At 37.3% G+C, this 72,089-nt stretch overlaps 2 long non-coding RNA genes across 3 annotated transcripts; both read left to right on the forward strand.

Moving 5' to 3' along the window:
- The first annotated feature begins 9,432 nt into the window (after nt 1–9,432).
- Nucleotides 9,433–31,034, forward strand: LOC104007625 (uncharacterized). Its single transcript, XR_008536749.2, has 5 exons — nt 9,433–9,844; nt 11,144–11,312; nt 27,965–28,055; nt 30,058–30,128; nt 30,810–31,034. It is a non-coding gene; the product is annotated as an uncharacterized LOC104007625 (long non-coding RNA).
- A 13,346-nt stretch (nt 31,035–44,380) lies between these two features.
- On the forward strand, nt 44,381–52,018 carry LOC129135722 (uncharacterized). Of its 2 annotated transcripts, none has more exons than XR_008536750.2 (4): nt 44,381–44,742; nt 45,922–45,973; nt 46,469–46,585; nt 49,429–50,606. It is a non-coding gene; the product is annotated as an uncharacterized LOC129135722 (long non-coding RNA). The 2 variants fall into 2 exon arrangements; XR_008536751.2 differs by having other exon boundaries at nt 44,387–45,510; nt 49,429–52,018.
- The last annotated feature ends 20,071 nt before the right edge of the window (nt 52,019–72,089 follow it).

Consider the following 72,089-nt stretch of genomic DNA (forward strand, 5'->3'; position numbering starts at 1 on the left):
GCAATTCCTCAAGGATCTAGAACCAGAAATACAATTTGACCCAGCTGTCCCATTATTGGGTATATACCCACAGGATTATAAATCATGCTACTATAAAGACACATGCACATGTATGTTTACTGCAGCACTGTTCACAATTGCAGAGACTTGTTTCCAACCCAAATGCCCATCAATGATAGACTGGATAAAGAAAATGTGGCACATATGCACTAAGGAATACTATGCAGCCATAAAAAAGGATGAGTTCATGTCCTTTGCAGGGACATGGATGAAGCTGGAAACCATCATTCTCAGCAAACTACCACAAGAACAGAAAACCAAACACTGCATGTTCTCACTCATAAGTGAGAGGTGAACAACAAGAACACATGGACACAGGGAGGGGAACATCACACCTGGGGCCTGTCAGGGTTTGGGAGTCTAGGGGAGGGATAGCATTAGGAGAAATACCTAATGTAGATGACGGGTTGATGGGTGCAGCAAACCACCATGGCACATGTATGCCTATGTAACAAATCTCCACATTCTGCACATGTACCCCAGAGCTTAAAGTATAATAATAGTAAAAAAAGAAGTTAATGTTTTCTTCACTTACTAGCTGTGTGACTTTGAAAACTTACTCCATATCTCCAAATTGGGTTGCCCTTATCTATAAAGTGGAAATAATATCAGTCACTGTCTCAGAGGGCAGGGGGGAAGCGTAAAGGAGGCTATGAGGGCAAAGCACTTGGTGTAGGGTTTGGGGCATGGAAATCACTCATTGACTATTGGGGGTTGGGAGAGGAAGGCCTAGAAGATAGCTTGCAGGTTTATGTCTGGGTACCAATCACCAAAAAGGAGATTAGAAGAGTATTTGGGATTACTCTCTGGAGTTGCCACAAGGTGGGTGTGGCTGCGTCTTTATAGATTCCATGTCAATGAGTTATGGAATTCAGGCTACCCTGGGAAGCCCTTGGGCCTGTGTCTCTCTTCAACTGGGGCAGTACCTTCTAGAAGGCTGACAGCTAGGAGCTGTTCATCAACAAGCATTCCCAAAGCTAGGGGAACAAGCCCTCTAGTCCTCAGTGTGGGATCTGATTGGCTCATAACACAGTACTCAAGGTTGTATACCCCAGTACTGTTGTATCTACTAGACTCATTTACATTCTCAAAGCAGCTCCTCTGGGAGCTTAATAGTCTCTTTTCTTGGGAGAAACTATAAAAAACTTGGAAGAAAAGGTAGTGGCCCTGTTGAGACATGTGGTCTTGAGTCCACAGCCGATACTTATTTTCTTCCTTTATGAACTGATCTAGATCTAGATTTTGCTAACCTTCCACTTTTATGATGGGTGGTTTATTGGTTGACCTCATGAAGGGCACAGACTCTTTCTCTGAGGGATGCTAGTACCTGGTTACTATGCCTGTGGAGTCAACTGCCTCTGCCAAGATGGCAAGTCTTCTTGCTTGCTGTCCCCTTGACTCAAGGGGACTGAAATGAGATGGCAGCAGCAGCTTAAAATTCTCTTCCTGTGTTCCTCATGGAGGTGTATCTCTTTGGGAACCAGAAGCTCTAAATGCATGGAGCTCAGGGTTAAGATGAAAGGAAGCACAAATTCCCTGAGTGGCCACTGGGAGTGATGGTAAGCATGATCACTCCTGCTTCTACCCCTTGCTTCCAAGACCCATATATTCTTAATAGAGATAGAGCACCACATAATGGTTATTGTTTTAGTGTCTATAATGTGTCCTGGAGGATGACACTGTCCTTACTGGATATCATATCTGTTGGTGCCTCAGCTGAGTCTTTAATGGGCTATTTCATTGCTCTACTAGTCCAGCAGCTAGTTTCTAGGAGGGGTAGCATGGGATAGGTACAGGGGATACCATGTCATGTGTCCTTTGATGACACGTGGATTCCTTGCTCTGATGTGATGTTATATGAGATGCTGTGTTGATGAAACAAACACTCTCAAAGCCCTCAGTTGAGGCTCTGCAGGAAAGAAAGACTGAGCCATATCCAGAATATATGGCAATTCCCGATAAAATACCTTCCAGGACAGAAGGGCTCCAATAGAGTCAACTTGACACCCTGTGACTAGTTGTTCTTTTCAATGTGTGGTTGGGCCTCTGCCTCGGCATCTATTACTGGCAGGCTAGACATGCAGCAGCTGCAAAATCTAGATTAGCCTTGATAAGTGGGAGCCCATGATCTTGGGCCTATTAATAGCATCCATCTCTGCCTCTACAGCTGCTCCATTCATACACCCCTTGTGTCAGAGGCTGACTGATGTCAATTTGCTGAGTCTTTGTGTCCAGTTGGCTTTTTGGTGGCTCTTTTATGGAGGATATTCTCTAGGGGATGTTAACATGTAATATTTAGATCTTCCCACTTTATGTCTCCTCTTTGGTTCATCACATACCTCTACTATAGTTTTCCTAGTCCATGATATTCTGATAGACTTATTTCTAGGCACCTGACCAATCAGTTGAGGCATTTGCAACTGCCCATACATTCTTAGAAATGCTGAGCTAACTTCAGGCCACTTTTCCTTCCACTCAAAGTAGTTGACCAAATGCACCACCTGAAAATAGGCCTAGTTGGAGGATTCCTTCTCAGTACTGTCCTTCAGGGGCACTTTAAAGTTCAAGTAGGCATATAGGACAGCTGCTGTCCATTTTCAGCTTGAACCTGTTAAAGGAAAAACTTCAGTTGAATTAAATTTAAAGGAGTTTAATTGAGTAATGAACGATTCACGAATTGGGCAGCCCTCAGAATCACAGCAGATTCAGAGAGACTCCAGGGATACCTCATGGTCAGAGCAAATTTATAAACAGGAAAAGGGAAGTGGCACACAGAAAATTGGAAGTGAGGTACAGAAACAGCTGTATTGGTTACAGGTTGGTGTTTGCCTTATTTGAACACAGTTTGAACACTCAGCAATGTATGAGTGGTTGAGGTATGGCCGCTGGGATTGGCAAAGACTCTGTTTTTGTTAGAGGGGCTTGCTCCTAAGTCAGGTTTTTAAGCTTGTCTACCTATTAAGTTAGATTACAGTTCATCCACAAGGACTCAAATAAAGAAATATGGAGTCCTTCTCAGGCCATTTTTAGTTCACTTTAGCAATTCCTCCTTTTTGGTCACTTTCTCTAGCCACCAAGACAGCATGGTACTGGTATGAAAATAGGCATAGAGACCAATGGAACAAGAATAGAGAACCCGGAAATAAAGCCAAGTACTTATGGTCAACTGATCTTTGACAAACCAAACAAAAACGTAAAGTGGGGAAAGAATACCATATTCAATAAATGGTGCTGGGATAATTGGCAAGCCACATGTAGAAGAATGAAACTGGATTCTCATCTCTCACCTTATACAAAAATCAACAAGATGGATCAAAGGCTTAAATTTAAGAACTGAAACCATAAGAATTCTAGAAGACAACATTGGAAGAACCCTTTTAGACAATGGCTTAGGCAAAGACTTCATGACCAAGAACCCAAAAGCAAATGCAACTAAACAAAGATAAATAGATGGGACTTAATTAAATTAAAAAGCTTCTGCACAGCAAAACAAATAATCAACAGACAGACAACAATCAGTAAACAGACAAACCATAAAGTGGGAGAAAACGTTTGCAATCTATACATCTGACAAAGGACAAATGTTCAGAATCTGCAAGGAATTCAAACAAATTAGCAAAAAAAAAAAAAAATTCCATCAAAAAGTAGGCTAAGGACATGAATAGACAATTCTCAAAAGAAGATACATAAATGGCCAAGAAGCATATGGAAAAATGCTGAACATCACTAATTAGTAGGGAAATGCAAATCAAAACCACAATACAGTACCACCTTACTTCTCACGAATGGCCATTATCAAAAAATAAAAAATATAATTGGTGTTGGCCTGGATGTGGTGAAAAGGGAACACTTTTACACTGTCGGTGGGAATGTAAACTAGTACAAACACTGTTGAAGACAGTATGGAAATTCCTTAAAGAACTAAAAGTAGCTCTACCATTTGATCCAGCAATCCCACTCCTGAGTATTTATCCAGAGGAAAAGAAGTCGTTATACGAAAAAGATACTTGCACATTCGTTATAGTAGCACAATTTGCAATTGCAAAAATATGAAACCAGCCCAAATGCCTATCAATCAACTTGTGGATAAAAAAATGTGTTCATATATATATATATATATATATATATATATACCATTGAATACTACTCAGCCATACAAAGGAACAAAATAATGACATTTGCAGCAACCTCAATGGAATTGGAGACCATTATTCTAAGTGAAGTAACTCAGGAATGGAAAACCAAACATCGTATGTTTTCACTCATAAGTGGGAACTAAGCTATGAGGATGCAAAGGCATAAGGATGATATAATGGACTTTGGGGACTCAAGGGAAAGGGTGGAATGGGGTGAGGGATAAAATACTATATATTGGGTACAGCGTACACTGCTCAGGTGATGGGTGCCCCTCAATCTCAGAAATTATACTAAAGAACTTATTCCTGTAACCAAACACCACCTATTCAACAAAAGCCTATCGAAATAAAAAAAGATTATAAAAAATGTACTCATTTGTAAAGCCCTTTCATATAAATTATGTTTTCTATAAAGAGATGAAAAAAAGGAAAAGATAATTTGGAAGCTGAAATTGGATTTGGGAAGCCTATCAAATCTATTAAAAGTTTAAAACACTTGATATTATGAAGTAGAATTCCAGGTAATCATAAGTCATTCATTTAGCCAAAATGATGACTGAAAATTGTTGAAAAAGGAAAACATTTACTCAATGACAGAGGGAAGACTTAGCTTTCCAAACAATCTTCTGTTAAAAGAAAAACTTTAGCTGAATTAAATTTAAAGGAGTTTAATTGAGCAATGAATCATTTGTGAATCAGGGAGCCCTCAGAATCAGCAGATTCATAAAGATTCCAGGGATGCCTGGTGGTCAGAACAAATTTATAAACAAAAAAAGAGACATGGTGTGCAGAAATTGGAAGTGAGATAGAGAAACAACTGTGTTGGTTGCAGGTTGACATTTGCCTTATTTGAATACAGTTTGAACACTCAACAGTGTATGAGTAGTTGAAACATGGCTACTGGAATTGGCCAAGACTGACTATTATTACAGGCATATACTCCTAAGTTAGGTTTTCAATCTTGTCTACCTATTAAGTTAGGTTACAGTTCATCCACAAGGACTCAAATATAGAAGTACGGAGTCCTTCTCAGGCCATTTTTAGTTCACTTTAACAAACCCAAATACCTAGCTGACCTATTCATGAACGGCACTTTTTATTTTTTCTTCTTGATTTTTGTTTCTCTCCACAAATGTAACCATATGTATTAGTAAGGGAAGGGGCACAGGTGCAACAATGGGACACATGGGGGTCCAGGTTACCTGCTCGTTCAGCCTGCTTTGTCTCTTCACTTCTGCTTATGCTTAATCTCCGTTATACCACTTGCATTTTACAATGGATTGCTGTAATCCATCATTCTCTGCTGAAGATGGAATGGCCTTGCTCCAGATCCCTGGAGGTCTGGGTTGTAATTCTCCCGTTGAAGATTGTCATAAACTCCACACAGTATCCTTCCCCAAAATGGATACCTCTAGCATCATAGGATATGGCTGCTATGGATGCATTGTATGGCTCACACATCAGGGCTGCTAGCACTTGAGCCTAAAACCTGCTCAAAATAGAATCCTCCCCTGCTCTAGGTCTCTCTCAAAGCTGGTAGCCTTCTGTGCTACCTGGTATTGGGAGCAGTATTCTCAGGTGCAATATGTTGCCTCTAGAACATAAATAGTTTTACCTTGCATAGTACTTTCTTCTTTGTGGTGGACAGCGTGGGATGTGATAATTTGTTATTTTCTTAATGGACATTTTCCAAAATGTCATAGACCACTGTACTCCTACAAATTGTATTAAAGGATCCCTGAATATCACATTGCCTGAAGCTCATGCATCTAATCAAGAACTCGTCATACTCTTGGGAGCTCTGAAACTAGAATGGTTGATTAGGGCTTTCTCCAGTTGGCATAACAGGGTCTGGCCTTTATTTCCCACAATGATTTATGTCCCCACAGTGAATACAGCTGTCTCAGGGTGAATTGGCTCTGTTCATGGGGACAATTACCTGAGAAGTCAGCAAAAAACCTTCACTGGAGGTGGGGGAGAAAGTCTTTAGTTTTTGAAGGGGGAATTTAGGTGATATAGCCCAGCATGACAAATTATTTCTGCAAATTTCTGTTTTCTCCTTTTAAATTTTTGATTTTTTTTTGAGTTTTAAATTTACTTTTTAGCCTCTATTGGTTTTTTATATGTGTGTAACTCTTGCACTTTAATTTTAATTTCAAAAATTTTAAATATTTTAAGTAGTCTCTCTCTTGATTTGCTTATGTAATAGTTGCTAGGCAAAGTGGAAGCAGCAGAGATAAACATCCTTAAAAGGGGAGCATAACAATCATCTTGAACTCTTTTTTTTACTGCCCTTTTGCTGCCCTCAGTGGAATTCTCCTTTTTTATAGTGTTATAAAAGCCATGATCCTCTCAGGAGATTTACTGGGCTGCAACTCTTTCCGGGGCCACAGACATCTTTTTGCAGACAGCTCTTGCGCACTCCTGGCATGGAGATGTTTCTCATTGTCTCACCTATTTTAATTAAGAGGAATAATATTTGAAGTACATTAATATCCCTTTCTCTTTTGCATTTTCATGGCTTAATCTTCTTATTCAGATGGAACTCTCCATCTTACTGGAGATGAGGATAAGGAGGAGATAGGGCCTGGGATGGAGTTTAGGACTGCTATCATGAGAATACAAAGAGAAGACATTAATAGTTACCAGCTAGTATCTAGAAGAGGATTTGCAACAAGACTGCCTTAAAATCTAGGCTCTGTGTAGAGACTGCATTAGCATACTAAGAACTAAAGCTGGTAGTCAGTGAGCATTTATTTTCTACCCTGAGTGTAGAGAAAATATTTCCTTTAGCAATTCTAGGCTAAGGAACCTGCTCTCCTAGCAGATGGATGCTTTGGTGGAAGAATAAGCTGAGCCTAACCTGAGAGATGAAGAGAAGTAAAAGGGAGTCAGATAGGAGAGAGTAGAGCAGGCACTAGGGTTTTAATCAATTCCAACACTTGATATGACAGTGACAGTTTAGAAACGTTCGGGTTGACACATGTATGTAGAAATCATCAGTGCTAGCGGCAAGTGACCTGATTCCCCAGGTGGGTGGGCCTGTGAGACTCTAGGCACTAGAGCCTAGAAGAAGCCCTGAGCAGAGCATTTCCAACATGGTGCAGGGATATGCCAAACAGCAGTGTTGAAGGGAGGCAGGGCTCTGGTTTCTCTTTTCTGGGTTGAAGACCCTGAGGGAGGTATGTGCTGGATAAGACCAGGGAATATGGAGAGCAGAGGGGATGGCTTCAGTAGAGCATACTTGACATCCTGATTGGATAGCAGAGTTTCAGAGATTAGATCTTGGCCACTTTGGTTCTCATGCGTTTTGTTTGGGACCTACCTTCTCCACAAGGGAGTTAGCTGAAAGTGTGATTTGAGGTCTTTCTGGAAAGTGTAGCCCTGAAGTCAAGCATTGTAGAATATACTGCCTGGGTCAAAATTAATTGGAAGTCACATCCAGGAATTAAGGAAATTTCAGAGCTGGGGAGAGTTGAAGTGGACGAAATAATTAGGGATGATCATAGTACCTGAGAGAAAAAGAGAGAGATTTCAAATTAGACAGCTAGAGAAAAGAGCAGGAAGGGAACAAAGGAGAGGAAAAAGGAGAGAGAGAGAGAGAGACAGAGAGAACTACAGTACACATCTGATTCAACAGCATCAAAGTAGAAATTGACAGTGAGGACCCACGTGACAGCAGAAAGACACCAAATGCAGTTTCAGACGCTGTAACTCTGCCCAGACCAGGTCATTTAAACCATGTCCCCCCATACACTCAAACACTGGTTTATAGGGGAGCAGAAGAGGGAAACAGAAATCTTTTAGCTTTACATGGGAAGAGTGAGCACTTACCCGAAGGAAGTTTTAAGTTATTGACTGTCCCCCTACCCCTGCATCACATACATTTCTCAACCGATAGGGCTTGTAAAAGAGATCCAGTAAATTTAAAGACATTTTAAAAAGCAGATCTGTGTCCACTTGAATTAAACATTTGGACTTGGGTTAAGTAGAATCCAAATTGTATGAATGACAAGAGTGGAAGGGCAAAAGGAGATGATATGTGAGGAAAGACCCCCCTAATATTGTTTTGGCCAAATATGTCCTTAAGCAATGTTGAGCTTCCTGAGGCATTCTTTGGGGAAAATCTATAGGTGCTGCTGTAAGAGCCATCTTAAAAACAAGTTCTAGATTACGGGAAATAAAACCTAGTTGACTCCCATTGGTAGATAGTAATCTTTCTTATTCAGATGGAACCCTCTGTCTCACTGGAGATGAGGATTAGAAGGAGATAAGGCCTGGGATAGATGTTAGAACTGCTACCATGAGAATACAAAAAGAAGGCATTAATAGTTATTGATGGGAGAAGGGATGGTACTAACTGAAAAGAGACAATATCCTTTTGCCCTTTGAGCCAGTGCTCTGCTACTCACTGAGAAAGCTCTTGGGGCCAAGGGAGGCAGCTGAGACTGGGCTTCTTTAATACTTCGTACTGTTTTCCAAAGGAAAGATTAGGCAATGTGAAAGGTAATCTGATTCAGACTGAAGGCCGTAGTATAGCTTCTCCCAGCTTCATAAACGTTTCTACTAGACTCCCACATGATTCATTTAGAGGGTTCAAGTGATCAAGAGGTTCTTTTCTCAATGAAACCTGTTCCTCTCTAAAATGGCTTTTCAGTGTTCACTAAAAATCCAGTCTTAGGAGACAGTCTTTGCATAGTGTGTGGGACAAAAATAATAATAATAATAAAAAGACCATGCAAACTGAATCTATGCAAAGCAATCTTAATAACTAATGAGAAAAATTATAATTGTCCTCAATTCTTAAAAATGTTAAAACACTAAAACTCTGTTACTGTAGGTTGGAAATATATAGCAAAATGAAAAAAAAAACTGGCTAAATTAATATTTACTTATAGCACCATAATTTAAAACATTAGAAACATTGAGAATTGAATTCCATTATTTATTTGTAAAAAAAAAAGTATCAAAAATAATTTGAACATGCTTGCCTTCTCATATAACTTAAAATGTAGAATGAATATCTTTTCTATTGTGTGGTGAATTGTCACACTCTTTCCAAAGTTTGGATTAGCTTCCAGCAGTTTATCTTTTGTGCTTTTAATGTGAAATATTTCTGAGATGTCCTTTAATGTGAAGATTTTTCCTGGCATCACTTCCTCTATGACATCTTCCTCTTTTCTTTTCTGTCACAAAGGCTTTGCTTATTTATATTGGTAAGTTGTTCACCTTAGCTAAATTCCACTGGCTGCATATCTAGACTCTCTTGAATGGCTGCGGTGTCAATATTCCCAGTCAGCTATGTCTTCTGTGCTGTGCATGTTTGATTTAAATTTTACTTATATTGTTATCGCTTTTAGTTTCTTCATTGCACTTTCATCTTTGTTGGCCAATTCTTTCTTTTGAGTATCTATTTTCATGAAATGTGACATCGGTTTATTTCCAACCGACCAGGAGGCAACACAACTACACACTGTGTGAACTGAACCTCAGATACCACTGGCCTGTCACCAACAGATTTTGAAGCAAATGATGTGATTGTTCACCGATCATCAGTGCATCTGTTATTTACATAGTGATTTGTGAACTGACAAGTTAGCAGCAGTTTCTGCTTTATGCAATTGTTCTGTTAATAGACTGTGATTGTGGTAAGTGAAATTTAAACTGTGTTGTTGGGAAACTGTTGTTATTTAACTAACCTGTGATAATTGAAATTCATGCATATTGGAACTGTGCAAAGTAAGAACAGCCTGCAAATAAAGCAATACTTTCTATACCTTCACCTTCTCAGAGGATTAGAACTTCAGGGTAACTCATTTTCTTTCTTTTTTTCTTAAATTGAGGTAAACTTTACATACAGTGAATGCACAGTTCTTTTTTTTATTTTTATTTTTTTATTTTATTATTATTATACTTTAAGTTTTAGGGTACATGTGCACAACGTGCAGGTTTGTTACATATGTATACATAAATGCACAGTTCTTTAGAGTACAATTAGATACATATACTAATTATATTTATTGTGCATAACTGTTACCTGAATTCCATTCATTTCTTGACTCCTTTTTTCCTGCGTGAAGATTTTTCTTCTGGAGTCTGTACAAATCACCATGAGACACTCCAGTTTGGGTACTATGACATAAAAAGTCAATAGATTATCCCATGTGGGGTTTGATGAGTTTGGGGAGCCTTTTTATTTGGGCCAGATCACTCAACAACAGCTGCAGTGTTTGAGCCACCAAATCTTAAGAAGAAAAACTGTATTCTTATGATTAGATTTTTTGAAAATTGCCACTTCTTAAGATTCCTTTTAAAAATGTGGTTCATTGGGGTTTCAAAAATAAAGATCTAGATGAATTAGCTTTCCTGATAGGTTTTAATATTATCTCAATGTTAATAGCAATATTTTTATCCCCATGATTTCAAACCTTTTGTTTTAAGGGCAAAATAACAAAGGTAAACAAAGGTAAGCGAACCACCGCCATCCTGTTTATTCTCAGGACTTCTTGGTGTTTGGTCTCATAGGAAAATCCAAAAGCCTTTCCTGGAGAAGTTGCACTTGTTTTACATAGGCTACTGGATGTCTGGCTTGATACCAATAATCTGAACTGTTATTTATTGTGGGTTCTCCATAGTGGAGGTAATTATCTCTGGACATTGAAATGACCGGATTGGGGCGTGCTCCACGGACCACTCCTGGGACACATTGCAGAGGAGAGGATTGTGTCTCTGGAACTCTTCTCCTTTGTAAGTTGAATTAATCTGAATGAATAATTCTTCACTAGAAGAAACAGATCCTGCTGAATGAAAGCACATAATGGAGCCTTAGGGGTGATCTGAGAAACAACTGTAATTATCTCTTCTCTGCTTACTGCCATACTTAGGAAGGAGTCTTTGGACTAGGCAGAAAGTGATCAATTTCCTCTCATATTATCCTCAACCTGCAGCCTATTTGTACTCCTGATTGGATAAAAGGGTTAAGAAGAACAAAATGGTTGGAGAGATTTTTGAATTTTTATGATAATTATTTGGTGTCCCAGGATCTACTGAATGTCTCAAGAGAGGAACTTTTTTCCACTTCACAAATTCTAATTTTTGACTTGATAAAGAATGATGGTAAGTGAAAAACTACATTGCTAAAATTACTGGTGCAACAAGAAAGAGGGAACTCAGGAGTTCCCACCTGAGTTCTTATCATATTTAAATTTTAAGAGTATTGTTTCTTCTAAAAATATCAAATAAAAGCTTGAGGTAAGACTTGTGTTTGATGCTCAGAACTGGGAGTAAATGTACATCCTGGGGTTGTGTTTCTTATAGATGAATATGGTGAATGAGGTGCTAGAATAACTGTAGATTCTGGGGTTGTGTTTCTTATAGGTGAATATGGTGAGTGAGGTGCTGGAAACCCATATGCTGGTTAGCATTTCCCATAATTATCTTTATTATTGCTAATGTTGTTATAGTAATATATGCCCATGGAAAAATTTGAAACAGTGCAAAAAAGTATGAAATGAAAAATCTCCTATGATATTACTCAACTGTAGTCCCACTTTTTAGATATAACCACTTTTTACAGTTTCTGTTAATTCTTCTTGTTTAAATCTTATGTCTCTTTCTGTATTTAGCAACTTTAAACAACATCTGTTTACACCCCAGTATAAAAAGAAAACATTAACTTAATCCTGTCACCCTTATACCTTTCTCCCTACTCATAATTTTTAATAATTATACTACTCTTTATTCTTGTACATTTATAACTTTAAATATTATACTTAAATCCATTTCTTAATTAACTTCAGATAATTATCTTTTGATTTTGTCTATGTAAAGTGAGAAAAATTTCAATATTTTTATTTACAAATTTTCAAGTGCTTTAATGTTTTTATTCAATATTATAAATATAGTTAAGAATCCTATTTTGTCTTTAGGTTACTTTTAAACTCTGAGGACCTATTATTTAGTGAACAATCAAGCAGTAAGATGTCACCCATAGAAAAGGAAATGTGTTCCTGTGGCTTCAACATTTTGTCATTTTCCTACTAGGTTCCCTTTTTTGTGTGTATGATACATTCAGCTGTCAGTGTTTTTGAGTCACTGACTTGAACACTGTTCAATTATCTCCTGTAGTGACTTTTTTTTACATAAAATATATCTGTGAAAAAGTTTCAAAGTTTTTGCATGTCTAAAATGCATTTATTTTGTGCTCACATGTTATTAGTAATTTAGTTACGTGAAGAGTTCTAGAGTCATATTGATTTCTCCCCCTTGGAACTTTGAAGACATTGCTCCATTGCTTTTCAACATGCACTATTTTGAATGAAATATGTAATAGCAATATGATTATTTGTTATTTTTGTTTTCTCTTTCTGGATGCTTCTAGAATTTTCTCTGTATCCTTGTTTTTATATTTTACTAGAATGTGTCTAGGTATAAGGCTTTTTCAATTATCTTTCTGATACCATTTATTCTAGTAATTTTCTTCAGCTCTAAAATATTTTGTTCGACTACATCTTTGATTATTACTTCCCTCCTATTTTTTTTCCTGTAGTTTCTTCTGTTTTAACTCATCTTATAAGACATTTCTCTATTTTTTAAAATCTTTTTGTCTTTTTTGCTAAAAGATTAGGAGAGTACCATAACTATTTATCCAACATTTCTATTGATTTTTTTCCAATCATATTTTTACTTTATAAAATCTTTTTTGTGTTCTTTTATTGATATAATTTTTGTTTTATAGATGGCAGTCTGGTTTTCTGGGTATCATAATTGTCATTAATTAATCAATTTATCGAATTTAGATTTTTAAAAAAGTTGTCTTCCATTCCCCCAAATAATCTTGTTTTACTCAAAATTATTCATTCTTCTTATCTTTTCAGTTTTCTTTCACATTGTTGATACTTCTCAAATGCTGAGCAGCTTCTTATTAATTCATTTTAGAATTACTTATAAGGGTCTAGGTTGATTATTATAGGTAATTGATGTTGATTTCTTCTGCCATTATGCAGATCTTTTTCCTCAATGGGGGTCTGCTCCAAATGGAAAGTTGGTTTTGAGCTTTGTGAATCTGGTTAAGGCATGCCAATTGGCAAGCTTTGTTTCTGGCTTGGCAAGCACAGATGGCAGGCAGGTAACTCTGCTCTCTCCAGGTTTAAATGAGAGAGGCTTTACTGTGGTCTGTAATATTTATGCTAAGAAATGTTTTGTTCCTCTTATTTGGAGCACATTTATTTTTCTCTTTCATTTATTCTTTTTTTGGCCCTTCTATAGATACTTTCTCTTTTATTTCTCTTACCCACACCAAGTCCTGAGTTTTCCTGGGAATGATAGCTCTCACATCTCTGAGGAAAACACATGGATTAGGTAAACCTTCATTAAAGTACAACAAAGGAGGTTAATTTGATTTGAGGATAACTGCTTGAACTTTGTAGTCTCCAAATGTTTTTCAGATTTTAATAATGTTAACAGTGGTTGTTCGCTTGGAATAGCTGACTGAAGAGCTCAAATTAAGTAAAATTCCTCTTGAAGACTTCTAGCTCTCCGGATTTTTAAATGGTTTGTTTGCAAACTACAGGCTCTGTATTTTTTCCATCTGGATGGGCTCATAGAATAATCAGTAGATTATTAACAGTTTTATAAAAGTGATCTGCTTCATTCTATGTCATAGGCCCATTATTCAATCCTTAGCAAGGTATTCTCTATTTCACCAGATAAGTCCATTGATTAATCTGTTCAGTTTTTAAAAGTTTTTAAAAACTGTTCAGTTTTTAAAAGTTTTTAAAAACTGTTCAGTTTTTAAAAGTTTTTAAAAACTGTTCAGTTTTTAAAATTATTCTACCTTGCCCTGCATTATAGGTCCATTGGTTAACCAGGCATGTCTTCTGAATGCTATTAGTTTCCTTCCAAACTGATTTTAAATGTGTGCTTCTTGGGCCAATATTCTACATGATGAACATCTGGGCTTTAAGTTTTACTCATCTAATATTGACAATATTCACCCATGACTTTACATCGTAACTTTGTGAATAAAAAAGTACTTAACATTTTTTGATATTTTATTGGCCTTTGATCCAGGGGCAGTTCGCAGGTATTAACCAAGTCCAAAGTGGACAAAGTTTTTCTTAAAGGAGTATAGAATAAATATTTCAGTCTCACTGTCATAAGGTCTCTATTGCAGCCACTCAGATCGTACATTGGAACACAAAAGCAGCATGGATAACACATAAACAAATGGGCGTGGTTGTGTTTCAAAAAATCTTTATTTAGACATCTGGCCTGTGGACTGTCGTTTTTCAGCTTCTAGACTATGCCATATAAAAGTGATATAAACTCCTCATTACTGAGATTCACAAAGAAACTGCATTCTAAAACCTCCCAACAAAATGAGATACTTGGTGCCTACCACTGGTTTGAGAATAGGCTCATTGAAAATATGCTAGTGCACAATAGGCATATATTTTCTTCTTTGTTCTCCTGATATCATAATGACTTGAAACTGCTTCTGGAGTAAATAGATTCATGCTATTCAGAATCGAAAGATAAATATTTTTCTTTACATCAATAACATGAGTTTTCTGTCTCAAGTTATAATTGATTTTGCTATCAAGCTGTCTTAAAAGATGAATGTACATCATTTCACTATTCTAGATCCCAAATGATCATTTTTGGTAAATACCTTCCAATATTTAATTGGCTTATATTCAATTATGTTTTCTCAAATTGTTCATTTTCATGAAGATGTATTTTCAGCCAATGTATTTTTAAGAGTTCTCTAAGAAATTACATTGTTCAAAGTTGGACACTGTGAAGGCTATGAGAGGTTCTATATTGTTTGAAATGTTTATAAGATATTGTGATTTAAGATAGGCTCTATGACACAGAATTCTTGGATCCTTATTGCCTACTTGTCTTTGCCTCAGGATAAAACCAGAACTGTTTCCTTAGGAAGCTGTGGCTTTCCCTCTCAGGTACTACCTTTATGCATCTCTGTTCAGAGATAGATAGTCTGATATTCAGGAACATATCTTGATGGAATTCATTTATTTTCCTGGGGTATGAAAGGGTTGAAGGATGAAATCCTATTGTTCACTTAGTTGATCACTAACGCATATAGGTCCTGCCCTTCATCAATGTTAGATAATTTGAAATTGAGTTTTCTGCTTTGAAATTCGGATAGCTCAAATGTGGAAAAATACAATTTATGGACTATTTCTGAATTGATATTAATATATTCTTTTTATGTAAAATTTTTTTTCACCCTGTCTTATGGTGCAAAATATATTCTTTTCTTTAAAAAAACTGTCAGAGGCCTGGTGTTCCACAGGGACTGCCATGGTAGACAGAGGGTAAGTGGTGTGACAGGTCTGTTGATGAGTGGGTTCTCCGGACTCCCCAGTCAGGAGTCAAACAGATCAGCTCCACACACAGTTTCATACGGATAAAAATGTCTACTGCTAAAAAGTTTGAGAACCATTGACCTAAAGACAGTCTAATTCTGGGCTCTTAGCTGTCAGAGAGCTGTGTAATAAGACCACAGTCTTTCAGTCTTTCATGTAACTGCTCTTACAAAATTGTGTCTTGGTGTCATTACTTTGGCTTTTTGTTGAGCTTCATTACAAGAAACAGTTAAATGAAGCTCACTATTCCATTCTTGGTAAGTCTATCACTGAGGACCTTGCCTTCCATGATGCATACAATATCCCTCTATGAAGATCTATTAAAGATTTTCCCTCTTGAACCAGGACACTGGGGCCCTTCTATTCAATTGATTTTATTTAATTTCATGGATATTATGCAATTCACAACTATTAATTAATTAGCCATTAGGAATGTCCTGAATTTGGACCTCTCCTTTGGAAACTAATTACATGCAGTTTTGCACAGTTGGTTTACACATAATTTTGTCTAAATTTCTTTCATTTATTAATTGTATGCCTCCATGCCTCTGTTTACTTTTATATGTATGGTTGTGTGTATTTCTTTGAATTTATTTAAATCCATTTGTATGAAATGAGTCAGTCACACAGGATTCTCTGTTACAAGGGATAGAAAATTCAATCCAAGGTGGCTTAAAAAAAAGGAGAGCTTATTCTGCTATATAACAACAGCAGAAATTTAGGGATAGGCCTGGCCTCAAATATTGCCTGACGAACGGTTCATGCAAATGTCACAAGGATCAGATTTCTCTCAAGCTTTCAGTGCAGTCTTCTGCTGCATTGGTTTTATTCTCAGACAAATTATCCCCTTATATGACAATAATAAGATGTCTATAAGAGCTCCAGTTTGGATGGTCCACCTTCCTAAAAATGTCTGCTAATATCCTAGAATTAAGTCCGATTTGGTATGATTCAATGGATTTTGGTAATGTGTCCATTTCTGACCAATACTTGAGGTCCGCAAGTAGAACGTGGTGTTTCTAGTCCTAGGTCACATTGTAGACCCTGGCCATGGTGTCAGCAGCCTACGAGGAGGCACAGATGGGTGGTTTTCCCAAATCCAAAGCAGAATATGTTTTACACAAGAAAAGAAGTAATTGTAGGAGCAAAACAAAGAAAAAACTGTCCATTTTTTGGGATATAATTAAAAATGTAATGATAGTGAGTTATTTTTCAGCACTCTAAAAAACAAAAGCATTGAATTATTCTCCATGGTCTCTGGAATGGTCATTTGTATGGGATAACCATAAAATAATGGAAATGGCTTTTTAACAGACATGAAAGAATTTATATATTCAAGTGAGAATAGCATTTCAAGGTCATTACCTTGGGGATCTATACACATAATGATAATAACTACCACTAATTGAATGTCTGCTCTTCCAGGAATTTTAGGAATGTAGCTAAGAGAAAATAATGTTACTTTAAATGCTGACCACCAAATTCTTCTCAGAAACAGTCTCTATGGGCACAAGAATGTCCTTGTGAGTGAAAATAAGAGGTAATTAAACTGATTTTTGAAAAAAATACAACAAAAATTTTGGTGTTTGGGAGCAGAGGGGGAGATATGAGGAAAATGTTGGGTATGAGAGGAAGCCATTTTAGTTATTTATTTATTTCTATTATGATACTTTAAGTTCTAGGGTACATGTGCACAATGTGCAGGTTTGTTACATATGTATACATGTGCCATGTTGGTGTGCTGCACCCATTAACTCGTCATTTACATTAGGTATATCTCCTAATGTTTTCCCTCCCCCCTCCCCCCACCCCATGACAGGCCCCCGTGTGTGATGTTCCCCTTCCTTTGTCCAAGTGTTCTCTTTGTTCAATTCCCACCTATGAGTGAGAACATGCGGTGTTGGGTTTTTTGTTCTTGTGATAGTTTTCTGAGAATGATGGTTTCCAGCTTCATTCATGTCCCTACAAAGGACATGAACTCATCATTCTTTATGGCTGCATGGTGTTCCATAGTGTATATGTGCCACATTTTCTTAATCCAGTCTATGATTGATGGACATTTGGGTTGATTCCAAGTCTTTGCTATTATGAATAGTGCTGCAATAAACATACGTGTGCATGTGCCTTTATAGCAGCATGATTTATAATCCTTTTGGTATATACCCAGTAATGGGATGGCTGGGTCAAATGGTATTTCTAGTTCTAGATCCTTGAGGAATTGTCACACTGTCTTCCACAATGGTTGAACTAGTTTACAGACCCACCAACAGTGTAAAAGCACTCCTATTTCTCCACATCCTACCCAGCACCTGTTGTTTCCTGACTTTTTAATGATTGCCATTCTAACTGGTGTGAGATGGTATCTCATTGTGGTTTTGATTTGCATTTCTCTGATGGCCAGTGATGATGATCATTTTTTCATGTGTCTGTTGGCTGCATAAATGTCTACTTTTGAGAAGTGTCTGTTCATATCCTTTGCCCACTTTTTGATGGGGTTGTTTGTCTTTTTCTTGTTAATTTGTTTGAGTTCTTTGTAGATTCTGGATATTAGCCCTTTGTCGGATGAGTAGATTGCAAAAATTTTCTCCCATTCTATAGGTTGCCTGTTCACTCTGATGGTAGTTTCTTTTGCTGTGCAGAAGCTCTTTCGTTTAATTAGATCCCATTTTTCAATTTTGGCTTTTGTTGCCATTGCTTTTGGTGTTTTAGACATGAAGTCCTTGCCCATGCCTATGTCCTGAATGGTATTGCCTAGGTTTTCTTCTAGGATTTTTATGGTTTTAGGTCTAACATTTAAGTCTTTAATCCATCTTGAATTAACTTTTGTACAAGGTGTAAGGAAGGGATCCAGTTTCAGCTTTCCACATATGGCTAGCCAGTTTTCCCAGCACCTTTTATTAAATAGGGAATCGTTTCCCCATTTCTTGTTTTTGTCAGGTTTGTCAAAGATCAGATGGTTGTACATGTGTGGTATTATTTCTGAGGGCTCTGTTCTGTTCCATTGGTCTATATCTCTGTTTTGGTACCACTACCATGCTGTTTTTGTTACTATGTCCTTGTAGTATAATTTGAAGTCAGGTAACGTGATGCCTCCAGGTTTGTTCTTTTAGCTTAGGATTGACTTGGCGATGCGGGCTCTTTTTTGGTTCCATATGAACTTTAAAGTAGTTTTTTCCAATTCTGTGAAGAAAGTCATTGGTAGCTTGATGGGGATGACATTGAATCTATAGATTACCTTGGGCAGTATGGCCATTTTCACGGTATTCATTCTTCCTATCCATGAGCATGGAATGTTCTTCCATTTGTTTGTATCCTCTTTTATTCTGTTGAGAAGTGGTTTGTAGTTCTCCTTGAAGAGGTCCTTCACATCCCTTGTAAGTTGGATTCCTAGGTATTTTATTCTCTTTGAAGCAATTGTGAATTGGAGTTCACTCATGATTTGGCTCTCTGTTTGTCTGTTATTGGTGTATAAGAATGCTTGTGATTTTTGCATATTGATTTTATATCCTGAGACTGCTGAAGCTGCTTATCAGCTTAAGGAGGTTTTGGGCTGAGATGATGGGGTTTTCTAAATATGCAATCATGTCCTCTGCAAAGAGAGACAATTTGACTTCCTCTTTTTCTAATTGAATACCCTTTATTTCTTTCTCCTGCCTGATTGCCCTGGCCACAACTTCCAACATTATGTTGAATAGGAGTGGTGAGAAAGGGCATCCCTGTCTTGTGCCAGTTTTCAAAGGGAATGCTTCCAGTTTTTGCCCATTCAGTATGATATTGACTGTGGGTTTGTCATAAATAGCTCTATTATTTTGAGATACGTCCTATCAATACCTAATTTATTGAGAGTTTTTAGCATGAAGGGCTGTTGAATTTTGTCAAAGGCCTTTTCTGCATCTATCGAGATAATCATGTGGTTTTTGTTTTTGTTTCTGTTTATATGCTGGATTACGTTTATTGGTTTGCGTACATTGAACCAGCCTTGCATCCCAGGGATGAAGCCCACTTAATCATGGTGGATATACTTTTTGATGTGCTGCTGGATTTGGTTTGCCAGTACTTTATTGAGGATTTTTGCATCGATGTTCATCAGGGATATTGTTCTAAAATTCTCTTTTTTTGTTGTGTCTCTGCCATGTTTTGGTATGAGAGGAAGCCATTTTAGCAGGAAAGTTGGTTGGGAGCAGGCAACAGCCCTCAATGTTTTGAATATTTACTTTAAAGTCTGTTAATATTCCGTTACTGTCTACTAGGCATAAAGGCTTGAGTGAGTGGTGGTGCTTTGGGGAAATCAGACAAAAAAGGGGCTGTGCTTCCTGTGGGGTGGCACAGTTAGAGAAAAGAGGAAGACACAAGAGGCAGGATGTGAAAGAGATCAAAGATTTAGTAGAAATAGTAATTTAGAAGAAGAGATGACCATGGAAGTGGGACTCAATAGAGCCTTTGGGACTGAACTTTCCAGAGGTTGCAGCATGAAAAGGAAAAGATGATCTCTGCTGACAATTAGATTAGAAATATGGCACTACAAATTTCCCCAGCAATCCTGTATTAGTATCCATATTTGCTGATGTACAAACTCAGATTCTGAGAGATCAAGTGACTTGCCCAAGGTCATACAGCTTATAAACTGGCACAGCTAGAAGTTAATTCCAGGTCTGATTCTAAAGCACATGCTCTTCCTTTATACTATATTTGCCCATATTTCATCTTTATTCAAAACTGTTTTGTGTGCTCATCATTTACATTTGAGTGGAGTTATTTGATGTTTATAATAAAATATATAACTGCCACTGAACTGAAACACTTATATTTGCATGCTCTTCCAAAAGGAAGATCAACATGGAATGCCAATTAAAATCAAATAAATACTTGTTGAACATCAAATTGTTATAAGAGAAATTAGTTAAGGTAAATATTCATTCAGACCATGTTAAGATAGCCTTAAGGTTGTTAAGAAAGATAATTTTCAGGAAAAAGTTGTAATCCTGACTCGTACAGATATAAATATTTAAAAATGAACATGTTACAGAATTTATTTTACTCATTCAATGAAGTAACATGGCCAATGTTATAACTGGTTGAAATGAAAAGTAAAAAAGCACAAATGTATTTGGAATAAAGGAATTGAACTGCAAGTGGAGGCAAAACTAGTTTTTCTATAGCAGAGAAAGGAAACCAATGAAAACTCTGCTGGACAAGACATAATTTATGCACTTATCAACTTAGAGAGAGTTGTAAAATAGCTTGAAGAAAATGAATGGCTAGACTCTGATATCCTAGAAGGACGTGCTATCTATAGATCTACATAATGTTCCATTTAAAAACAATTTTTTTAACTTGTTTTACTGAAATAGACCAGAAATACTTAAAGCTTTGGCTAAAGTGTCCTCTCTTTTAGGAGGAGCATGTTGAAATATGTTTGGGGCACAAGTTGGGGCAGGTCTACTCTTTGTCTGTCCCGTATCTGTGCTTTTTCATGGCTGACAAATCCTCCTTTCATATGCACATTATTTATTAAAAATATGAATATATTAAGTCTGATTTTAATGAAGTCTTGAAGGACTTGTGAGTCATTGTGTTCCATATGGCTCTATAATTTTGGCCCAGTAAATATCCCTCGACATCCCCTAATCTATTAATATTTGGTACTGGATTCGAATGGCAAGAGCTCAGACAGTGAGGTCAGATGACTTCATCTGAATCTTTTATACTGAATTTTTAGATAGTGAGTAATGAGAATTTGGAGAGATGGGGGATACCAATCCTAAATAAAAATGTTTATCTAGATTTATTCATATAATGCAAGTTTGGAAACAAAGGGCTAACATGTTGACCTTACAGTTTAGTGTCAGAGAATGATGAGAACCATCATATGTACTTTATTTCCAAACTTTTGTACCTTTTAAGGAGTATCTATAGGAGTTTTGGTTGATGGTATGTAATGAATGGCATGAATAAGAATAGGAATGATTTCTGAGAGTCATTGCTGGAGGAAGTTATGGGGTTTGAGATAAAGAAATGTGGAATGACTACAAAGGCTGATGCAATATTCAGCTTACTTTCTGACATGGTCCCTATAAACAAGGTACTGAAAGGGCATCAACAGAAGCTGATAAGCCTGCCACACAAAAGAGAAGAATGTGTGAAAATAATATATGGAGGATACTGAGACCTGAGTTCTCAGGCACACTGGTGAAGTATAGGCATGAGCCCTGCATACCATGGTGTAAAAGCACTGGAGTAATAGTGGTAGGTCAAGATGTACCAGATAGATTAGATTAGGTGAGCCTTTGGAAATGAAGTCAAGAGAACTGAGTTGATCTCATGAATTTGGGGATTTAAGACCATGAGTTACATTACATCACAGGAACGCTCTTCAATTTATGCATGGTGAAAGGTTGGATCCTTGGACTCTGAGAGTTCCAGAGTCCTCACTTGAAGGAATAAGGCCTTTGATGTGCAAGAGTCTTGGCAAGGAATCTGGGTCCTGTGACCCACGTGACATTGGTATGGCCTGACTTGTAGGACACAGGGTATGAGGGAGACTTAAGTTCTCCTGGGCTTTGAGGAGAACAAGACTTTTGGCAAAGTGAGATTAATTTCATTAAATGTAACGCCAATTTTTAAAAACAAAATTCCATTCTTAAAGGTTGAGGATTTGCCACTGTCAAGGATGCATATGCAGAGTATATTAGAGCATATCACAATAAGGACATGACCTTACAAGTTGACTGCTTTGAAGTACCTAAAAATCTTATGTACAGATTTGTAAAATTCAGTCACATTAATATTTTATATCTCTTTGTGCATTATAATTTTTTGTGCATAGTATATTGTGGTCTATTGATGATCTGAAGTAAAAATTAAATTAATGCATCATTTCAAGATTTATTTGTTATAAAATCCTCTTTTGTCAAAAGATACCTTTGTATAAAGAGCACTTATCTTAATATAGTTTTAAAAGATATTATAGCCAAAAGGAAACCCTTCCTCAAATTCCTTTTATCACTTTAAAATAGAGCTTTAATCAAAAGACATTGACCTGCTCTTGTAAAAACTGCCTTGGAGAATCAGGGTATCTGATTCACAGAATTGACTATAATAGCTTCTCCAATGCCCTTGTACCCTGTCAGGCATGTACTTCTCCAGGGACTTCTGAGAATGCACATGACAGATTCCGATTGTTCAAATATGTGCTTAGTAAATTTCTCCGATGTCTTTGTCAGATTGGAAATAGTGTGTACCCTGACATTACGTCCTGTGTAATATGTTATCAATTTCCTATGGTAATTTATCATGACATAGTCTTGGGTATATTCATGGTCTTCTGTGCCAGTGAGTTTCCAAACCTGGTACGGTGAACAACAATACTTTACGTAGTCTTTTTGCAGATTCATTTTGTACAGTAAAATAATTTTTTGATCTTTTTCAATTAAATTCAATATATTAACTTTACATTTCTTATTCTTTAATAAAAAGCCTTGAAGCATTAGTTCAGCAGCTTGGTGTCATGAAGGACTCAAAGTTGTTTGATCTTCTTTCTTTTTGATCTATTCTTATCATTGGCATAGCACTAGCCATCACATTCTTATACCAGTATTCCAAGCTGTGAGAAAGGTGTAGGAGTATGATCTTTTCTCCTTATGAGATGCTATCATTTTATTCAGGGATGGAAGTCCCACACTGACTTTCCTGTAAAGTTCATTGGCCAGAACTGGGTCAAGTGCCTACTCCTAAGCCATTGACTGGTGTAGACCATCATAGAATGGAGGAGTGGCCATTTTTTTGGGGTAAGATTATAATCTCTTCTAGATTCTATAATACACTAGAATACAAAATTCAGAACTCTCCTAGCAGGAAATAGATGGGAAAGGTGACAAGGTTTGTCGGATGTGTAATGGATAATGTTTGCTATCACGCTGATGTAGATGTGTGATGAGGGGGTCCAGGGGAAAATAAGGCTGTAGGAAGATGTGTTGTACAGGTAGTGCACATTGTAGAAGGATAACTTAGAGGCAATGAGTCAAATTAGAGGGAGAACTTAGGTATAAGGGCAAAGTTATGAGTGTCCATATTAGGTCATGGTGATGGGAATCAAGAAAAAGGAAGCAATACAATATTTTAGGGAGAGATTCTCTGCATAGGAGAAAAAGAGTAAATATATATGGAAAAGACAAGCCAACCAATACATGATGTGTAGGAAAAATTTGAACACCTAATTGTCTACCAAGAAAAGTTGACTTTAGGTGGGAGAAATCTGGGAATATGTGGTCCCTTAATATAGTGGGATTTCAGTGGGTCTGAGAAGGGGTTTAGAGAAAAGCAAAACAAAGTAATTCCAGCATTAAGGTTATGTTCCTTGGAATATATATATATATATATATATATATATATATACACACACATATATATATACATATATATATACACATATATATATACATATATATACACATATATATATACATATATATATACACATATATATATACATATATATATACACATATATATATACATATATATATACACATATATATATACATATATATATACACATATATATATACATATATATATACACATATATATATACATATATACACATATATATATACATATATATATACACATATATATATACATATATATATACACATATATATATACATATATATATACACATATATATATACATATATATATACACATATATATATACATATATATATATATAACCTTTTATGCCTATTTTAAAATAAAAACACTTTTTAAAGGGGAGAATACTGGAAGAATGAACAACTTGTGATGACTGGAAATCAGAAAAGTCAAGGAGGAATTGGAAGGATCCCAAGCAGGAGGTAGGGAGAGCTTTCCAGCTTAGCTGAGGGAACCCCATGTTCAGACCTATTCTTTCCTTCTGATATCCCATTTATGTGGCTCAACTGCCTATATTCAGCAAATTCACCAAATAATTTGCAGCTCTCCACTTACATAATAGAAATACAGCTCAAGGAGAAGATGCTTGGACAGTTTAATAATAATAATAAAATCTTGATGAGAACAGGTATTTTTTAAAGATAGAAAAAAAACCCCCAAACCTCTGACATTGTAATTGGGTTTAGCTAAATGAGACTGGAACCTCAGGAGAAAATTAGAGGCAAGCCGGGGATAAAATCAAAAACAGCATTTGTGATAAATCTGGTAAACAGCCTCTCTGCATCATTGGGAGGAAAATAGAGACTAAAAAACCTGTTATGGTTTTAGACATTTTTTAGAAGGTTATTTTAATTTAATTAATGAAAAATCATAGGTTAATTGCCTCCAGCTTTAATGTGAGGGTATTATGCATGCAGGCATATTTTATTTATATCTCGACTGTTTGATGTACACAATCAATTCAAAAAGGGATAATGAAGAGGTGTTCTGTCCTGTGTAGAATAATAATTAGGGACTCTAGTACAGAATATTTTTTATTAATTGTGCAGCTCAGTAAACATGTTTGACATAATGCTGAGAAATGCATTTGTCAAATTTCACCAATATTTTTTCCTGCTCTTTCCTTTTGCCGTTTCTAGCTTTTTTCAGAATTGTTTTCATACTGACCCCTTTTTTGCCTAGCTAGGAGACCTCCAAAGCCCTAACAATTTGATTTAGAGACTTAGGGTCACCTGCTAAGTTAGTTGCATTATGAAATTCAGGAAATCATGTTGGACATCTGGCTGCTGTTCTCAACAAGATTCACCTACATTGTTAGGGAAATGGGAATCTGATTTTTTTTTTCATAGATGGGTAGAGACCACATCAGTCTATAATGCAGAATAAATTATGTTAGTGAAATCTCTATGGGCTTTTGATTATTATATAATTTATTGATGTTTTCCACACATCATCCCTGGCTTTTAGAAATGTTATTTTCTTTTCTAAGGATTCGGATATGATATATCAAGTCTTTTCCTCCCTGTGAAATACAATCATGGATTCCTCGTCATCCAAAGTACAAACTATGTATCAAGAATTGCTGAATAAGTTTTACTTTATAACTATTCTGTATTGCTTTGGGCATCAACCACTTTAACAGAACATTTTGTTCAATCTTGGGAAGAGATTGCATATTGATTGAAAAAGTACACCATTGTTTTTGCGGGCAATAAGCATGTCTAAAAATTTCTAGAATGTTCTTTCTTATCAATCTATATAGCCAGGATCAAATTTCAAGGACTTGGGATATAGTGCCAAAAATATGCATATCTTGGCTCCTTTCCTGCTTTGACACTTGCCTCTTCTGGAAAACACTTTTTACTTTCCTATTTACCCCCAAATCCATCACCTCACTCAAGTCTTTCCCTGTAGTTAATTTTTCTACATTTTTTCTCTCTAAGCTTTCCATACGGGTATCTCAGCAGGTATAGTATATCTTGTTAAAGCCAATTGTTTGTAATTGCCACATGATGTAGAACTTCTGTTGGGCCACCAATGCCCAGCAATGATTCTTTGGCTTCAAGTAAGTCATACATGTGAGATTTATAGAGAACCATATTGTTCCAAAAATCAAATGTGAATTTCACAGCTCTTTCTCTTAATGTCCAGTTCAAATGGAGCCGAGATGAAAGTGACTGTAGTAATAACGTTCAAATGTTGTCACCATCTGGTGCCTGTTTGGTGGCCTATGTTATACGAGCAGGTGGTCCTTGTGTATCCTTGAGTGGCCAGCTGTCCACATCACAAAAGCCACTGTCACATTCAGTGTTAATTGGCATCTTGGTTGTAACGATCTGTGAGAAGCCAAGGCTGAATAGATCTCAGTATGTTATTCTTCTTTGTCCTGAGAACTCTGGGTCAAGGCTGACAAACATTTTCCCTCTGTCTTCTTAGCCTTATTTCCTATATGAAAATCTAAAAGGGTCTAGTATAAGCACTATCTATTAAATCAATCTACAGAAAAGCAAATACACATTTTATTAAGCTAGTGATTCTCAATCAATGCAAGAGATCCACAAAGGAATCTTCCTCAACGAGATTTCATCTTCAGGATGTTTCTTCTTCAAGAAACTTCATAGAATTTAGAAAAGTTTGGTTGCCCATTTTGATTGCTTTAAAGATGATGTATCTATTGTTAACCTTAAATTTAGTAAAAGTAGCCTTTATAGGTTTATTTATTTATTTTGCCAAGACTGATCTATAGTTAATGGCTACCAGGAAAATCATGTTGGAAAACAGTCTTATCCTCTATTGCACCATAGAAAATTGCTGATACTTTGACCTACAGAACTAGCAGTTCAATATGGTTCAACTTAATACTTTTGCTTTTCATAGTTTTTAGGTTTTTCAGGAAATATTTATTTTTAAGTGAAATATTTCTACATCATAAATTCTTGGCTACAGGTCTGGTGTTGAAAGTCAGCTTATCCAGATAGTCGTGGGGGATGACTGCTCCATTGCATTTAGGCTGGTCGTCAGGTACTTTCCATGCATGTTCTAAAGTGTTCATGTCTTCTGAGCTCAAGTTACTTGCAAAGAATAAAGATTTTTTTCTTGTATGATTTTTAGTTATAATAATAAGCACTACTCAATATCATACACATACACAAAAATGTTGACATTTAGAGCCAACTTTCAAAAGCAAGCATTAATCTTTTTATCTTATGCCCATCATATAGGGAGAAAGAAAACATACCCAAGAAGTTAAATAATGCTCCAGATGAAGTGGAAAAATCTTGTCTTTCATAGTCAATAAATTGGTTTGAAATGTTTGCATCAAAATCACCTGCAGGTTAACTCTATCATCACATATCTCTTCATGAAGGCTTCTATGGGCATTCCAGCCCTTGTTTCTCTTTTTTCTTTCTTTATCTTTCTCTAAGTGCCATACAAGGTACTTCTGACAATGAACTGTTTTAAATATTTTTTTTTGTTTCATCTGTACATTTCTTATATCTCTATTTATACTACTAGATACTTGGAGTGAGGTGTATATTTCAATTATTTTGATTTGTCTGAGAATCTAGCACTGTGCTTGGTAAGTTGGAGGAAGCCATAAACACTACACACTCAGTAAACATTCACTAAGCAGAAGCAAAAGATGGGATGGTGAGCTCTGAAAACAAATTAAGTTTTCTAGGTCTGGTTTTAAAATGGAAATGAACAAAATAAGCCATTTGTACATTAAATGTCTTCAAGATACTGATCTCTTCATAAAAAGGTTAGGGTTTCATGTAAATTGAACCATTACCAAGAAAGTAAAACTTAGATTGTCCATCTTTATGCATTCCATTAATTCTAAAAATTTCATAGTTCTGAATCAGAACTAACTGCATTAACAAATTATGTATGCTGAATTAGTCACATTACTCAAGTCCTGTTTTTTTTTCTTTGCAGAATATTTGTCACACAGATATTTAAATGGAATCAGGGCTGTATATAACCATGACATAATACTTTGTCAAAAAGTGAAAAGTTAATCTGGTTGGTGAGTAATCATATACCTTCTTCCCTACCTCATCTAACAGCGTCTCAAGAAGTAGACTCTAAAATAATAGATCATTATAAAGGAAATAGAATCAGAGTACATTAGTAAAATATTGTAAAACCTTAATCATTAATCTATGCATGATATTTTAACTTCTTTGACAATGAAGCATTCTTTATTATAAAAAAGTGGTTCTATTTCATGTCTGCCAAATAATACCAGAAATAAAAATAAAGTATAAGATTTCAATATGAAACAGAATGAATCACAACTGGCATGAGTTAAATAACTAAATTAAGATCAAGTTCCAAATTGCCTTATTTGAATCATCATTATAGAGAACTCCTCAAAAAGACAGATTGCTACTCTAGAGGCATGCAAAGAAGAGCACAGAATATGGTATTTTGGCTTTTTATATTCTTTTCTTCAAGAAGCTCAACCCCTTGTTAGACTGAGCAATGTCTTCTTGCAGTAGCCAGGGGGATGCATTGGCCAAGAGCTTTCCCTCTAGTCAAAAGACCCACCAGGTGGCAGGGATACAACCCAGGACAGCAGCAAAGAAAAGTTGAAGAAAATAATTATGTTAGCAGGCAGTGGTACAGATTGCAGCAGAAAATAGAAGAGTCTGGGAAGGGAGAGACTGGAAAAATATGATGATATATTAGAAGAAAAACAAGAGTATTGGGGGAAATTCTGAGTTCTTAAAATTACTAAATGGTTAATGGAAGAAAGACGAGAAATTAATTAGGAACTTCAGGAAAAACAAAAAGCTGCATAAGAAATAAAATATAATCATACACTATTTGGCTATAGTGAACAATAATTTTATGGTCATAGTTATGTAACACTGCCTTAAATGTTTGTATTAGTCCGTTTTCACACTGCTGATAAAGATATACCTGAGACTGGGTAATTTATAAAGAAAAAAAGGTTTAATGGACTCAGTTCCATGTGGCTGAAGAGGCCTCACAATCATGGTGGAAGGTGAAAGGCATATCTTACATGGTGGTAGGCAAAAAGGAAAGGAGAGCCAAGCAAAAGGGGTTTCCTTTTAAAAGCCATCATGAGATTTATGCACTACCAGGAGAACAGTATGGAGGAATTTCCCCCATGATTCAATTATCTCTCACTGGGCCCCTCCCACAACATGTGAGAATTATGGGAGCTACAATTCAAGATGAGATTTGGGTGGGGACACAGCCAAATCATATCAATGTTCAACTTTTAAGATAAACCTTTTAGGGTGAAATGTGGGCTGCATATTTATGATTGAGAACAGAATGTAAATGTCATACACTTGTCAATGTAAAATACAGATGACAATATTTGGAGGACAAAAGGTGGAGAGTGAGCTACAAGGAAGGGCAAGAGCAAGAACATTCTCATCATACAGAGTGGGGAGTCAAGAGATAATGCGTCAATTGATGGGATTAAAAAATAACAATGAAAACATATTGTTCACCATTATAAATGTAACAAATGGAAAACCTAAAATGAATACTGATATAACTATTTTAAGTGGATGGTGGGAGGAGGTGAGGAATGGTGTGAGCTAAATCTTCATCCATCATAGCAGAGAGTATATGATTAATGTATAAATTCCCAAATCTATAACTAGGTGCATAAGCCTAGTTATAGACTTGTCAGCATAGACATAATCATGGGAAGAAAATATTAAAAATGGCTTCCTTTGTGGATCTATCCTAAACAGAGGTTGGTAGATAGGCTACTGTTTCTTTTCAGTGTAAGTTCTTCCATATGAGGTGATTTAAAAATCCTGTTTACGTATAGTTTTAGTAAACATTTTTCACAACATTGTTGAAAAAATAAAAAATTCTCATTTAATAAGTATATGGCCATTGTATGCTTATTAGCTTCTGTGTGTAGATATAAATTATTGCAACCTGGCCAGGGTCAGTTCAGCACCATGTTTTTCCTGGCAAAGCTTTCTGTAGATTCAGACCTGCATTAATCCTTCTTCCTTTTTGTCCTACTTCAACAGGTCATCAGTTTCAGAAGGGAGGATTTTAAATGGCTTAAAAATAATATAGTCACATGACTTAAATTCAAAAGGTACAAAAGGAAATACAGTGAAATATGCCTACTATTCATGGTTCCCATCTATTCAATATTAAATTTCTTGTTATTTTTACAAAGCTTTCCAGAGTTATTTTATGTATACAGAAGTTAATACACACACACACACACACACACACAGACACACATACATTTCTGAAAACCTGTTGGATTGCAAGTTTTTGGATAGTTGGAGCTTATATTATTTTTCAAGTAAAAATAATATATTCCCAGGCAATCAAAAACTACAGCTCGTTTGTCCAATTGTTGTATATCAAGGATAGCTGCATGAAGAACCTAAATATTCAACACTTAGTGAACTCATCATGAGTTCATTACGTTCATTACGTGCAGTACACAGTGACAACAAAGTTTGTGCTTCAAAATGTGTTCTGTAGATCAGAAGCATTGAAATCACCCGAGAGCTTCTCAGAAAATGCAGAATCTCGGACCCAAATTCAAACCTACTCAATCAGAATCTGCATTTTGCTGAGATCCCCTGCTGCTTTGTAGGCACATTAAAGTTAGAGAAGCACTACTCTACAGGGGCAGTTATAAATTATACTTTCTTTTTATGAACTCACCTCTCTCAATATGCTTTATCACTTCAAACTTTTCTTCATATGTATAAACATTTCTATATCTTTTAGGCTTACATATTTTCTTTTCTGCTTTTAGAGGGTATTTTTACCTGGGATATGGAGAAGATGATGACAATAATGTAGAACTTGATTAGACATCAACAGAGACTCAATGCCTCCTGGAAAACACCTGAGAAATGATTGAAGCTCGCTCTGGTCTTGCCTGGAATCATGCATAACATTTGTTGCTGCTTGCATGTGGATTCATTTTAGCAGTTTATCAATTTGGACAGGGAATTTTGAATAAAAAATTTTGGCAGTCATTATAGTGACTCTTCTGAGACTGAAAATTTAGGTAACAAGGAAAATCAGTGACTCTTTCTCTCTGCTTTCTTCAAAACACAAATAATCCAATGATGTATAGGCTGCATTGCCCTCTGATTTGTTACCTTAGAGATCATTACATGTTAGTACATAAAGAAACTTCCCAATCTTCTTTTATAGCATCCAGGTACTCCAATGTGTAATTCAGCCATAACTTAATAAAATGGACTCTGTTTGATAAACATTTGGATTATTTCAAATATTTTACTATTATAAAGAATGTTGAATGAATACCTTTGTACATTTATATTTTCATATGTGTGAAAGTTTGTCTAAGAAGAGAAGCTATCAGGTTGAATGACATTCCATTTGTAATTTTGACAGCAACTGCTAAATTGTCTACCACAGATATTTAATTTGCCCTCCACACGAAAGGGACCTGTTTCCCCCATACCTTTTTCAACAAAAGTGTGTTGCCAGACTTTGGAATTTGTACCATCTGAACTGTGAAAAGATATTTCAGTGTTATTTTAATTTACTTTTTTGTTATGAAAAATGTATCCTTTCATATGTTTACAAACCATTTGCTATTCTTGTCCTGTGAACTGTCTATTCTAATTCTTTGCTCATTTTTTATTGGGTTATTGGCTTTTTTTATTATTAATTTTTCTTTTTATAGATTTGGACTTAAAATCCATTTTATCTAGTATAAGTATAGCTATCCCTGTTCTCTTTTGGTCTTCATCTGCATGAAATATTTTTTTCTATTCATTCATGTTCAGTCCGTGTGTGTCCTTATAAGTGAATTGAGTATCTTTTAGACAGTATATAGTTGGGATTTAAAAAAAATTCACTTAGCAACTCTATCTAATTTAATTGCAGAATTTAATGCATTTACAGTCAAGGTAATTATTGATAGGAAATGACTTACTATTGCCATTTTCTTACTTGTTTTCTATTTGTTTTAGAGATCATTGTTTTTCCTTTCTTCTTCTCTTACTCTTTTTCTTTTGTGGTTCAGTGATTTTTTTTCTAGTAGTATATTTGGATTCTCTGCTTTTTATTTTTACTGTGTACATTACAGGTTTTTGCTTTGTGCTTACCATGAGGCTTACAAAAACATCCTATAGTTATAATAGGCTATTTTTAAGCTGATAACAACTGCTATGGTTTGGATATGGTTTGAGTTTTTTTCCCACCCAAACTCCTGTTGAAGTTTAATGCCCAATGTGGCCATGTTGACAGGTGGGCCCACTGGGTCTAGCAGGAGGTGTTTTAGTCATTGGGATAGATCCCTCATGAACAGCACAGTGCCATTCTCACCATAGTGAATTATTGCTCTGGCAAGACTGGATTAGTTCCAGTGGAAATGGATTAGTTATTGCGAGAGTTGGTTGTTAAAAAGCCAAGATGCTTCTCATTGCACATGTCCACATCCCCTTTGACTTTCTCCACCATGTTATGATGCAGCACAAAAGCCCTCACCAGAAGCCAAGGCCATAACCTTGAGCTCCACAGCCTGCTGAACTATGAGCTAAATAAAGCTTTTTTCTTTATAAAAGACCCATCACAGTTATTCTGTTAAAGCAACACAAAACTAAGATAACAACTTAACTTTGTTTCCAAAAGGATTCTACACTTCAACTCCACTTTTCCTCACATTTTGTATTTTTAATATCACAATTTACATCTTTTTATATTCCATATCCCTTAGCAAATTATCAATAATTATTGTTTTTAATAGTTTTGTCTTTTAACTTTTGTACTAAAGATACAAATGATTTACATAACACCATTACATTATTAAAGTATTCTGAATTTGACTGCATACAGTCAACCTTTAGTATCTGCAGTAAATTGGTTCCATAAGCCCCCCATGGATAACAAAATCCAGGGATGCTCAAGTCCTGGAGTCACGTGGGATGCAGAACCCACGGATGCAAAACATTGTCCCTCTGTATTGGTGGAGTCTGTATTACATGAACACTATATTTTGATCAACAGTTGGTTGAATTTGTGAAGGGGGAACCCACAAATACATAAGACTGACTGCATTTACTTTCATCAGTGAGTTTTCTACTTTCAGATGCTTTCATGTTACTCATTGGTGCCCTTTCTTCAGCTTGAAGTACTTCCTGTATCATTTCTTGTAAGACATGTCTAGTGGTGATGAACTTCTTCAGTTTTTGTCTGGCTGGGAAAGTCTTTATCTCTGAAGAACAGCTCTGCTAGATACAGTATTTTTGGTTGGCAATTTGTTCCTTTGGCACTCTAAAATATCCCACTTTCTCTTGCCCTGTAAGGTCTCTGCTGAGAAATCCTCTGTAGCCTTATAAGAACTTCCTTATATGTGTTTTTTTTCTCTTGCTACTTTCAGGATCATCTTTTTGTCTTTGATCTTTGATAGTTTGATGAATAATATGTCATAGGGTAATGTTATTTGGATTGAATCTGATTGGTGACCTTTGACCTTCCTGTACATTGATATCAATGTCTTTCTCTGGATCTGGAAAGTTTTCTGCTATTATTTCTTCAATTAAGCTTCCTACCATTTTATCTTTCTCTCCTCCTTCTCAAACACCAATGACTTTTGATGCTGCCCCATAAATCCTGTAAGCTTTCTTCATTTCTTTTCACTCTTTTCTCTTTTGACCATATATTTTCACATAGCCCCTCTGAGTTTACATATTCTCTTGCTTGATCAACTCTGCAGTTGATGCTATTTCATTTTTAATTTTATTCATTATATTATTTTAGCTCGATAATTTGATTTTTAAAATTGTTTCAGTATCTGATGAATTTCTGAATTGTTTCTCTATATTACTGAAGTTCTTTGAGCTTCCTTAAAACAGCTATTTTGAATTCTTTGTTAGATAGTTCATATATCTCCACCTCTTTATGATGACATCTTATTTTGCCCAATTGATGATGTCATGCTTCCTTGAATGTTCTTGATCCTTGTTGTAGGTTAATGAATGCACATTGAAGAAGTAGGTACTTACTCCAGTCTTCGCAGTCTGGCTTTGCCTGGGAATATCCTTCAACAGTAAACCTGTCCAGAAATTCTAGGCAGGTCATTTGTTGCGGTGACTGAGCCTGTGCCTGCTGGAGCAATTTCAGCTTTAGAGGGTATCCTAAGTCCAGGACCATTATGGCTGGTTGCATTGCTCGACTGGAATTCTCTGGCCACTGAAGCTGGCATAGCACTGGTCTGGAAGCCAAGCCCCCAGCTGCCGAGTTCTGCCTGTCACCGTGGGTTAGTTATTTGGAGCCCAAGGTCACTGAAGTTGGCTGGCATTGATGCGAGCTGGAACTTAAGTTTATTTTGTAGGTACTATGGGTTCCCCTCTGGTGCCAGAGCAAGTCTAGAGACTCAGTCCATGTGTATCAGCTTGGAGTCAGGGGCTGTGGGGATCTCGCAGTACTGAGTTTTACTATGGTGAGACAGTATTTGAGGCTGGTGCAAAGTCCTACACTTTACTTTCCTCTCTCTTCCGTAAGTGGATGGTACCTCTCTCCATGCTGTGCTGCCTGGAGTTGGGTAAGGAGTGACATGGGTAATGTTAAATTGTCCTGCCTACCCTCTCCAACATGTCTTTCTCTTTCTCTCCAAGAATTCTCCATATTGATTTGTTGGAATCCTTTACATTAAGAAAATCAGTTTTTTGTTTTTGTTTTTGTTTTTGTTTGAGGCAGAGTCTCGCTTTGTCGCCCAGGCTGGAGTGTAGTGGCATGATCTTGGCTCACTGGAACTTCCACCTCCAGGGTTCAAGTGATTCTCCTGCTCAGCCTCCCGAGTACCTGGGACTACAGGTGCCTGCCACCATGCCTGGCTAATTTTTGTATTTTTAGTAGAAATGAGGTTTCACCATATTGGCCAGGCTGGTCTCGAACTCCTGATCTTGTGATCTGCCTGCCTCGGCCTCCCAAAGTGCTGGGCTTACAGGCGTGAGCCACCATGCCCAGCCAGAAAATCAGCATTTTAAGTGTCATATAAGTTATGCTTTTTTCCAGTTTGGTGTTTAACTTTTGACTTTACTTATTTTATATATATATATATATATATATATATATATATATATATATATATACACACACACACACACACACACACACAAATACACACACGATATACTTATACATTTATGTATTTGTAACATATATAAATATATTAGTTATTATTTTTAATATATAGTTTTTACATTGCTGAATTTATCTTTTCTGTCATGTGTTCTAGCTGTTTTTATTCAGAGGTGACAAAAAATTTTTTATCATAGTTTCTTTCTTGTTCATTTATCGTTTTACTTATTTATTTTTAGTTTGTGATCCATTTAAACTTTATCCTGTTTTAATGTGTGAGGGACAGATCCAACTTATTTTTTTGGATCAGAACTTCTAGTTATCCCAACCCTATTTATTGAATAATCCATCTTTATACAAGAAATTTTTCAATAATATGAATTCCCAGGAGCCACCCTTAAATATTATTTAGTAAATATTGTTAACATACCAAAAGGAAGTCCCAGTCTATTTAGAAGTACAGCCATGTTTATGAATCACAGCAAGAAGGTTCATCTGGAAGTGAAGGTGAGAGTATGCTTTTGTAATGAATGTTATCCAAATGACTGGCTGGAAGCTTACTCTTAATTTGGGGAGAAGACAGCTGCTTTCCAGAAGTGGTTTGGTAATATATTTGCCTGGATTGATTTTTATTGATAAGATATGATATCAGCAAACTTACATGCTTCCTGATCTCCCCTCAAACAGTTCTTTGGGCTTTACATAGGAGATATGAGTAGGTTTACCTTTTTATTTAAGCATATTGTTTTGCATGTTGGGTTATATTTTTCTCCTCTGAAAAACAAAAATGTCCTTCTTTCAGGGAAAAATACAGTTTACCAGACTCTGTTTCCTAGGAAATTGGAAAAGGTCTACACTTATGAGATCATGCTTGAGTTCAACCATGAATACAATTAAATGAACGAACCCTGTGGCATTTTGATTATCTTGTGCTGTCCCTTAGTATCCCTTACTGGCAGCAAAAGGAAGAACAAGTACTGTCTGAGTTAGGACCAGTTTCTGGGTAGGCAGAGTTGGAGATTTGAGAAGACTCACTGACACACAAGATTGCTTTCTCACTAGCTTGCCAGAGAGCCCAAACATTCATCCTTAGACAATTCTTTTTTATATTGGGTATCGCAATAAATTTATATTAATGAAAAACAGGAGTTTATCCACTTGCTTACTAGGAGGCGTTCTAGTTGAGTATTAATATCATCAGTTAACAGCAAGTTACTTCTCAATTCTAACTTCACATCAGAATGCTTGGGAAGTTTTTAAAAATACTGATGCTTAGACTCCTTCCATGAATTCAAACCACTCAAAGTCAGGACCTCTGATCTCAAGTCCAGGGATTTCTCCTCTTTATTATGAACTCATTTGAAATAGCAAACTGGACAAAAGAAAGTGTGGACGGGAAGGGGGTGAGGGAAAAGGTCTGATTTTAAGGCATGAAAATAGTACTAGAGACTCAGGGGGTTCCAAGAGATGGCCGAAGGTGCTAAACAGGGCAGGGAAAGGTTACTGAAGATAGATCTCACATTGAAAGATATTTATTTTCTGTATCTAGAAGGGCAAGTAGAACATTGCTACATCTTGTGTGGCTCAGATAATTGCTCCTTTTCCAGGGGAAAAGTGTAGACTTTTCAGAGGAAAATGCTGATGTTCTCTCTGCTTTTTTCTTTTAAATGATGTGCTTCTTTAAGGCCTTGACCTTTCCCCACATATAGCCCTGTAAATACTGAGAGGCTTTTTAATGCCATAGTTCTAAGGACTTGTTTGGGTTTTCGGCAGGGCCAGTGCCTCCCATTTCCTTCAGGAAAAATAATGAAATCTTGCTAATTCATAATTCCCAGGCTAGAATATTTTCTAAGATTTCAGATGCTATAAACAAAGGCTTAGCTTGGCTTTCCAGCTTACATTTATAAGGAAGTCTCTAAAGCGTTTGCAAACACTACTTGGGCCTAAGAAACAGTTTAAATCGTGTCATTCCTGGCAGGTCATTGCCTTGCTCTGAGGATAAATTCGATGCTGTGTGCTGAGTAAACATTTATATCACACAATCATAAGCATTTAACGAAGCTGTTTCTGATTTTAAATGCTGGCTACTTATTAGATATGTACCTCATTAGATATGTAACTCATGCTGAGATGCATATTCAGAGTTGAGCTTGAGCTGAACTTCTGGACTAAGCCCTTAGCTTCCCTTTGTGCAGAGCTGGGGGAAGCTGTAGTGGAAGCCCAGGCAACCTTCTGCAGGCATGGAGGTAGTGACTTACCTCGGCCTGGGATAAGGCTGGAGCAGTTTCTCTCTCCCAATCCTCTCCTACATTTTCCTAAAGCTACACCACCTCCAATTTTTGTTTTTTCTACTTCTGTTTTCACAGGTACCTGAGTCAGTACTGTGAGGCTTCAGCAGTGACTGTCTTCAAAAGCTAGTGTTGGCAGGGTTCGGTGGCAACGGGGGTGGGGGGAATGTTTTTCTTCTTGTTGCTGCCCTATTAACAGTTCCATATCCTTAGCCTACCATAAAAATTGAGGGACCTTATCAAACTTATGAAATGCTGGAAATGATGCATCACAGCATCTAGGACTGATTGATACTGCTTGGGTCTGTCATTTTTCACTTTGTTCCAATGTAAACACCATTTGTAGAGGTGGCAAAATGCAGCCCCTTAACAGAATTATGTGTTAAAGAATAGAATAGTAAACATGGGAGTAAATTCATTTAAAAACAAAAACATTCACATTTGAGAAAATTTTTATAAGGTTCATCTTTAATAATCTTTTCTCTATTCATGATTGCTTTTTGCAGTTAGTGTTTAAAGTTAATATACATATGTCTCTCATTCAATTGTGAAATATGAAGGTAATTTTGTTAAGTTTTTGTATCTCCAGTCTCAAATGTGCAGCTTGACAGATAAAAAGTGCTCAACAATTGTCTAGTCAAAGAGTAAGTGTAAGGCGGAACTGGCAGGCATTTTAATGTTTTGGATTCTGAAGGCTGAATTTTGGACACAACTACAAGCCCCGCGATGCTCCCTGTACGATGGTTGAAAAAGTTGACACAGTGCCTGGCAGGGATAAGCTACTCAATTACTTCTAACTATTCACACGATAATTTCTTGGTTGCATACCATGTGCAGGCATTTGGCCCAGGCACCTTCTGTGCTTTATTTCATTGAGTCATATCAACAGTTATGAGTCTGTAAAGTGGGTCTTTTCCTTGTTTCCTTGGAGGTTAAACTGAGACCTAAAGAAACACAATCTAATGGACACACAGTTGTTAAGGGGCAAAACCAGAATTCAGTGTGTGAACATAGGAGTTGAGGAGAACTCCTGCTTGGTTCTTCTGCATTCTCCAGTTTCTAAAAGCCTCCAAAGCCTTTTGTCCCTGAAGGCCAGAGAAAGGAAAGAGAAGGATGGGGCGGGATGGGTGAGGGGTTCTCAATGGCCTCTGATTAATTTTAGTCCCTGTGCTTACCAGTTGCACTTCTCATTGTCTTTCCCTAGCTGGTTGTCAGTGACTTTCAAAATATAACTTAACGGGAACATTTGAGAAATTACTTGGAGAGAGATAATCTATAGAATGTGATGTAATTATTGCTCACTGCAGGGCTGCCCCGAGGAGTGACAAGGGTGTGTATTGAGGCAGCTTGTGAAGAGGACTTGAACGCTGTACCAGCTGCATATCCCTGGCTTCCTCCCAAGAGCTCCTGATGGGATATTCTCCATGATTTCTAAGACCACCTGGAGTTATTAGTCCCTTGAGGACCCCCATAAGATGCTTTATTATCCTTTCGTTTGCTCCCCAGGTGCTTTAACTCAGATCCTCATTCATTGTGAGATTGGAAAAACATGCACGTGCAGGTCTTGTCTTAGGTAGCAATAAAATGCTATTACTAGGTCCCCAAATGTAAATGACACAGGCAACTATTTCATAACATCAATAAATCTAATGTCTGTGTAATCCGAAACCAGAGATCCGAACTTTACCTTTGGGCTAACTCAAAATCTGTATCATTGCAGTCATTAGAAACCAGGTTTTATTCCTTGTCTTATTGAAGAGACTGCTGTTGATAGTTTCTAATTTTTAAATAATGAGTTTTTCTTTTTAGATATAAGCCATGAGGCAACTTTAAAAGTTTGTTTCTGAGGAGGTAAGAGTTGAATTTAAAACAACAAATGAAGCCTTTGCATCACTAGCATTCTTTTCCATGTGTATTATCCAACACTGCAATGTTAGAAATATTTTTGAAAGTGTTTTTGTAAAAAAATGTATTCTAAAAAAAGAGCATCAATGAGAAAGAAATGAATTTATGTAAAAAGCTTTTCAAATAAAAGTGTAAAAATTTTCACTTAGGGCACACAAATAAAATAATTGTCTGAGAATATGGTCATTTTCAGTAATATGACACTAACAATTTCTAACTGTATCTCTATGTAGGGTTTAAATTGTTTTATGAACACGAATTCATTATAGAACAAATTACTGCATTTAAGAGAAACATCAAAAGCTGACTATTTATTTACTTTTACCAGTTATTCTTCCTCCGTGGAAATTATGCTTCTGAATATAGTGAATAAAACCAGAGGTGATTACATTGATTTTGACTTAGTGCTATTTTCAACATAATAATATTTCTTATGGGATAGAGAGCATAAAAGGGAAGGCGAAGGGAAGAAAATCAGCTTTGCATTTCCACTGTGTCAGCAGGTCATGCATTTGATGTGTTACGTCATAATGCAAAAATTAGCTGGGCATGGTGGCGGGTGCCTGTAATCCCAGCTATTCATGAGACTGAGGCAGAGAATTGCTTGAACTCTGGAGGTGGAGGTTGCAGTGAGCTGAGATCATGCCACTGCACTCCAGCCTGGGTGACAGAGTGAGACTATGTCTCAAAAAAAAAAAAAAAAGAAAGAAAGAAAAATTTGAAGTATAGAGGGGAATCACAAAAATTCTAAATGGTAGTAAGTATTAAGTCCAAAATAGTATAAATAAAATTGAAATTTAGCATAGGGTTTGATAATAGTTTGTATGTTTTAACTAAAAGTTAAAATTTAAGATGTATAAATATAATAATTTCCATACAACATAAAGTATTGGCAACCACATAAAGACTAGGGGTAAGTTTCAGGAAAAAAAAATTAGAAAATACCCAAATTAAGCTCCATTTGAATTGTAAGATCAATGATATTTTGGTTAAAATGCAGATGCTTTTAGTCATCTTTTGGGTCCCTTCCCAAATCTGTTGAAAGCAATGGAAATTTCCTACCAAAAATATCACATTTTTGCATTAAACATTTTTGGAGTTTTACAGGTTCCCTAAATTCATTAATTCCAGACTTCTTTCATCCTTCTTTTGGGGTTCATGAGGTCAACGTGGAAAATGTCTTTAAGTGTTAACACAGATCTCATTCTTTAAAATATTGCTTGGATGGTTGGACTTTGTTCTTTAGAATTTTGCAAGGCCTGCAAATGTAAATAAATCTTTCATTAGTAGCCTAACTAGAGCAATGTCCATTTTTGAGGAAATATACAACTAGGGGAAAAGAAAGCTATGGAGTTGCAGATTGGAACAGGGCTATAATAAAAGGTCATACTTATATAGTGCTTAAGGATGGTTTCAGTGTATTACAGAATTTTACTTGTTAACCATCACAACCTCACCTTAGGGGAAGTTTTGAGAGGGGTGATAAACTGTCTATCCTTGGCTTTACATCTTGAGGTGGGTTGGAATGGGGCCCTTAGCTGTGGAGCCAAGAAAATGTTATAAGAAAGCTAAAAATTTCATTGCCTGAAATTTTAACATATTTGGATGTTTAGCTATACACCTGACTAACTAATCAAATTTATTAGATTTCTATGAGGTGTAAGGCATTGAGTGACATAAAGGTAAACCAACTTGTGGACCAGGTGGTGACTATTTTTTATTTTTGCTTTTTGGCAGCATCCATATGCTCCTCTGTTTTTGAGTAATAAGCACTGGAGTTGCATTATTAAAATTTAAAATTACAGAAAATTTCAATAGGACATTAACAGTTTTTTTAAGGTGAATTTCTGGATTATGTCCCTCAGTGGAAAAAAATATGTTTTCAACATATATATTTGTAGACTCATGTCAGGAACCTGAAAGCCAAGTCTTCACTTCAGCATTGGGAAGTATATGAAACTGTTTTCGGACCACACAACTCTGTGAGCTCATCGCTAAGAATTGGTATGCAAGGTCTTCAGAAGGGTAGGCAATTTGTAAACTCCTTTTGACTTAGCTGGTAAGACAGAAAGTTCTTTTTTCATGGCTAAATGATACTTGAGAAAAGAAAAAATGTGGTGAAGCTGAATGTATCTAGTTGAAATAAAAATGCCTACCTTTCTCCTGCGTAAGCAAAATATACTACTTACAAAAAAAAAAAAAGGAATTTATGAATAGAAATAGAATCAGGTCACAGTGCATTTCCTAATTCTCCACTGGATTTTATTACTCAAGCACTGTATTTTTACCTTTTATCATAGCTGTCATTCGTCCTTGTACTTTAGATAGCAGCTTATCAACCCTTGTTATATCCTTAGCTTCTTTAGGGTGATGATCTTATCTTTATTTTTGACCACACTTCCTGTGCCTGCCCCTTTTCTTACATCAATTTCTGTTCCACTTGGGATTTTGTACTCACAGATGTGACATGAATATTTATGAGATTAAAGTGAATGGTCCAACATCAATTCAGAAAAATTTTGATCCATTCGTCCAAATTATTTAAAATATTCCCTTTCCAATTGAGGCAGCAAGGCCTCTAGCTTAGTGCTCATTTTCCCTCTCTAAGCATATTCATGCCATTAGGGTATTAATTTCTTCTAAACTAAAGCTCTTATCTCCTCATAATTCATTATGTCTGTTTTTGATTCCCACTATCATTGTGGTCTCTCAACTTACTCCTGTTAACACAGTCATTTTGGTGGCTTTTATAATACCTCCTCTGTTGTTCTTCAAATTTTGCCTAAATAGGCAATAACTTAAATGAAAAACTGTTCATGAGTGAGCCAGTGAGCTCAGAAATTTGGAACCCTTTTGCCATGGAGGGTGATGGTGAGCTTAGTGATAACAAGAATTTTCCAATTATGGCATCTACCTTTCTAATCATCTCTCCTTCCATGTGATACTGTTTTTATATAGTTTGTTTTGCCTGCCTCCCTCCCTTCCCATCTCTCTTCTTTCCTCCCTTCCTTCTCTCCTTTCCTTCCACTCTTCTTTCCTTTATGGGAAAAACCATTCTAAATCCTTCAAGTTGTGGTTTGAGTTTAGAGTCTTTTATTGAAATTACATGTTGGTATGCTAGGAGTATATGAAAGCTTTTTTTCCAATTTGCAAAAAATGTTTATATGATTTTATTATTTTTATATGATTTTTGTATTAAAATCATCCCAGATATCCCCAAAATAGAATGCAAAGTTTACATTTTAAATTTACGTTGAAATTTTAAATAAATTTTCTTCTAAGTTGTCTTTGGATTACATATCCAGACAGATTGGAGGCATCAAAATACTTCCCACTCCTTTTTCAATGTTTTTAGGGATATTGCTATGACATTTTTGAGAAGTATTCGAAACAACTCTATTAAGATAAGCTCCTTTTCTTTATTGTCTTCATCTTATATCTCTGGCTGTCAATGAAATTCTATCATTTCCCACTCAAAGCCCAATTGATCTCTGGAAGGAGGTGGGGTGTGCCCTTGTATGAGCTCTTAAGAATTTATTTAGCATTTTTTTCTAGCTCTTCCATCAGTGAAATCAAGATGGTAGCTGAAATTTACCACGGTGGAGGATATTTACAGCACAGAAATTGGCAAAGGCTACAAATAAGTTTAATTTTTTTTTTTTTAGAACTCGTTAAGTATGTACCAGCACACCCTGTAAGGTTGATTGATGCTTGATCTAGGTGTCTTCCGCATGCTTTGTGTGTTACTCCTGTGGCTTTACCAGCTATTATGCATTAGTCTCTGGGGATAAGGGAAGTAATAAACCTTTGTCCCAGGTCTCATAAATAGCTTGGTTATTAATCAAATGATCATTTGGTCTGGCTTCCTTTGTTCGGTCCTATGCTTGTAAGTATGGATGTGTTAGCTCTAGACAGAACCATAGATAAGGGAGCTAAAGCCCAGAGTGATTAATGACGTACAAGGTCACAATTCTAGTTACAGGGAAAGATGCTGGGACAAGAATCCGGGTTTTCTGAGTCCCAGGTAGGTTTTGTTGCTGTTATACAACTCTCTAATAATTTTTAAAAAATCCTAAATCATAAATATTCCATTGTAATAGCTTCAGAAAGCATTGCAAGCTACAGATTTAGCTCTAATACTATTAATCTTTGCTTTTTTTCTAATCTAAAAACTAGGATACATTAAGAAAAGTAGAAAATGTAAAAATATTGGTAAAAAACCAAAACTCCTAACAAATTAATATATATATGTTAAGAGAGACATACGTTCAAACAATTTACTATCATCTGTCAACTTTTAAAGGAATGCCTTGATCTAGCTCTTATGACTTTCAATCGAAGTGACACAATTTTTCCAGTAATTTTAACAGTTTCTCCCAGCTTACTTGTTAAAGAAATTTGTAACATCTTTAGCAAGAAACAGAAAGACAGAGGGCAGCATGGGACCAGAGTGCAGCTGTCCTTCAGAAGAACCTGACTGTACAACTTGCACATCTGAAGAGGTAGCCAAGAAAATAGAGAAAAGAATGGGAAGTGGATCTACCCACATCCTCTCCCATCCCCTCCAGAAAGAAATGCAGCATCTCTTTCTCATTGTTTAAGAAGAAAAGGGGGATCTCGGAGACAAAGCCAATGAAGGATAAATGAGTGCTCTGCCAGTTCAAAGTCAATGTGAAGATTGGATGGGGAAGCGTGCGGAGCTCAGAAGGTATTATTTTTAGAGGGTGCAAACAAGAGAACTTGCCTGGCAGAAGGGTTTGTGCAGGCTCTTCCAGCCCCAGTAATTGGATAGGTTTGGCAGACTGAAAGAGGGACTCGTGGTTCCTGATGAATGCTCCACTTGTGCCCGGGTGTGATTTAGCGTGCTGCTGAATAAACACAACACAGGGAAGGGAAGGTGAAAACTACCAGTCTCAGCAGAAAGAGAGAGCCTATAAATATGCCAGGGGGTCAATAGGAGTGATTTCATTCTGCCTGCACAGGACTGCTGATGAGGTCTGACGGGGCAGCGCCACTTCATTAATGCATCACAATGGTGAAGAGCACCTGAAGCAGCAGCAGCAGCAGCAGCAGCAGCAGCAGCAGCAGTCACCTACCTAGGCTGCAGCTATCAGCAAGGCCAGCCCAGAGAAAGAAAGGCAACAATAGACCAACAAAGATGCCATAGGCCACGCCTTCCTGCTTTATCCTCCTCCAGTATCCCTTCATTCTCCTTCTCCTCTTTCCTCCCCTCCCAAACTCCTTCCTTCCCTCATTCCTCCACTTTCATCTCTTTGCTATTTCTAGAAAGAATCTTTTGTCTTGCTAGGCAGACCATTTATAACAAAGGAAAGACAGGAGGCGTAGATGATGAAGCAGAGTAGAGCACTTTTAACTGCAAGAGTGTTAGGATATGAACACTGCTGTTAGGATAGAAAAGAGAAAATCCTCAGAGTATGTATGCTGGATTGTTTAGAGGGGAAAAGTCTTTCTATGGAAATCACCTATAAAACAGTTCAGAAATGGAAATAAAGCTATTTTGCTGCAAGTAGCTTTTTATTTTTTCTTCCAGAAATAACACACAAATGTCCCCAGGCACTTTTCACTTAGCCCACTGTTCATGGCTCCTTTCCCAGACTCAGGTGCTTCTCTTTTCCCATTGCTCCCAGACATCCATTTGCCCATTGACATTCTACCTCCATTGCCAAGGCCAGAGAACATAATGCGTGCTCACTCTTCCACTTAGCTCCTTTAGGCTCTGTCCTTGTCTGGCTGAGTCTGACAAATGGACGGGCAGCCCTGCCACCCTGATTGCTCGGTCATCTGAACCACAGTTTCTGATTTCTGCATGATGGATCTGGCTGTGGCTGGTCCAGAGAATTGGAAAGAAAAAATAATTATAAAATAAATTTAATAGTTCTCCTTGGCATCTTTCTCTTTTTCTATATTCAGTTAGTGCAGCACTATAGCTATTTACTTCCCCTTTGCAATTTTTGGGAAAGTGAGGAGGTCAAGAAAGAGTTGTAAGGCAAACTATTGTATATTTCACTGCATGGTCTGCCTTTCATAGTTACAATTATGTCAAGACTATACATCACTATGAATAATGTATTATGAACAAGTATAATAATATTTGTTAGACACAACCATTTCTAGCAATTATTTTGTAAGTAGAAGAAGATAAGCAGATATACAAGTAGTGCCTGTATTGCTTAAAGCAAGGTTTGTTTCCAGATGTCAAAACTTCTAGACTATAAGATGCTCATTTTTCTTGGCCCACTCACTTGTAGCATGTTTCTAAGTTTCATAAGCTTAATAGAGCCCTAATAATTTTTATGTATTTTTGGTGTATGTTTACATACAATAATACTAGTTAAGACTAAAACTTTAAGAGCACTATTTAAAATCATACATTCATGTTGGATTTCATGAGTCCAGGCCTGAATACTGCCTCAACTAATGTTGAATTGATTTTGAACAAAGAACAAGAATTTTGTAACCTGAAGTGTTTTTGTTTTGTTTTGTTTTGGTATCTGAACAAACTATTCAGAAAAATACCCATTAATAAGGAAGTATTTAGAATGGTTTGGCTTGAATTTTGTTTAGTTTTTTCTTGCCTAAATCTGCTTCTAGATTGTGGACTCTCCATGGGAAGTGTCAATGTTACTTGTTTTTATATCCTCCGGTAGGTCTTGCTTGATGTTTGTGTATAATAGGGTATAGAATAATTTTTAGTTAAGTAAAATCTTGATTATATTTTAAGAATTTCAACTTCAGTGAAAACAATATTTAGGTGTATGTGGAGTGGAGAGGGAGGGCAGGCAGGGAAACTCCTAAAAGTATACTTAACTTGATAATAAATATCATTCTAGGTTTCTGCCAATAGTTCTTTTTATTTTTATTTAAGATGGAAATGTAAGAAATCACAGATGCAAAATCAAGCTAAGAAATGAAAAGATTCCTTAAGAAAAAACAAATGAACAAGGATACTCATCATGTAAATAATGAATAAATGAGCATTTTCCAGTGTATGAGTGATAAGTGATGAAACAGTAGCTGGAATTTCTACTTTACAAATACAAAATGAGCAAAAGGAAATATAATTGATAATTGTCTTTGTCTTATAAGCTTTGGAAATGACACATATCCCACCCTCCCCCACGGCATTTTTTTTTTCCAGAGCAAGAGAAAATCCAGTGACTGAAAAAGAATAAGAAGAAAAACACTGACCAAGGCAATAATTCCAAGAAGTCAAAAATTAAGGCCTGAGAGGAAGAAGGCAGACTAAAGAAAGTAGGTAAGACAGTGACCTGAACGAAAGTGCTGGCTCCATGCTCTGTGACGTTGGGCGTCCTCACTGCCCTCGGAAGCACGGTCTTTGTGACACTGGTCAGGTGCATGAAGTGTTAGAAAATTTTATTAAAGATTCCATGGTTGCATCTCTGCCTTCATGCCTGGATAGTTTTTTCTCCTCCTTCTTTCACTCCCAGTCCATAACTTGCCAATCCATTTCTATAACCTCTTTAAATATAAATAAAGTCTGACCATTGTGAATGGACCCACTTTTTATATAATGAAGAGGATGTTAGGGATATGCCGAGTTTTTGTTTCATTGTTGTTAGTAATTTAAGATATCCCTTGGTGTTTTCTCCCTGTTTCTTGCTGGTTTCATTGCAACTAAGTATTTCCTCTGTCCCCTACTCTCTTTCCTCTCCTTTGAGAACTCCAATTTCATTAGGCCTATCCCACCCCTCCAGTGGGCCATCTGAAGGTGTTCCAGACCTCACTGGTGCTCTACTCATATTCGTTCAAATCTGCTCTTAATCTCATCAAGTATATTTTTCATCTCAGACATTGTAGTTTTCACCTCCAGGTGTTGGATATGGGGCTTTTTTTGTACCTCTTCCATGCCTTTATTCCTCTAGCTTTTGGAACATATGGAATAGAGTTATAATAACTGATTTCATGTCCTTGTCTACTAATTCTCTAACATATGTCAGTTCTTGGTCTCTTTGATTTGTTGATTTTTCTCCTCATTATCAATTGTATTTTCTAGCTTTTTTTCATGCCTGATAATTTTTGACAGGGTGTGAATTTTATCTTATTGGGTCCTGAGTAGGTTTTTCGTCCCACAGATCTTCTTGAGCTTTGTTCTGGGATGCCTTTAAGTTATTTAAAACTGGGTGGGATCCTTTCAAGTATTGCTTTTAAGGTTTGTTAGGTGAGTCTAGAGCTGCAATTAATCTAGCATTAATTTCACCCTGTTTGTGAGGCAAGACCCTTCAGGGTACTTTATCTAATGCCCTGTGAATCATGAGGATTTCCAGTCTGACTGGGGGAAGTGGGGGTAGGGTGGGTGGGAAGGCACCATTCTTGACCCTGTGTAAGCTCTGGGTAATTTTCCCTCTAATCCTCTCAGATGGTTCTATCTCTGGCCTAGCATACTTTCCTCACATACATGAGCTGATCAGTGCTTTGCTGAATACTCAGGGGAGCCCCTCTGCAGATCACTAGAGTTCTCTCTCTGTATAACTCTCTCCTCTCCAGTACTCTGTTCTTCAAACTTCAAACTTATTCCCTTGACTCTCACCTTCATCTGTTTACCTCAGAGAGACACTGGGTTCTGCCTGACTCCCTTTCTCTTCTCCATACCTGGAAGCCTCTCTCGAGGAAGAATCTTGAACAGTGATGGGTTTTTTATTTGCTTTCTGCCCTTCAGGGATTCCTAGCCTTTATGACTCGATATCCAGTGTCTTCAAAACTGTTGTTTCATACATTTCCTCCAGTATTTTTGTTGTTCTGGCCAGGAAGCCTTTCAGGTAAAACCAGTCTTTGCTACTCTTTCTTGGCCAGAATGACAAGTCCTTAATTTTCTTATTTTTAAAATGGCACTTTAGTATTGTTTTTTACTTACCAACGGAGTCGTGAAGATAAAGCAAGATGTATTTTAAAAAATGCACTTACCTAACTTATTTATAATCCACTTTCCTTCAAAGATTTTTAGAGATAAAAACACTAACAGATAAAAACATAATGCTGAAAAAGTAGATGAAACCAGGGCCAATATCCCAAATGTTTATCTTAAAATTTCATTCAGCTGAAATTTATTGAATGCTTGCTTTGTTCTAAGACATAACTGAGTAGAGCATACCAATACCGCTCCGCACTGTTGACCAAGGAGGGTGTGCAGGCTTGGTCATGTTCCCAGAATGGCCCAGGAGAGGCCTATGATTACCTGACATCAAGACTGACCTTCTCCAAAGGCTCCTGGTAAAGGGGAACCCTGTGATGCAGGCACTGCAGCCCTTACTTCCATCTAACACTTCTTCCCCCTTGACACCCATATCAACAATGTGTCACCCTTGAAGTGCTTTAGGTTTTCTTAGGACTCTGTACCTTCACTGTCTTGATACTTCCTCTCTGGATTTCCCTTAGTGCTGCTCACACCTCTTCCAGGAATCCTTTCCTGTTCCCCTCATCAAACTCTGTGCTTGTCTTGAGAGATCCTAGTCTTCAACACTTAACTCTGGCACAGCTTATGTGACCCTGGATTATGAGGGTTTGCTTGTCTGTCTTCACTCCAAACTATGAGCTCCTAACAGGGAGGGATGACTTTTTTTTATTCTGTATCCTCAAAGCCTAGGATACAATGGCTGGCACATGATGTATATTAACAATGTTGAAAAAACGCACGAAATGAATGAGTTAATCCTAAAATAAATAGAAGAGGCAAAATAAAGACCTAGTTCTGATAAGTTCCCTCAATATTTCCATCATGCCAAAAGCACAGTTCTGGTAAGGCATATAGCTGTTCAGGTACTCATTTAGCTGATGGCCTGGCAGAAAATGACACATGTGGAAATGTAAGACGTTATAATTCTACTGCTTTGAAGTTTTCTTTAGGCTGACCCTCTTACTTTATATGGTTCTTTTATACTTTCTTATGCTTATTTAATAATTCTTGCTGTGGACTGACTGTTTGTGTCCCACCGAAATTCATTTGTTGAAGCCTAAAACTCCAATTGGTGGTATTAAGAGGTGGGGCCTTTAGTAGGTAATTAGATTATGAGGATGGAGCTCTCATGAATGGGATTAGTACCCTTATCAGAAGAGGCATGAACAATTATCTCTCTCCACCAGGAAAGATGCAAGGAGAAAGACAGCCATCTGCATACCAGGAAGAGGGCCCTCACCAGACACTGGATCTGCTGCAGCCTTGATCTTGGGCTTCCAACCTCTAGAACCATGTGAAATACATTTCTGTTGTTTAAACCACCCCATCTACAGTATTTTGTTAGGGCAGCCCAAGCTGACTCAGATAGCCTTATTACACCTTATTTTAGTAATAATAATCATTTCATTAATAATAATATCCCTCAAAGTAGCTCCTCCCCTACCAGCACCACCCATTCTTTCTCGTATCTGATGGCCATGCTGATTATCTGGAAGCCATTATGTTGAAGGAGCAACAATTTTAAACCTTGTAGAGTCCTGTGATCTTGGCATCTTCTCTCAATCTGTATGCTTATTCAATCTGCTCTGATGATAACAATTCTCCTGAGGGGAAAATTTAGGAATTGTTTTATTCAAATTACTAAGTTTTTTTTTTTTTGCATAACAGTTAAAGAAAATATTTGTGGGTGATAGAAAATGACTGATTTTACCTTAAAACAAAGATTAAAATGAAGATTAAAAAAAAGTTCCCTTGCCATGAAGGGAACTGGATGTTTTTTCCCATATATAATTAAAAACAGTGGGATAAAGGGGTAAACACTAAGGATGTATATTTATCTCCTCTCCATTTTAGAGAAATGCACTGGGTGATGTAGACAAACAATTTGCCTAATACTGTTACTGAACCTGGTGGGCTGGGCCTGGCCAAAGTCAGCTTTTCCTCTTCTCTCTGGATCAAATTATGGTTATGTAGCTGACATTCAATAAACCCCAAACACAGGCCACGTGCCAGGAGCACTCAGGTTACAAGACACGACCTCCATCTTCAAGACGAGGAGGTAGAATTGCTGGGTCCCTGAGACTGGGGCTTAGTCTGTCTCATTCACTCTTTCATCTCCAGTGCCTACCACAGCACCTTGTCCAGGGTACAAATTTTAATAACAATTTATCAAATGAATAAGTGGATTCTGTCATAGTATAGCAGTGATATTCTGGAAGCTTAACCAAATTAATAAATTATGTGGCCTGACATGCTGGTGTGTGCCTGTAGTCTCAGCTATGTGGGAGGCTAGGTGGGAGGATGGCTTGAATTCAGAAATTTGAGTGTTCAGCCTGGGCAATATATTGAGATGACCTCACTTCTGAAACAAAACAAAATAAAATAAAACACTAAAAACAATAAAGCGAAACACAAATAAATTATGAAGTGAGTATAATTAGTTTTACCAGTGTTGGAATGTGAGGCGAGGAGGTTTCTAAGCGTGACTCCATGGAGCAGGTGAATTGGGGTTTTGAAGGTTGAGTACAAGTTTTTCAGATGAAGTAGAAAGGGGCATTTCAGTGGTTGTTGAGACCAGTGGCAGGTAGACCAGTTAAGGAGCTAGTCTAGTAACCAAAGCAAGTGAGGGTGGAGACCTGGCTGAGGGTAGTGTCAGTGGGATTGGAGGAGGAAGAGATTGGGAATTTATATGAGAAAATCAAATAAATGCCACTTTGATGCTGACTGATATGCACAACTGGGTCACTGAGGAGTCAGGGAAGGCTCTGAGGCATCCTGGGAGGGAGGGCACTGCATCAGTTCTGTACTTTCTTCAACTCCACCTAATTTTTCTCTCCCAACTAGGACAAAAGCTTGTTAAGAGGAACTTGACTCTTTGTTCCCTGCTGAGTCTTCGGTGCCCAGAACAGATCTTGGCACATGGACATTCAACTTCTGCAGACTGGATGATTTAGATGTTGCAAATGCCATCTTCAAGGATGCCCATACTTCCTGGATTCTAACTACCTTGATAAAGTCTCATTGCTTTGTTTTTCTTCTGTATTTCAGTATGGAGACCTTCTATGTCCAGACTTAATCAATTTTCTGTACTTGTCCATTCTGCTTCTGCTGGTGTTTTGCAGTAAGCCAGAGGTAAGCAGGATATTGTGGACTGTAGGAAGAGGTTAAACAGGTAACTCTGATTAGACTTTCACAATGGGGTCCCTATATTGCATTTACATCGCCATGGAAAGGGCCTTTTATCATAATAATTCTAATAATAACTGGTATTTATTTAGCACCTAGTACGTAGTAGGAACTCTGCTTAGCACTTTATATAAATTATTTCATTTAATCTTTCTAACAACCCTGTATTATTTAATCTTTACAACAACTAACTATGGTTTTTATTTCCAATTTGTAGATGAGAAAATTGATGCTCAGAGGTGTTGTGCAACTTAGAAATGTACTGCAGCTAGGAAGCCACCTGCTGGTTTCTCATTACAGCTAAGGTGCCAGAGCTAAGGAATAACACATGCCTGTAACATGAGCACTTTGGGAGGCCAAGGCGGATGGATCACCTGAGGTCAGGAGTTCGAGACTAGCCTGGCCAACATGGTGAAATCCCGTCTCTACTAAACATACAAAAATTAGCTGGGCATGGTGGCAGATGCCTGTAATCTCAGCTATTAGGAAGGCTGAGGCAGGAGAATTGCTTGCACCTGGGAGGCGGAGGTTGCAGTGAGCCGAGATGGTACCATTGCACTCCAGCTGGGCGACAGAGCGAGACACCATCTCAAAACAACAACAACAAAAAAAAAAAAACAAAAAGGGATGGTCAGGCCAGGAGATGAAGACCCAAAGGGGTCCCTTTTCCTATGATGCTGTCATAATTTTCATGCTCCTGATTATACCTGCCCAATTATTAGCAGACATATAGACAATAGCAAATCTCAGTTCACAGTCACATGGTGGAATTCCTTTGCTTAATGCCGTAAATTCATCAAGAGAAAGGGAATGGTTTTTGTTACAACTGTGAATTAAAGGTAGGTGGTGACTAATCAGTTAGCCAACGCATGTCCCTTGAGATAAGAAAGTCAACTTCTTGTGATATTCAGGGTTCTCAGATGTGATCCCAAAACATTAATGCCAGATACCTGTGCTCCTACCTAAGACAAACTCATGGTTTCAGAGAGCAGAAGGTCAAAGCACTAAAATGAATGCATTAGAATTAAGCTGGCTTCCATCACAAAGCTTCATATAAATATTACACCAGCTCTATAAGACACTCAATGTTTGGTTTCTGAACCTATTAATATATAATGAGGATACGATGTAATTAATATCGTTTGTTTTGATTTTCTGTTAAATCCGCTTTAGTAATAAAGAATGCAAGGTAATTATTCAAAAAGGCTTTTCAACAAATGTCAGTTTCATTGATTAAAAATCAAGTCAGTGCTTCATTTGAAATGATATTTACAAGCATGCTTTAAGCTGAAATGAATAATTATCAGATTATTGAACAGCAAGTTATCTGCAAAGAATTGTCTACTTTTTTGCTTTTTGCACTGAGGCTTGATCTCAAATAATAATAAAAGACAAACCAGAGGGTACTGAGAAAAAGTGTCATGATTTTGCTTTGAGGGATTTAATTTTCTTTATATAGTACCCTCCTCTGTTGGTTATAGAATCTTCAAAAACTGAAGTTTTGCGGGGCCGGAGCTGGGTGTTGTCACTGGGGTGGGACTGGCAGCTGTTCATCACACCGCAGTCTGAAATTCCTCCCCTTTCCTGTGGTCCTGCTGCCGTGGATGGCGGCTATGCCAAGCCAGCTCAGGAATTTCTTTTCACTCTAAGATGGCTTTTGTTTCTATGTATTTCTTTTTCTTTCTTTCACATAAAACAACGGGAAAGTAGTCTGTCATCTGTTACTCACAGAGTGGTGCTGAAGGCAATGTGAATTCAGAGCCATTTGTTTTTTCTGGGACTAAGGAATGTGCACAACAACCACTCCAACAAATTTAGACCGCAGTGTGTTCATATTTACAAATAGGCATGTACATATAAATCAAATCAGCCAAACTATGTACTTCATGGACTTTAAAATGTTCTTTGTGTGGCTAACTCTTATTTGAATTACTTCAACGAAATGCTAAAACCTCATTAATATATGCTGTCTTCATTCACTTAATCATTACCCTGCACACTTTGGAGGGTGCTTGAGACATGACAGCAAAAGTGCTGCTCAAAGTCCCTACTTCGGAAACCTCACATTCAAGCCAGAGAGACTGACAGTAACAAACAAACAAGTGAAGTATGGAGCTTGTCAGATGACGAATGGTATCATCCAGGAAGAGAAGCAGGGAAATGGATGGGGAGGACTGCGCAGGGAGTTTTAGTTTCCATTTGGGTCACGGGAAAAGCTTACTGAAAAGGTCATCATTGAGCAACAGCTTGAAGAGTGTGAGGGAGTAAGCCCTGTGGGAATCTGGAGGAAGAGCATTCCAACCTTGGGGAACAGAATGTGCAAAGACCCTGCTGGGGTGGGTAGCTGACTGCAGAAGCTGAACAAGAAGGCCAATGTGGGTGGCACAAGGAGGAGAGAAAGAGAAGAGATGGCAGATCTAACCAGGGAGTCAGAAAATGGAATCACTGGTTCCTTCTCTTTTATAACAGCCAACATCTGTTATAAAAGAGAAATGTTACAGTAACTGGAGGCTAGGGGGCTGTTGACCTCACAGGCAGCTCATGTTCTTTCTGAGTTTTTCCCTGTGTGATCACTACTAAATAAACCACTTGATTAATGGTCCACCACACTGTCAATAGGAGTGCTCCTGCCTCTGTGATTCCGGGATTTGTTTGGAATTTGGCCTTGCCATGTCAACTGGATTGGCAGTTATTTTTGAAAGAGAAATTAACCAGGAGGAAAAATACCAGAGATGAGAGGACTGACCATTTAGCTGTAATTGAGAGCAGTGTTGGATAGAGGTATATAAGTTAAATGTGGCAAGTTTTTCAGATGCAATTCTGAGTTTTCTTCTAAATTGAGATATTTTGGTTAATTGTCTTCATTTGAAAAATAGACTAATGTTATTACATACCAGGTTTCTGATTCCTAGCACTCAGAATGTCCTGTCTCTCCTTTTGGCTTTTCTTGGTCTCTACTGAAATGGCAGAAAAAAGTAAAGTACCATGTTGGGTTAAATGACTAGATTAAGGCAGTGGGGAGGGAAGAAAGGGAGGGAATGAAGATTTATTTGATACTACTTTGGCCAGACATGTTACTTTCTTTGATCCTCACAACTGTCTGTGAGGTAGGCAGAGAAATCTAAGCAATCTTCTCTGTGTTTCTGACTTCCTCACAGATCTATGGAAGGGAATTCCATTAAGTGATAGAGAGTGTGAAGATGTCAAAGTCAAGATCCACATATATATTAATGGTGGCTAAGGGAAATGCCAATTCAAAATATTTCCTCATCTTATTAAAGAACTCCGTCTCCAAGCTCCTTTAGAGATTAAAATCATCTCCAGCATCAGGGAGTACTTCTTTCTTAGGTTACACATTGTAGTCTGCCAGAAATATAAAGCCAAGACCAGAAAATATCAAAGAACCCAACCAGTAAATGATCAAAAAGTTTGCAATTAGGGTGGATGAAAACCTAGGAAATGTGAAGACCCTTCGTAATTCTATGGCATCAGAAAATTAAATTTCTATAATAACAAATTACGATATAATGAGGTCACATTAGTGGAATAAGAGGCCCAGATGCCTCAATGATTTAATCTCTCTCTTCATGTAAGCTTGCATCGAATATTAATGAGTATTTTGATTGATAACATATTTAGTTCAAAATAGGTCTTTGAAGACAGCTGTAAGAGTATTAACATTTTAAAGATGCTGTGATAGAAATTCATTTTATTAAGTAGCTGATAAGAAAAAAAAAATCACTGTATAAACCTGCTAATGTCAGACATACCATTATGACCCATCTACTGCTATTGAGTAAAGAGACAGTAATGGATCTTTATGGGGCTATTCTTTGAACACTATAGAAGCTCATTTTCCTTATTGAAGAAAAAACCAAGTGACACCAATGAAACAGGTACAGTAAAAGCATTAAAATTAAGAGAAGAGAATTTCAAGTAAAAGCTGCCTAAATATAAAATAGCTTTGCTGCCTCAGCTTTTGGTAAAATTGCAATGGCTTTGAGGACTTAGGAGTTATCTTAGTGAGGCTGAAACCTTACACTAGTGCTGTCCAATAGCAATGTAATGCAAGCCATAAATGCAAGCTATATATGTATTTTTAAAATTTCTAGAAGCCAAATTAAAACCGTAAAAAACCATGAAATTCATATGCTATTTAACCCAAACTATGCAAAATATGACCATTTCAACATATAATCAAATACACATTATTAATGATATAATATATATATATTTTGTATTAAGCTTTCAAACCACATCCTGCTTCTTCTCCTGCCCCAATGAATCCAGAACAAATCTAATTTCTCATTTGCATGGCAGTCTCTTTCACATTTTGCAAAAGGTCTTATTTGCTCACTAAGTCCTCTCTTTGACATGTTAAATATCCAAGTTCTAATAACTATTCTTGTTTTGCCTCTTCACACCTTCCTAGTTACTGTGCCCCGGACATCCTCCTGTTTTAACAAATGGCTTTCTAAAGTTTGATTCTCAGAATTGGTCTTAAGAATATAATGGGACTATGAGTCCTCCTTGTTTTACATTTACACTTCTATTAGTGTGACAAGCTATTAGATAAAGCTGATAGTTTACTAGACGGGGCAGTAGACTCCAAAAGTTCAGGATGAAACTGCCAATTTCCTCTGCCTGGAGATGCCATGATGCCAGGGTATATTTACTGTGAAGCTAATGAAGCTCTAGCTTCAAGGTCCTCTCTGGCATGGGCCCCTTTAAGGCCCTGGGTGGGCTTTAATAATGTGTTTACATGGTTATATGATTGTTTTTAAAAAATGAGATTTTGTAAAACAATTTTACAAAAACAAGATACTTTACTGTACTTTACTACTCTGTCTTAACCTTTGCTTTCTTCCCCATGTTGGGAATAGCTGTAGACATTTTTGGAATTGAGCTAAGGATGGAGCTGAGTTGGGAATATATTTAGTTTGAATTCAGTGGGATAATTATGTGGTTTGTAGTCATTTATGTATAGTTATTTCAAGCTCGCTTAGTGCAGGAATAAGTTCCAGAAATCTTTCTGCTTTTCTCTGGGCCTACTTACCAGCATTAAAACATAATGGCAGGGTCTGAGGCTGTACTTTGATATAACAATATCCTATGGATCCCAGAGCCAGAAGTTGGTCTGTGGAAGGTTCTTTCAATCGTTCCTATTCAGTTGTAGTAAGTGATTTTGTTTTTAATGACACTTGGTTAAAACAGAAGCTCTCTGTTATCAGATATATACTTCATAATATGGTATGTAAAACTGTTACAACATATACGTTTTTCCTTTTTTGATGGACTTACACAACATAGAATTTATAAGATTTTCTGTGTTTTTAGGACAAACGTGTAGCAGTGCTACAGGCAGTGAATAGATCTTTTATGAGAAAGTAACTTGGACAGGTATTTCTCCAATTTTACAACTGTCCTAAAAATTTATGTGATATTAAGTGTAATGAGTTGTGAAATCAAAGGAAACGTTTTATACTAAAAATAATGAAAAACACGTTTTGATCAACCATATGTCAAGATTAAAATATCTTTCTATTCTCTCTAGAAAAATATTACAAAATCAATTATATAAATAAGTAATTAAAGAGTTTTTAGCCGGAAAACTGTATTTTACAGGTATGTCAGATAATAAATTAATATAAATATTATGTTATTTTTCTGGATTTTGTGGTATTTGTGGTACTTCTCAGCTTTGTAAAGTGCATTTGTGACTTTTTCATTCTCATTAAGTAATTATATTTAATATTTAATAATTATTTCATAAATAATCATTACTTGATGAATAGTGAATATTTTTCTGTTTGTAAGTTTCTATTCTGTAATAATGTTGCTTTTCCACATTTCTATGTCTATCAAACTTCTAATGTCATTTTTCACAGAATTAAAAATACTGTCCAATTTAATGATATTGGTTCTTCTAATCCATGAGCATGGAATGTTTTTCCATTTATTTGTGTTGCCTATGATTTCTTTGAGAAGTGTTTTGTAGCTCTCCTTATAGAGATCTTTTATCCCCTTGGTTAGTTGTAGTCCTAAGTACTTCTTTTTTTGTGGCTATTGTAGATGGGATTGATGTTCTTGATTTGGCTCTCAGCTAGCATATTATTGGTGTATAGAAATGTGACTCATTTTTGTATTTGATATTGTATCCTGAAACTTTACTGAAGTTGCTTATCAGTTCTAGGAGACTTTTGGCAGAGCCGTTAGGGTTTTCTATGTATAGAATCCTATCATCCACAAAGAGAGTTTGACTTCTTTTTCTATTTGGATGCCTTTTACATCTTTCTCTTGCCTGATTGCTCTGGCAAGCACTTCCAATACTATGTTGAATAGAAGTGGTGAAAGTGGGCATCCTTGCCTTGATCCAGTTCTCAAGGGGAATGGTTCCAACTTTTGCTCGTTTAGTATGATGTTGGCTGTGGGTTTGTCATAGATTGCTCTTATTATTTTGAGGTATGTTCCTTTGATGCCTAGAGTGTTGATGGTATTTTTTTTTTATTCATGACAGGATGTTGGATTTATTGAAAACTTTTTCTGCATCTATTGAGATGATCATATGGTTTTTGTTTTTAATTCTGTTTATGGAGTGAATCATGCTTATTGATTTGTGTGTGTTGAACCAACCTTGAATCTCAAGAATAAAGCCTACTTAATTGTGGCAAATTAACTTTTTGATGTGCTGCTAGATTCAGTTCACTTGTATTTTGTTGATATTTTTGTCTGTGTTCATCAGGCATATTGGCCTGATTTTTTCTTCTTTTCTGTGTGTCCCTGGCAGATTTTGGTATCAGGCTAATGCTAGCTCTGTAGGACGAGTCAGGGAGGAGGAGCCCCTTCCTTGATATTTTGAAATAGTTTCCAAAAAGAATTATATGTCTGGCAGAATTCAGCTGTGAATTCATTTGGTCCAGGGCTCTTTTTTTTGGTTGGTAGGTTTTTTTTTTTTTTTTTTTTAAGTTTTAGGGTACATGTGCACATTGTGCAGGTTAGTTACATATGTATACATGTGCCATACTGGTGCACTGCACCCACTAACTCGTCATCTAGCATTAGGTATATCTCCCAATGCTATCCCTCCCCCTCCCCCCACCCCATAACAGTCCCCAGAGTGTGATATTCCCCTTCCTGTGTCCATGTGATCTCATTGTTCAATTCCCACCTATGAGTGAGAATATGTGGTGTTTGGTTTTTTGTTCTTGTGATAGTTTACTGAGAATGATGGTTTCCAGTTTCATCCATGTCCCTACAAAGGACGTGAACTCATCATTTTTTATGGCTGCATAGTATTCCATGGTGTATATGTGCCACATTTTCTTAATCCAGTCTATCATTGTTGGACATTTGGGTTGGTTCCAAGTCTTTGCTATTGTGAATAATGCCGCAATAAACATACGTGTGTGTGTGTCTTTATAGCAGCATGATTTATAGTCCTTTGGGTATATACCCAGTAATGGGATGGCTGGGTCAAATGGTATTTCCAGTTCTAGATCCCTGAGGAATTGCCACACTGACTTCCACAATGGTTGAACTAGTTTACAGTCCCACCAACAGTGTAAAAGTGTTCCTATTTCTCCACATCCTCTCCAGCACCTGTTGTTTCCTGACTTTTTAATGATTGCCATTCTAACTGGTGTGAGATGGTATCTCATTGTGGTTTTGATGTGCATTTCTCTGATGGCCAGTGATGATGAGCATTTTTTCATGTGTTTTTTGGTTGCATAAATGACTTCTTTTGAGAAGCGTCTGTTCATGTCCTTTGCCCACTTTTTGATGGGGTTGTTTGCTTTTTTGTTGTAAATTTGTTGGAGTTCATTGTAGATTCTGGATATTAGCCCTTTGTCAGATGAGTAGGTTGTGAATATTTTCTCCCATTTTGTAGGTTGCCTGTTCACTCTGATGGTAGTTTCTTTTGCTGTGCAGAAGCTCTTTCGTTTAATTAGATCCCATTTGTCAATTTTGGCTTTTGTTGCCATTGCTTTTGGTGTTTTAGACATGAAGTCCTTGCCCATGCCTATGTCCTGAATGGTAATGCCTAGGTTTTCTTCTAGGGTTTTTATGGTTTTAGGTCTAACGGTTAAGTCTTTAATCCATCTTGAATTAATTTTTGTATAAGGTGTAAGGAAGGGATCCAGTTTCAGCTTTCTACATATGGCTAGCCAGTTTTCCCAGCACCATTTATTAAATAGGGAATCCTTTCCCCATTGCTTGTTTTTCTCAGGTTTGTCAAAGATCAGATAGTTGTAGATATGCGGCATTATTTCTGAGGGCTCTGTTCTGTTCCATTGATCTATATCTCTGTTTTGGTACCAGTACCATGCTGTTTTGGTTACTGTAGCCTTGTAGTATAGTTTGAAGTCAGGTAGGGTGATGCCTCCAGCTTTGTTCTTTTGGCTTAGGATTGACTTGGCGATGCGGGCTCTTTTTTGGTTCCATATGAACTTTAAAGTAATTTTTTTCCAATTCTGTGAAGAAAAGCATTGGTAGCTTGATGGGGATGGCATCAAATCTATAAATTACCTTGGGTAGTATGGCCATTTTCACGATATTGATTCTTCCTACCCATGAGCATGGAATGTTCTTCCATTTGTTTGTATCCTCTTTTATTTCCTTGAGCAGTGGTTTGTAGTTCTCCTTGAAGAGGTCCTTCACATCCCTTGTAAGTTGGATTCCTAGGTATTTTATTCTCTTTGAAGCAATTGTGAATGGGAGTTCACTCATGATTTGACTCTCTGTTTGTTCGTTGTTGGTGTATAAGAATGCTTGTGATTTTTGTACATTGATTTTGAATCCTGAGACTTTGCTGAAGTTGCTTATCAGCTTAAGGAGATTTTGGGCTGAGACAATGGGGTTTTCTAGATATACAATCGTGTCATCTGCAAACAGGGACAATTTGACTTCCTCTTTTCCCAATTGAATACCCTTTATTTCCTTCTCCTGCCTAATTGCCCTGGCCAGAACTTCCAACACTATGTTGAATAGGAGTGGTGAGAGAGGGCATCCCTGTCTTGTGCCAGTTTTCAAAGGGAATGCTTCCAGTTTTTGCCCATTCAGTATGATATTGGCTGTGGGTTTGTCATAGATAGCTCTTATTATTTTGAAATACGTCCCATCAATACCTAATTTATTGAGAGTTTTTAGCATGAAGCATTGTTGAATTTTGTCAAAGGCTTTTTCTGCATCTATTGAGATAATCATGTGGTTTTTGTCTCTGGCTCTGTTTATATGCTGGATTACGTTTATTGATTTGTGTATATTGAACCAGCCTTGCATCCCAGGGATGAAGCCCACTTGATCATGGTGGATAAGCTTTTTGATGTGCTGCTGGATTCGTTTTGCCAGTATTTTATTGAGGATTTTTGCATCAATGTTCATCAAGGATATTGGTCTAAAATTCTCTTTTTTTGTTGTGTCTCTGCCTGGCTTTGGTATCAGAATGATGCTGGCCTCATAAAATGAGTTAGGGAGGATTCCCTCTTTTTCTATTGATTGGAATAGTTTCAGAAGGAATGGTACCAGTTCCTCCTTGTACCTCTGGTAGAATTCAGCTGTGAATCCATCTGCTCCTGGACTCTTTTTGGTTGGTAAGCTATTGATTATTGCCACAATTTCAGATCCTGTTATTGATCTATTCAGAGATTCAACTTCTTCCTGGTTTAGTCTTGGGAGAGTGTATGTGTCGAGGAATTTATCCATTTCTTCTAGATTTTCTAGTTTATTTGCATAGAGGTGTTTGTAGTATTCTCTGATGGTAGTTTGTATTTCTGTGGGATCAGTGGTGATATCCCCTTTATCATTTTTTATTGCATCTATTAGATTCTTCTCGCTTTTTTTCTTTATTAGTCTTGCTAGCGGTCTATCAATTTAGTTGATCCTTTCAAAAAACCAGCTCCTGGATACATTAATTTTTTGAAGGGTTTTTTGTGTGTCTATTTCCTTCAGTTCTGCTCTGATCTTAGTTATTTCTTGCCTTCTGCTAGCTTTTGAATGTGTTTGCTCTTGCTTTTCTAGTTCTTTTAATTGTGATGTTAGGGTGTCAATTTTGGATCTTTCCTGCTTTCTCTTGTGGGCATTTAGTGCTATAAATTTCCCTCTACACACTGCTTTGAATGCGTCCCAGAGATTCTGGTATGTTGTGTCTTTGTTCTCATTGGTTTCAAAGAACATCTTTATTTCTGCCTTCATTTCGTTATGTCCCCAGTAGTCATTCAGGAGCAGGTTGTTCAGTTTCCATGTAGTTGAGCGGTTTTGAGTGAGATTCTTAATCCTGATTTCACTGTGGTCTGAGAGATAGTTTGTTATAATTTCTGTTCTTTTACATTTGCTGAGGAGAGCTTTACTTCCAAGTATGTGGTCAATTTTGGAATAGGTGTGGTGTCGTGCTGAAAAAAATGTATATTCTGTTGATTTGGGGTGGAGAGTTCTGTAGATGTCTATTAGGTCTGCTGGGTGCAGAGCTGAGTTCAATTCCTGGGTATCCTTGTTGAGTTTCTATCTTGTTGATCTGTCTAATGTTGACAGTGGGGTGTTAAAGTCTCCCATTATTAATGTGTGGGAGTCTAAGTCTCTTTGTATGTCACTCAGGACTTGCTTTATGAATCTTGGTGCTCCTGTATTGGGTGCATATATATTTAGGATAGTTAGCTCTTCTTGTTGAATTGATCTCTTTACCATTATGTAATGGCCTTCTTTGTCTCTTTTGATCTTTGTTGGTTTAAAGTCTGTTTTATCAGAGACTAGGATTGCAACCCGTGCCTTTTTTTGTTTTCCATTTGCTTGGTAGATCTTCCTCCATCCTTTTATTTTGAGCCTATGTGTGTCTCTGCATGTGAGATGGGTTTCCTGAATACAGCACACTGATGGGTCTTGACTCTTTATCCAATTTGCCAGTCTGTGTCTTTTAATTGGAGCATTTAGTCCATTTACATTTAAAGTTAATATTGTTATGTGTGAATTTGATCCTGTCATTATGATGTTAGCTGGTTATTTTGCTCGTTAGTTGATGCAGTTTCTTCCTAGTGTCGATGGTCTTTACATTTTGGCATGATTTTGCAGCCGCTGGTACCGGTTGTTCCTTTCCATGTTTAGCGCTTCCTTCAGGAGCTCTTTTAGGGCAGGTCTGGTGGTGACAAAATCTCTCAGCATTTGCTTGTCTGTAAAGTATTTTATTTCTCCTTCGCTTATGAAGCTTAGTTTGGCTGGATATGAAATTCTGGGTTGAAAATTCTTTTCTTTAAGAATGTTGAATATTGGCCCCCACTCTCTTCTGGCTTGTAGGGTTTCTGCCGAGAGATCAGCTGTTAGTCTGATGGGCTTCCCTTTGAGGGTAACCCGACCTTTCTCTCTGGCTGCCCTTAACATTTTTTCCTTCATTTCAACTTTGGCGAATCTGACAATTATGTGACTTGGAGTTGCTCTTCTCGAGGAGTATCTTTGTGGCATTCTCTGTATTTCCTGAATCTGAACGTTGGCCTGCCTTGCTAGATTGGGGAAGTTCCCCTGGATAATATCCTGAAGAGTGTTTTCCAACTTGGTTCCATTCTCCCCATCACTTTCAGGTATACCAATCAGACGTAGATTTGGTCTTTTCACATAGTCCCATATTTCTTAGAGGCTTTGCTCATTTCTTTTTATTCTTTTTTCTCTAAACTTCCCTTCTCGCTTCATTTCATTCATTTCATCTTCCATCACTGATACCCTTTCTTCCAGTTGATCGCATCGGCTCCTGAGGCTTCTGCATTCTTCACGTAGTTCTTGAGCCTTGGTTTTCAGCTCCATCAGCTCCTTTAAGCACTTGTCTGTATTGGTTATTCTATTTATACATTCTTCTAATTTTTTTTCAAAGTTTTCAACTTCTTTGCCTTTCGTTTGAATGTCCTCCCGTAGCTCAGAGTAATTTGATCTTCTGAAGCCTTGTTCTCTCAGCTCGTCAAAGTCATTCTCCATCCAGCTTTGTTCCGTTGCTGGTGAGGAACTGCGTTCCTTTGGAGGAGGAGAGGCACTCTGCTTTTTAGCGTTTCCAGTTTTTCTGTTCTGTTTTTTCCCCATCTTTGTGGTTTTATCTACTTTTGGTCTTTGATGATGGTGATGTACAGGTGGGTTTTTGGTGTGGATGTCCTTTCTGTTTGTTAGTTTTCCTTCTAACAGACAGGACCCTCAGCTGCAGGTCTGTTGGGATACCCTGACATGTGAGGTGTCAGTGTGCCCCTGATGGGGGGTGCCTCCCAGTTAGGCTGCTCAGGGGTCAGGGGTCAGGGACCCACTTGAGGAGGCAGTCTGCCCGTTCTCAGATCTCCAGCTGCGTGCTGGGAGAAACACTGCTCTCTTCAAAGCTGTCAGACAGGGACATTTAAGTCTGCAGAGGTTACCGCTGTCTTTTTGTTTGTCTGTGCCCTGCCCCCAGAGGTGGAGCCTACAGAGGCAGGCAGGCCTCCTTGAGCTGTGCTGGGCTCCGCCCAGTTCGAGCTTCCCGGCTGCTTTGTTTACCTAATCAAGCCTGGGCAATGGCGGGCGCCCCTCCCCCAGCCTCGCTGCCGCCTTGCAGTTTGATCTCAGACTGCTGTGCTAGCAATCAGGGAGACTCCGTGGGCGTAGGACCCTCCAAGCCAGGTGCGGGGTATAATCTGGTGGTGCGCCGTTTTTTAAGCCCGTCGGAAAAGCGCAGTGTTCGGGTGGGAGTGACCTGATTTTCCAGGTGCCGTCCGTCACCCCTTTCTTTGACTCGGAAAGGGAACTCCCTGACCCCTTGAGCTTCCCAAGTGAGGCAATGCCTCGCCCTGCTTCGGCTCGCGCACGGTGCGTGCACCCACTGACCTGCGCCCACTGTCTGGCACTCCCTAGAGAGATGAACCCAGTACCTCAGATGGAAATGCAGAAATCACCTTCTTCTGCGTCGCTCACGCTGGAAGCTGTAGACTGGAGCTGTTCCTATTCGGCCATCTTGGCTCCTCCCCCGTTGGTAGGTTTTTTATTACTGCTTAAATTTTGGAACTTATTATTGGTCTGTTCAGGTTTTCACTTTCTTCTTGGTTCAATACTGGGAGGGTGTGTGTTGACAGGAATTTATCCATTTCCTCTATATATCCTAATTTTTATGCATAGGGGTGTTCATAACAGTCTCTGAGGATCTTCTGTATTTCTGTGGGATCAGTTGCAATGTCATCTTTGTCATTTCTGATTGTGTTCATTTGGATCTTTTTTTTTATTTTGTTAATCTAGCTAGCAGTCTATCAATCTCGTTTATTCTTTCAAGAAACCAACTCTTGGCTCTTGGTTTCATGAATATTTTTTCTTTTCTTTCTTTTTTTTTTGAGATGGGGTCTCACTCTGTTGCCCAGGCTAAACTGCAGTGGTGTAATCTCGGCTCACTGCAACCTCTGCCTCCCAGGTTCAAGCAATTCTCCTGCCTCAGCCTTCTGAGTAGCTGAGATTACAGGCACACACTACTATGCCTAGCTGATTTTATTTGTCTTTTTAGTAGAGACAGGGTTTTGCCATGTTGGCGAGGCTGGTCTTGAACCCCTGACCTCAACTGATCCACCCACCTTGGCCTCCCAAAGTGCTGGGATTATAGGTGTGAGCCACTGTGCTTGGCTCATGGATCTTGTGAATGGATTTTTGCATCTCAGTTTCATTCAGTCTTTCCTAATTTTAGTTATTTCTTTTGTTCTGTTAGCTTTGAAGTTGATTTGTTCTTTTTCTCTAGTTCCTCTAGGTATAATGTGAGATTGTTGATTTGAGATCTTTCTAATTTCTTGATGAATGTGTTTAGTACTATAAACTTTCCTCTTAACACTGTTTTAGCTGCATCCCAAAGACTTTGGTAAGTTGTGTCTCTATTTTTATTAATTGCAAAGTTTTTTTAAATTTCTGCCTCAATTTCATTGTTCATCAAAGAGTTCCTCAGAAGCAAGTCGTTTAATTTCCAAGTATTTGTGTAGTTTTGAGAGATCTTCTTGGCATTGACTTCTACTTTTATTCACTGTGGTCCAAGAATGTGCTTTGGGTGATTTCAGTTGTTTTGAATTTATTGAGACTTGCTTTATAATTGAGAATGTGGTCAACCTTAGAATATATTCAGTGTGCAGATGAGAAGAATGTATATCCTGTGGTTGTTGGGTGTAGATGTCTATTAGGTCCAGTTGGTCTAGTGTTGAATTTTAGTCCAGAATTTCTTTGTTAATTTTCTGCCTCAATAATCTGTCTAACACTGTCAGTGGGGTGTTGAAGTCTCTCATTATTATTGTGTGACTGTCTTAAGTGTTTTCATAGGTCAAGACAAACTTGTTTTTATGAATCTGGGTGCTCCAGTGTTCGATATGTATATATTTAGGATAGTTAAGTCTTCATGTTGAATTGAAATCTTTATCATTATATAATGTCTTTCTGTGTCCTACTTGATTGTTATTGGTTTAAAGTCTGTTTTATCTATTATAAGAATTGTGACTCCTGCTCTCTTTTGTTGCCTGCTTGCGTGGTAGATCTTTCTTCATCTTTTTACTTTGAGCCTGTGAGTATCATTACATGTGAGATAGGTCTCTTAATGATAGCAGACAGTTGGATCTTGTCTTTTTATTCAGCTTTCCCCTCTATTTCTTTTAAGTAGAGGATTTACATTCAGGGTTAGTATTGGTATGTGAGTTTTTGATCCTGTCATCATGTTGTTAGCTGGTTGTTTTGTAGACTCAATTGTGTAGTTGCTTTATTGTGTTTGTGGGCTATGGAAAACCAAGATCAAGTATCACTTCCTTTTAAAATGACTTTTTGAATCCTTAATCAGTTGAAAGCCGCTTTAGAATTGTGCAGTACTTAGTTTTTACCCCTTAGAACCATTATCAAAATTTGCCGTTTCTCCTTCTCTCTTAGTGTCCTGCAATTATTAGTATAATGATGCATTTTTTTTAAATCAAAGAAAAGATCTGATACAGAAGGCACTGAGACTTAGAGGCTTATACATGTACCTGGGCTTCCAGGGACAAACTCAAGAGTGTAGTTTTAGGTAGGCAATGGTCTAGAGAAACTGCCAGTGCCAAGGAAGTCTAAGAGGTATCCTGATAGGTAGGTGGATTTCCAGGACACTAAATCTGTGCTGGTAATAACAGTGAGCCAAGCAGATGGTCATTATCAAGGGGATTTGTAACAACAGCCCAGTGGCAGAGTTAGAATTTAGGAATAGCAATCATTCTCTCAAAATACAGAAATATTCACAGCCAGACATAAGCCTTAGAGAAATTGCATACAGGCAAGAACTCTAGGGCCTTAATCACTGTACCTAGAGGTAGCCTAATTCCTGGGGAGTAGTTATAGCCACAGCACCAGGTGGGTTGACTTGATCCTCATCTAGACTCTTTGAGCTTTGCCTAAGTATAAAGAGGGTAAGAGCAGAACCTGGAGTGAGATGGAGCCTGCTGTTAGGACTTGAGGGGGCAGAGCCTGGAGGGGGGCAGTGTGGTTGAGGAGTATGCCAGAAAACTGCAGTATTCCTTGAAGGCATGAGCTATGGGTTCACCTCACTGTAAATATTCTTAGACAATGCACATTGTAGATGCTTGATAATTGCAAAAAAAAAAAAAGAAAAAAAAAGAAAAAAAAAGAAAAAAAGAAAAAGATTGCTCTAGATCCTAGACCTTTAATTCTGTAGTTACTCCAGAGCTTGTCATTGTCTTTTCTAATATGTGGCTCCCCTAAATCAACAACTCTGGTGTATGACAGTGGAAATTTTTACTTTTCTTGATCTAGTGGCTACACTTTATAAATGCCATCTAAGACTTTCTCATAGCATTTTGTGACAGATATGTTCGTTTAATAAACATTAGTACCTAATAAGCTTGTAGCCAACTTGACTTTTAAGATTTTTTATAAGGCCTAATTTCAAATTTGGTTCTCCTATCCTAAACATGAAACTGGTTATTCAACCAAAATATAGGATTTTATGTATATATAAGTTAAATTGTATCTTAAAGTCTTTAGTTTGAGCATTATAGAATATCAGGATAATTATAAAATGAGTTATACATCCCTTCTAGAATTATGCCATGAAAAAGTCACTAAATTTTATTTGTTTTTAACTACTTATTACTTGAATAAACTTATATAAGTTTTTCTATACATGCAAGCCCTTGTGTGTGTGAGTATGTGTTTTTGGTACATTTTTTATGCAAAGAATTTTGATCAGTGTTCTTTATATTTACTTAAACAAGAGATCTAATATTTTTTTTTTTTGTGAGATGGAGTCTTGCTCTGTCCAGGCTCGAGTGCAGTGGCATGGCTCACTGCAACTTCCGCCTCCCAGGTTCACGTGATTCTCCTACCTCAGTACCCTGAGTAGCTGGGATTACAGGTGCACGCTACCACACCCAGCTAGTTTTTCTATTTTTAGTAGAGACGGGGTTTTGCCATGTTGGCCAGACTGGTCTCAAACTCCTGACCTCAGGTGATCTGCCCGCCTCAGCCTCCCAAAGTGCTGGGATTACAGGCATGAACCACTGCACCAGGCCGATTTAATAAAATTTTTAGAAAAATAGAACCAAGAACAGATTTTCCTAAGCCTACTCAGTTATTTGGAAAATGCCATTCTTAGGATTAAATAAAAGAATATTTAACAAATTTTTGGAATATGGAGTCCCTTCATTAATTTTAATTAAGTTGTAAGGACAACTGTTACAGATTTAATTTTGATTTTTAATTTTTAAAACATTTTATTTGGAAAAAAATTACAACAATAGAAATAAATAGTGTATATATAATGCCAATATATCCCTTAACCAGATTTACCTATTGTTAATGTGTTATGTCATTTGCTTCAATATTTATCATCATCCTCTCTCTTTGATACTGTTATCAGTTTTAATAAAATTAACATTGACACAATAATTTTATCTAATCTAATGCCCATATTTCAATTTTGTTACGTGCTTCAATAATGTTTTTTACTCATTTTTTCTGTTTAAGGATCTCATTTAGGATTAGGTATTGCATCTAATTGTTATTTCTTTAACCTACTTCAATTGGGAAGAATTTTCACAGCTTTTATTATATTTTTATAACATTGGCATTTTTCAAGAATTCAGTATCACTTCCTTCCTTTCAATACAATGTTCCTCATTTCAGGATGGTTGACGCTTCCTGATGATTAAAATCAATATACACATTCCAGGTTGGAACAGAAGAAATGCAGTATTCCTCTGAGGACATCACTTCTGGAGGTACATGTTGGATGCCCATCTGCTACTCAATGGTGATATTAATTTGGATCAAAACAAGCATCATTGATTATCTCATCCAGTTTATTATTGTATGGTTGTGATTATTTTCTCTTGCAACTGCAGAGTCTGAGGGAGAAACTTTAAGATTATGCAGATATTTTGGTTGGCCCTTATCAAATTTCCTCCCTACATTTTGCCCTCATTGGTAATGCTTGTTTGAAATATTTATCCGATGGCACTAAATGGTGATTTTCTGCCTCCACCTTTCCCATTATATTTTCCTATAGGCTCTAGGGATTCTACTGTAGGTGAGAGCCCTCCCTTCTCCACTATTTATGTATTTATTCAAATAGTTGGTTAGTTATTTATTTGTTATTAGTACAGACTCATGGATTCCTGTGTTTTCAGCGATCTGTGATTAACTGCCATCCGTATTTATTTTGGTGTTTAAATTGGCCTAGATTTAGCCAGTGGGAACTCCTTTCCACTTGTAACAGACATCCATTGTTTTTGTAGTTGTTGGTTGTTTTAGTATTTACTTATCTGAGGAATAACAGCAAGTTCTAGGTTCATTTTGCTCCTACTTGTGTTGTTATGATATACATTGGTTTTTGTCCATGGTTCCTGGCTCGTAACTCCCATAGTCCTTGTTACAATCTTTTGTTACAATGTTGGGTGTGTTAAGCCTCAGAGGCAGGCCTCCACCTTTCTCCTGCCCTCCTTTTATCTGCTCCAAGGTAGGACTCGAGGTCTTAAGAACCTCCCATGAGAGAGTCCCACCCTAGGGGGAGGAACGTCGATGTCATGAGGTCTCCACGGGGTGGCAGGGAACAAGAAAACTGGGTTGAGAGAGCTTCTGGATAGCTCAACACATGGGGATTCCTGGAAGGTGGCTCACTCAGGGAAGTCATGGAAGCTCCCTGCCGCTTCCCCCATACCTCGCCCTATGCATCTCTTCATCTGTACCGTTTGCAATAGCCTCCATAATGAACCAGTAAATGTAAGTGTTTCCCTGAGTTTTATGAGCCCCTCCTGCAAATTAATCGAACCCAAAGAGGGGGTCATGGGAACCCCAACTTGAAGCCAGGTGGTCAGAAGTTCTGGAGGCCTACACTTGTGACTGGCATGTGTGGGGATCAGTCTTGGGGACTAGCCCTCAACCTGTGGGATCTGAAGCTATCTCTTGGTAGACAGTATTGGAACTGAATTTGAGGATACCTAGCTGGTGTCCACTGCTTGGTGTTTGTGAAAAACAATCCCACACATATGGTAACAGAAATCTTCTTCCTGTTGATGACAGTTATGGTGTGAGAGCAGAGGAGAAACACAGTTAGAGTTTTCCCTACATACTACCCTACCACAGGCCTGGAGTCAGCCATATGTCTGAAGAGCTGTCTTTCTATTTGGTGGGGAATGGTACTAGAGACCAAGATGTTATCAATTTTTGATATAGATCAATTTCACCTTTCTAAACGAATTATTTCTGTAACCTTTTTTTTTTTCCTTATGAGAACCAGAATATCTCCCTAATATAAGTCTGTGGCAATTTCAGAATTACTGTCAGTAGCTTTGAGATTATATTAACAGGACCCTTTATTATTTTAGTGTGTGTTTTACTCAGACCCAGTGATTTGAATTTATTTTCTATTGTTGGATACTCTTTATTAGATTATATATTTTAAATTTCAATATCTTCATTATAGTATACTTGTCTTTTTTGTCTTAAATGCATTATGTTTCATAATGGGAATGCAAACAAAATACCATATATATTAGGGTTCTTGAAAGGGATAGAACTGATAGGATACATGTATATATTAGTATGAAGGGGAGTTTATTAGGAGAATTGACTCACACGATCACAAGGTAAAGTCCCACAATAGGCTGTCTACAACCTGAGAAGCAAGGAAGCCAGTCCAAGTGCCAAAACCTCAAAAGTAGGGATGCCAACAGTGCAGCCTTCAGTCTGTGACTGAAGGCCCAAGAGTGCCTGGCAAATCACTGGTGTAAGTTCGAGTCCAAAAGCTGAAGAACTTGGAGTCTGATGTTTGAGATCAGGAAGCATACAGCACGGGAAAAAGATGAAGGCGAGGACTCAGCAAGTCTCCTCATTCCACTTTCTTCTACCTGTTTTATTCTAGCCATGCTGGCAGCTGGTTAGATGATATCCACTCAGATTGAGGGTGGGTTTGCCTCTCCTAGTCTACTGACTCAATGTTAATCTCCTTTGGCAACACCTTCACAGACACACCCAACAACAATACTTTGTATCTTTCAATCCAATCAGTTGACACTCAATATTAACAATCATGCCACATGATTTGATTAGTTTTTTATTTTGGGCATCCTTTTAATATTGAAATATAACGCACATACAATAAAATGCCCAAAGTATATAACTGAATGAAATTTTACAAATTATATATACCTGTGCAACAACAATTTATATCAACATATAAATGTCAGGCCTCTGAGCCCAAGCTAAGCCATCATATCCCCTGTGGCCTGCACGTACACATCCAGATGGCCGGTTCCTGCCTTAACTGATGACATTCCACCACAAAAGAAGTGAAAATGGCCTGTTCCTGCCTTAACTGATGACATTGTCTTGTGAAATTCCTTCTCCTGGCTCATCCTGGCTCAAAAGCTCCCCCACTGAGTACCTTGTGATCCCCACTCCTGCCTGCCAGAGAACAACCCCCCTTTTTCCTTTACCTACCCAAATCCTATAAAACAGCCCCACCCCATCTCTCTTCACTGACTCTCTTTTCGGACTCAGCCCACCTGCATCCAGGTGAAATAAACAGCTTTATTGCTCACACAAAGCCTGTTTGGTGGTCTCTTCACATGGATGCACATGAAAATAAACATATACACACAACCTCAAAGCTGCCCGTATGTACTCTGTTATTACTTTACTCAAAATGTTCAGGATTTCTGTTGACAATGTTTTTTACTTTTCATCGTACAAATTTGTACTTCTCTGCTAAATTTATTTCTATTTCATTTTTTGATACTATTGTAAATAGAACTGTTTTCTAAATATTATTTTCAATTATTTAGTGCTCGTGTATAGAAGTACAATACGTTTTTGTGTATTAATCTTGTATCCTGAAACCTCAATAGACTCATTTATTACTTCTAGTCTTTGTTTTTATTGGTAGATTTCTTAGATTTTCTATATACAGTATAATTTCATACTTATACTAGATAGTTTTACTTTTTCCTTTCTGATCTGGATGCTTTATTTATTTATTTATTTTACTTGTATATTTGCTTTGGCTAGCATTTCTAGTACAATGATATGTGGAAGTGGCAAACTAGCCATGTCTTGTTCCTTATCTTAGTCGGAAAGATTTCAGTCTTTAACCATTAATTGTGGCATTAGTTGTAGGTTTTCTGTAGATGCCTGTATTAGTCTGTTCTCATGCTGCTAATAAAGACGTACCTGA

Source organism: Pan troglodytes, chromosome 7, assembly GCF_028858775.2.
Source record: "Pan troglodytes isolate AG18354 chromosome 7, NHGRI_mPanTro3-v2.0_pri, whole genome shotgun sequence".
Taxonomy (NCBI): domain Eukaryota; kingdom Metazoa; phylum Chordata; class Mammalia; order Primates; family Hominidae; genus Pan; species Pan troglodytes.